This window comes from Pinus tabuliformis, chromosome 3_2 (assembly GCF_031772625.1).
Source record: "Pinus tabuliformis cultivar Carrire ecotype Pingquan chromosome 3_2, CPIR1, whole genome shotgun sequence".
NCBI classification, from domain to species: domain Eukaryota; kingdom Viridiplantae; phylum Streptophyta; class Pinopsida; order Pinales; family Pinaceae; genus Pinus; species Pinus tabuliformis.
In genome coordinates this window covers 828954222-829026310 of record NC_142302.1, presented here as the reverse complement: position 1 = coordinate 829026310, position 72089 = coordinate 828954222, and the positions used below count along the sequence as shown (strand labels likewise).

The following is a 72089-nucleotide window of genomic DNA, read 5'->3' as shown; positions in this document are numbered from 1 at the left end:
AAAAATAGATCATGATAGCCTTAAATACTTTCTAAAACAAAGATTATCTTCAGAAGAGTAGCAAAAATGGGTCACAAAGATGTTGGGTTATGACTTTGAAATAATCTACAAAAAAGGGAAGAAAAATGTTGTTGTAGATGCATTCTCATGAAAGGATGAGGATGTGAAAGAATTGCTTTGTACCATTCTATTATCCAACAAGATTGGATAAATGAAGCAAGGGATGAATGGAAGAATGATGAAGAATTGTGGAAACTCATTCAAAAGTTGCAGTAAGATCCTAGTACAACTGATACATTTAGCTAGAAAAATGATTCGTTATGGTACAAATATTGCTTATACCTCTGTAAGAATTCTCAACTCAAACAAAATATTCTTCTGGAAATGCACACCTCTCCCTTAGGAGGGCATTCAGGATATTTAAAAACTTACCACAGCGTTAAGAAGGATTTTTTTTCGGATGGACTTAAATCTGATTCATAAGTTTGTGTTGGAATGTTTGGTTTGCCAATAAAATAAATTTGAGACAATTAAGACACCAGGTCTATTACAACCTTTATCCATTCCGAGTCAAAGTTGGGAGGAGGTTTCATTGGATTTTATCACAGGTTTACCCAAGTCCGAAGGAAAGAGTGTCATCATGGTGGTAGTTGATAGACTTACCAAGTATGCACACTTTTGTGCATTATCTCATCCATTTAAAGCCAGTACAGATTCTACTGCATTTATGGAAACAATTTAAAATCTACATGGAAACCCAAATATTATGTAAGCGACAGAGACCCTATTTTCACTAGAAATTTTTGGACAGAATTATTTTCTTGTCTGGGTACTCAGTTAGCTCATAGCTCATCTTATCACCCTCAATCTGATGGGCAAACTGAAATAATGAAAAAAAAATTATAAGGATACCTTTGTTGCTTTGTAACTAATAAACAAACACAATGGGTCAAATGGTTACCTTTGGTTGAATGGTGGTATAACACTTCCTTCCATACTGCAGCCAAAATTACCCCATTTATGGCACTTTGTGGATATCATCCACCGTCCATCACATCATATTTAAGAGAAAATTCTAAGGTTCAAGCAGTGGAAGATCACATCGAGCATGAACAAAAATTTCTCCAACTCTTAAAGGATAACCTCACTTTGGCACAGAATAAAATGAAACAATAGGCAAATCAACATCGCAGCGAAAGAAATTTTGATGTAGGTGAATGGGTATTTCTACGAATGCAACCATACAAACAAATGTCCCTCAGGTAAGCTAAGAAGGATAATAAATTATCATCAAAGTATTATGGCCTATACAAGGTGTTGCAAGAGATAGGTAATATGGCATACAAATTGGAACTTCTTGCATCTTTCGGAGTGCACCAAGTTTTCCATGTTTCATGCTTAAAGAAGTTTATAGGTAACAAGTTCCCAGTTCAAACAATATTGTGAGAACTTGACGAGGAAGGAAAAATCATAATGTCACCCAATGCATTCACAAAAAAAAAAAACTCAACAGCTATGAAATCGATCAATTTCATAGTATCTCATAAAGTGGAAGAACTTACCCATTGAAGATTCCACATGGGAGGATGTGAATTTTATACAGAAGCATCCGAAACTACTCAAGCGTTGAGGACAACACTTTTTTGAAGGAGAGGTGCATGTTAAGTCCCTATAATACTAGTGTATTTGCTTATTATTACTTTTGTTGTAGCACCTTATTATTATTGTTGTGCCCATGTTGTCCCCATACTGTTATTATTGTTCCCCATAGAGGCCCATTAGTGTTATTGTTACGCCCTTACATTATTATTGTTATGTCAGCTCTGATTATATTGTGACCCCTTAGACACCTATATATAGAAGTGAGGTCTTGTCATTTGCATCATTGAAGAATTGTTCATTTGTGTAATGTAAAGGAGGTTTCCCCATCAAAGAGGCTACGTTTTAAGTCGTTGATCTATCTATTTCTTATATTTTGTGAGCTGGTTGCATAACGCATGCTTTGGTATAGGAGTGGGACTAGAACCTGCACATAGAGGAAAGGTGGAATCACTATGGGCAGCCTCTAACTCGCAAAGCACTTGAAATGTATCACAAAAATATTCGACATGGGGAAAACGATGAGAATAATGGCCATAATTATCACACAAGGCACATGGGTGACTCATGCATAATGATCTGTTCTTTATAGTTAACTCAAGTAGGGTTGCATGGACCTTAGGAATGTTAGAATCAGAGAAGGTAGCGGAGACCACATTCTTGATATGAGAGATTTCAGGACAATTATTGGTGGCATGACCAACAACATCACACAAAGCACATGTAGAAGTAGGCTTTCGTAGCTTAGGAGGGGTTGGAATTTTTGGGACGCCTTGTATTTGGCTCCCTTTTTATGGGCTTTTCCCTCCTCACCATATGCTTTCGCAATAGGAGTAGGATGTTGTTGAGGTTGGTGTGGAACTAAAGCGAAGGAATGGGTAGGAACAATGTGTTGAACTGGGGTCAAGGTAGTGTAAGGTATGAGTTCATTGGGGGAAGTGTTTGCAGGAGGATCAATGTACCAGAATGGGATCCCCAAGGTAATGTTAGGTAAGCTCAACGTAGCCATGGCATGTGTAGAATAAACTCCAGGAGGTGGACATAAGAATGGTATCTAACTAGAAGGGTAATGACTTGGGGGAACTGATCCGAGATGGTTATGATCTAGGGGGATGGTTCTGAGATGAAAGTGATTAGGAGAGATACCAGTAGAAGGAAATGGTCCTTGAGGAGTAGTACCAAAAGGCTGGGTTAATTTAGAAACAATAGGTTGCGTAGGTGTTGGTTGTTGTAAAGGCATACCAGACCACTTGTGGGTGCCCAGTGATTCATATAGCATGAAAACACTAGATGAGCCAAGCTCAAAAGGAGTAGGTGGTGGAACTTATAAGAACCAAAAAAGGTGAAATATTTGTAGACTCAAGGAGATACATTGGTGAGGGATGAGACAGTCCAATTGTCAGTCACTGATGAGATATTGTACTCAAGTGAAGTCTGCGATTTTTTATCATAGTAAGTTGATCGACGGTAATGATATTTCCATTACAGGGAAATCACATCCTATGGTGAACCACAAATTTGATAACTAAAATAGCGTAGGCATAACTGTGACCTAAAAGGATGTTGTAATATAATGGGCATCAATGACTTTAATGTCAAGAGAGACAATCTTTCTTGCAACAATGATAATACAATTGCGATATAAGCCAAGGGGCTATGAGGGATGATTGTCCCAACCATCAATATTGATGGTGGAGGGGGATAGGTCAGGTGAACCAAGTTGTTTATAAATACTAGCAACCATCACACAGGTGGAGGTGCATTTTTCTATGATATGCTGCTGAACAATGTTATTTCTTATGGTGACTGAGATTTGGAATGCAACAGATGAAGGAAGGGGAGGATGTTTCGCCTTTTCAACATCAAATACAATCATACGATCATCATGGGGATCCACAACACCCAAAGCAAATAGTAGATATTTTTGTTGGGATGGGCATGTTCAGAGGACTTCGAGCGTTGACATGGAAACAAGAGATGTACCAAGTCATCTACTATGTTATTGGTATGGGCGGCTTTAGCAGAAGCATCATTTCGACATAATGCACCTTTAGGTATATTGGGAATAACTTCTACCTTATGTGGATAGATCTGTAAGGTACCATTGGATGATGATAGAGGCTTGACGGAAACCTGAGGCTGGGGCTCATTCGTTGACATAGCAAGGGGATTGTCATATTGGCACAATCTAGTTTGGAGATTGACTTGTGTAGTATTGACCTCATCATAATTCATCATAAGAATATGATAATCATGGTGACCAGATGGTGGAGCTGGGGGAGCTACCTGACCTTGTGTAGGTTGAGAAGCAAGATATCCTTGGTGAGGAAAAGGATTGGTAGGCATAACTTGTTGAGATGAGGAAGGAGAAGGAGGAGTTATGGGTTGTTGTCCTCTATAAAAAATTTATTGAGCTTGCCACACTTGACACATATGATGTAAAAGGGGACACTCATGAGTATAATGGCCATATATGCTGCAAAAGGTACAAGGTTTGTTCATACAAAGAACCTTTTTTTTCTTGGTTATTTATTTATTTATTTTAATCAGAAAATAATTTAATAAAAATGGTTTACTAAATTATTTCCCATGGTGAAAGTGATTTTACTATGGTAAAATTAATCCTACATGGTGTATTTTGGTCCACCTAGTTATAAATGGATAGGTGATCATTTTTTGGTATCAACAGTATATATTTCAGATCCATCAGATCATATCCATCTCCATGCTCCCTGGTGCACACCTATTTCAGATCAAATCATTCATAAACAATCCATCACTTGCACACATCACACTTTGATCTCCATACCCTTATATATCTCTAGCCTTAGCGGATAACTTAGGCCAATCCCTTAGTAATGTCATTGGTATTCCTTGACGGGATCAAATAATGGTTGGCATACCCATTAGTATGTGCCAATACCATGGTAAAAACCCTTGGTATCCAGATTACATGGTGCAGATTATGTACGAATATTTTCTTGACAATACCTGCATATGTACGTGACCTTGCTTCATAGGACCCATGTATACTTTCTCAAAAATTACCTTTATTATTCATCTATCTTTGTGTTGTAATTTCTCTATCCATATCATCTATATCATATATTCTAGACTTCACAGTGATCATCATATCACAATGTTGACATCTTTATCAAGTAGGTTTCCTTCAAGGACAAACACATTAGCCATAATTCCAACATCTTCTTCATATGACAATTACCCTTTTGACTTCTTAACTATAGGACAAACCCTAGAAGCACTCAATGGGTGTTTGACCTCTAAGAAAAAGACCTTGAGCATGAAACCCATGCTACAAAAATAACAATATTAATTTATTTTCTTCATTTGACAATATACAATACTCAAAAGTGTGTTTCATATTTATGAAGACTGAACCTAGTTACACATTTTTCAACAATAAATGCAACAATGATTTATATATCTTGATCAGTGTTTTGTGTAAGCACAATAGCATAGCATAGTGTAAAAAATATTTTTTTTAGAGAAGTCAGAGCTGATAAGAGCAGGTTCTTCTGTAATACCTTATTTAATGGTGTTGAAAGCCTATTTTTGAGGTTCTCCCCATTTGAAGACAACACTTCTCTTAACCAAATATTGCAAGGGTTTAAGAACCTATGATAAAATGTCTTACAAAGTTATTTTTTCCCATAAAAATACTGAACAAACGTTTTAGAATTAGGAGGATTCAAAGATTTTAGATTCTCTGTCATTTTAGGATGAATAATAATACCATTCTTTGAGACTATACATCCTAAAATATTACGTTTAGTGACTCCAAAAAAGGATTTTTTTGGGTTTAGGGAGATTCTGATTTCCTACATCTTTCAAAAACACCCTTTAAATATTACAAGTGGTCTGACCTTTGTTTAGAAAATACAATGACATCATCCAAGTATATGATTATAGATTCATTAAAAATCCCTCTAAATTTTATGTCCATTCCCCACTAGAAGGTCGTTCCAGTGTTAATGAGTCCAAAGGGCATCTTCCTATATGAAAAAGTACCTGAAGGAGTCCTAAAGGTGGTTTTCAACTGATCAACAAGATTGAGCATGATTTAATTATATCCTAAGAAGCTATCTAGAAAGGACAACATCTTGGAACCTGAGACGTACTAAAGGATATGTTCCATGGGTGTAACTGGATAATGGTCTTATTCAAAGGCTTGATTCAAATTTCTAAAGTCTATTCAAAGTTGAATGTCATCATTCTTCTTCCTAATAGGGACTAGATTAACCAACCAATGCGTATGTTGTATTGGAAAAATAATCTTAGTTATTAGGAGTTTATTTAGCTCTTGTTTACCACTCACTCAATATTTGGGTGAATTTTCCTAAGATTCTGTTGCAAAGGCTTAGTCTGTTCTTTGATAGGAATAATGTGTTGCATAATTTTTGGGTCTAAAGTTTTAAGGTTGTCATACGTCGAGGCAATAATATCCTTGTATTTATTAAACAAGCTAATGAAATAATTATTGACTCCTAGATTGACACATTGAGTGTTTCCCTTGGTTCCCAGGTTTATGATTTCAATTGACATAACATAACTATTAGTTTTACAATTCACCTTCTTGAATTTATCATGTAAATAATAAATATGCTCTAGCCTTACAACAGATCTAGGAATTGGTTATACCATATTAAGAAACTCATCAAATGGCCAATGCTTATTGTTTTTCAAGAAGAATTGCAAGTTTTGTTCATGCGTGACTTCATCCATAATTGAGTCTTTGAAAGTGCCATCCATGTGCAAAAGCTCGATTATTTTCCTGTCGTCGTCAAAGACACTCCAATTAGTAAGAGTATCTCGTATGGAAGATCTAATGAGTAATTCAACAGAAAATTTGTTAGGTGATAAATCATCTATAGGAATTAACCTTGAAGTGACATTAGCTAATAGACCAACTTCCTAATTAGCAAATCTATGTATAAATTCAATATTAAAAGCTAAAATGTTTGACATCAAATCCCATACCTTGTGTTGATAAGCCTTCAAATTAACTAAAAGGCAATGTGTTGATTTTTTTTACCTCTCTAACAATAGTCTCAGAATCCTCAAAAACATTTATATATTTAACTTGAAAATCGAGAGATTTATACAATCCTTGAATCAAGGCTTCATATTTTGTAACGTTATTAATGCATTAGAATTCATGTCTACAGAAATGAAAATATTGTTACCTTTTATATCAATAAGCACGCAACCTACACCAACTCCTTCCTTTGATTTAGAGCCATCAAAATAAGGTGACCAGACCTGAGACTCACCAAAATGAGACATATTACTGATATTAATAATTTTATAATAAAAATGAAAACCCTTTTGAAATTTTCTAAATTTGACTCTTCTTCTAAATATGAAATTGCAAAGAAATCAACAATGAAGCTACCAAATAAAGAATCGATAACTAAAAAAGCATTTACTTTTACTGGCTCATTATCATCATTGGGATCAGTAATTATGTGTTTAATATAAGGTTCCCTGTTAATTTTGATTTGATTAGGTTCCCCTTTCTAGGGAAACCATAAATGGGTCAAGTCAGTATCCATGAATCCTTTCAAATGGTTCATCCAATCCCTACTAAGGAGTAATTTGTAAAATTTGGGGATACCTTCTATCACAGTGTCAATTATCTGATGAACTCTACTATCAACATAAAATTGGACTAAAATGTCATTTAATTCACCAACAACCTTGACAAAGTGTCGATCTAATTGTACAATTTTTATGAATGTTGATTTCATTTGAGAATTTATCTTTTTACAAAGAGGTAGTGGCATTACATTTGAGGATTCTCCTATTTAAATCATACAATTTTGAATGTTTTTATCAAAAACCTACATGGTCTGTAGAAATGGTGGAGGTTTCTTTTTTCGAAAAGGGGGACCATCTTCATGACATTTCATAATTCTAACATTTTCCATAATATATTTATCATAAGCACACATATCCTTAGTTGTAGGGGACTTTAAATCAATAATGTGTTGTTGGACCTTTTTCTGAATTGTGGGAATCTTCCAAAGTTCATATAAGGATATATTAGCCTTGATATTTTTGAGATCATTTATCAGATCATCCTCTATTCTTGGAAGTGTAGTTTACTCAGTGTTGGGTGTCTATTTTTATGTGTCTTTATTGGGTGGAGGCTGGGTCTTTTTTTCAACTAATTCTTTACTTCGTGTGTACGCACAAACATAACTAAAATATTCCTCATAAACATTAAGTGAAAAATCAGGAGGTTGGACTTTGTCATTATCCTCATGATTAGATTATTCCTCCTTGTCTTCACTACTGTCAATAATTGAATCATATTCAGATGTTAAGGCTTCTAAAATATTCTCCAATCCTTTAGTATTTAGCCCTTCATTTGTGGGGGGGGGGGGGTTGTTGGTGGGTGGTATCTTAAAAGACTATTTGAAATTTCCCCTATCTGATGACCTTTCATTTTCCCCCTTATTAATATCAATTATTTCATCTGATAACCAATTAATTACCTTCTAAAGGTTTTCTAAATCTAAGGAGGATTTGTCTCTCTTACTGACAGACTGCCTCGAAGTTCTTGATTTCTTACCAGAGGTGGAAGAAGAATCAGATTAACTATCAGAATTGGGTTTTAGGTTCATTAGAGAACTTTTGAGGTCTAAAATGGGCCTCCTAATAAAAATGTACAACAAAAATAAACTTTGTAAGAACCAATAGGATTCCAGATTATTATTTATACCATGGGGGATGATTCACCATTTTTGGGGTAAAAAAGTAAAAAAGATTAAAAAATAATAATATAATAAAACTATTTTTTCAACTTCTCTCCCTAACTTTTTACTCAAATTTTGAGGGGGAGTACTCGTTGCATGAAAAAATTAATTCCTCATCCAAGGAGTACCCATGTTTCATAATTTCGATGGCCCCTCCTACACGAAAAATGAGAAATACATGAAAAAAGTGATTGAAATCAAGTTTTTCATGTATTTCTCATTTTTTTTTGTAGAAGTCTCTATCAAAAGTATGAAAAATGTGTACTCCTTGGATGAGGAATCAAATTTTACATTCAACGAGTGTTCCCGCTCGAAATTTGAGTAAAATCGTAAGGAGATAAGTTGAAAATATGAGTTGAAAAAGTAGGTTTTTCTTTTTTCCCTCTAGATCTTGATGATGTAATCTAATCTTATTTTATTATTTCCACTATCATTTTATAATTTCCTTAGGAGGCCCATTTTAGACCTCAAAATTCCCCTAATGGAGGGTGTCATTTTCTATGGACAAGGCTTCTTCAAAGGCTACCTACAAAGTGGGATTTTGAACCCTTTTTGCCCACACAACAATGTCATGAAGGAGAGCCCTAATGTAGTATGCAGTGATAATGTTTTGTGGAGGTAGATATTCGGCAAGAATTTTAATTTTAAAAGATAGAATCCTAACATTAAAATCTTTAACTTTATCCTTATGTTACATTCTCATATTGGACAACTCATCAAACAATACTTTAGATGGTTTGTCATCTACAATTTTTTCTAGGAAAGTTGTTTCAAATTGAGCCCAAGAAGTTATGCTTCGAGGGGGCTTGGAAAAGTACCACGTAGTGGCCTTTCCACCAAAGGTGTATGAGAATAGTCCAAAAATAACATCTTCATGTTGCATGTTTTTATGCCTAATAGAAACAATAAGACTTTTATATGATCTTCAGGAGGGATATTAGAATTAGGATCGTATCCGGGAAAATAAATCTGCAGATTTCCTAGAAGGAGATGTTGTACACCTCATACAACCACAACGCCCTAATTTAACCAGGGGGCTGCATGATCATTCTAGTCATTCCCATGGTCATTGTGATTGTTAGGCATCCTTGGCGAATTTTCTGACCTAGATGAATTTCCTTCGCTAAAATCCCATGTGGATGAAGGGGAGGTAGGTGGAGATGCTGGAGAATCAAATCCTCCAAATAAGTTTGGTTATCTATGACGTATTTCACACAATTCAACTAGTTTTCCAGTAAGGATTTTATGTAGCCTATCACTGCTTGAACTAGTTGTTTGATTGGAAGGATCTGGTGGTCCTATCACTGATGGTTCTTGTAAATTCAAACCACGAGGTGTAACAATTCATGGGGAGAGAATCATTTTCAAAGAAGAATTTTGGTCAATCCTTTCCTGCATTCTGGAGATAATTTCATGATATCTTTGAAGAATTTTCTCAATTTTAGTTTGGGAATAAGATATAACTGGAGTGTTTTATTCAGTGTTTGTTTCTTTAATTGATGGCTAAAAACCTTCAATAGTCTTAGTAGGTCGATGTTTGGTATGAATTATAGTGGCAACTAAGGCCCTAACTCTTTGACTTTTACTACTAACTTTTGTCATCTAAGTCAGATTTTGCCTCCTTCTAGCGTCATTTTGTTGACCCGAGCATTAACACACCTAGTCAACAAAGGAGAGTAGACCCATACCAAGGCTTGTAATGGTATTTCTGGATGGGTTTTAAGGCTCCATTTACCTTGGGCCTCCTCCCCTTATGAAGATGAATGTTGAGAAAAGACTAAACTAAACTAAAATACACCTAAATTTATCCTAAACTAATACTCGAGTATAGACAAAATTATTCTAAAAATCATAACGTATAAGGAATTCTACTTTATATATTCTATTTATAAATTAGACTTATAATTTGTGATAAAATAAGTATTGTTATAAAGTCAAAGTATTTTACAACAATTTACAATGTTATGGTATAGTAAATGAACTAAGCTAGAACAAAAATGAAACTAGCTAAGGATAAAGAAAATGAACTTCTGAAAAGATAAACAATTCTCATTAAAGAATAATAAAATATTATTCCGAATGAAATAAAACAAAAAATAGTTATTTCTTTCCTCCATGAAATTAAAGACAAAATAAGAAACTATAATAATGCAAGACACTCATCTTGGAGTTTAAACACAATGTAGCTCTATTTTCCTTTACATATTTATTTCATAGTAAGTTAAGAAAAAATAAAACTATATTTCTTATTTTCTAATCTATGCTTGGCCAAGACTCTTTTCCTTTTTCATTTAGATGGAAGAGGAACAAAAATCCATGATAGCTTAAAAAAAAATTCTGATACTTTCATCAACAATTGATGATACAAACCCACCAAAAGCTGACTTAGCGTTAAGGTAAAACAAGATTTATCGTTCACTGAAGCTAACATTGAATCAAAATCATATAAAGGACTGATATTAGATCAACTTGTTCATAATCCAAGTAATTTAAAATCAGCAATCAAAATACCCCCTCTAGTATTCAAATTACTAAAGAAGAATAATTGACCTTTTTAAACTAGAAGTACGAATATGAATAAGTGTAAAAGCATCAACAAAGTAATGAACTTAAAACAATTATTTACTTGAGAACCAAATCACCAAGAAAACAACATAATATTTCATTAACCACAAGATATAACGAAATTATATCATGACTATGGAAACATATTGAAACAATAAGTAGATGGAATCAAACCACATCAAACACTTTCTATTCAAATTAAGTCCATAGTCAAAGATAATAACATCACTTTGTTGAGAAAGTATTAGTCCCCTTTCACCCTCTCAGGGAATCCCTCATCTCTTCAAAATGAGGAGTTTATATAATCATTGTTTTTCCTAAATAATAAACACACTACAACTATAAAACTGTCTTTTACAAAAAATAGTAATTAGTCTCATCTTTCGACCTCATGGCTAGTCAACAGATAATATAAAATTAGCTAAACAATTGAGGAATATTCTTGCTAATATCTACACAGACTAGAGGAATGACGATAAATATGTCCCGAGATCATGAGGATAACATATTTAGGCAAAAAAATAGTGTATAATCAATTATATAAGAAATAGTTACAACAAAACTTAATCAAAAAAGAGGGTCGTTACAAAATATTTTATTCTATAATGTGCTTGTTAAATTTAGAAAATGAAGAGACATCAAATAAAATATTACTTCAATCAGCAGAAATATATTAACATAAAACTTTATTTTTCATCTTCACTTTTTAGAGAAATTATGAGGTAACCTTTGATGATTTTATTACAATTCAACATCAAAGCCCTGTGAATTTTTTTCTAAACTGGTATAGTTTTTTTGCATAATCGTTTCATTTAACTTACAGGTGTCTCTGAGATACTCATTTTCTCTAACAAATTTTTTAATTCAACCCTTTAACTGAGACACTGTGAAAAAGAATTATTGATGCTAGTAAAGATTTTCCAAAGTTTCTGAAGGAACTTTGTTAGCTATATTGTCCGGCCTTGGTGGGTTGTTGACATCAGCAGGAAAACCATGATTATTTTCATATTCTAACTTAGCCCTTTTAGTTTGAGTTTCATCAATTAAGAAATCTTTGATCAGAAAGAAGTTTCTATTTTTTTCACCAATATTTGTGAAACCCTTTGTTTAATAATTTATCTCTAATATGCACATTTTTCTTTGAGCTACAATGATTATCTATTTGTTCACTTGTAGGTTCCGAGGTACATGACTTCGGTTGATATTTCACCTTAGAAAACCTAGTTTTACCCTTTTTCTTAGGTTTTTTTTCATTCTCATGCGTGAGGGAGTTCTCATCCCTATATTGGTAGAAACGTTCTGATTCGGGTTTTAAATCTTTGTCACCTTTTGAAAGAGATGGAATAACAGTATGACGAGACTTTAAGTGTTAAATGTGTAGCATCATGCACATGTGAGGATGGAGTAATCTCACAAGTCATTTGAGGATCAATTAGCCCATAAGTGAGGTTTTTAACAAAACCATTTGGTTTGAGAAATGTTTGCCAAATTTTTTCCCAATTTGTATAATTGATGTTTGACTAGAATGGCAATCAGACTATTGTGAATTAGGTACGCCTCAAAATTTATCTTTCTATCTTGATAAATAAAATACATCTTAACTAAGCTCCTATACAAGAAATGAGGAAAATTCAAATTAGACCCTAGGAAAACCATCAACAGTCATATGTGGTAAAGAAAACCCAGACAAAAATGACCTTCACAAGTAACATTTCTTCACAAAAACAACAACATGTTATGCCATGGAGTTTACAGATAGGAAATAGGTACACATTTGATGTGATATGAATACCCTTTCTTTTCCAGTAGATTTCTCCATAATATCTTTGAGACTTTATGATTTTTGGACTAAGTTTCACCCTCAACAGGAACATTGGTGGCTTCAGAAATGAATTTGACATCAATTATCATGTCCACATATCCTAGTTTGGCTTTGTGACCATCAAATGCATTAGCAAAGGATTCAACCAACTCTGATTGAAACCTTGAAAGAGTTGCAGGAACTCATACCAACACATGGTTCGAAAGAGTTTCGCACCTTCCTCATAAGCCTCAAGTAAGTATGTGCCCATAGTCTCTGTTCAGGTAACTCATGACATAGCTAGGAGATGGTAGAACCAAAAGGTCAAAACAAACAAAGATACATATGGTGACATGAAAACCTTGAAACCCTAACTATCACTCTCAAAAAAGTAGAATCGAGAAGAGAATGACAAAGTTGAGATAGATCAAATTCGGGAAAATCCTTAATCATTTGTTTCGAAGTAGGAATAATGATGAGAAATAATTACAGATTACCATGAGGATAGATTAGAACTATTGTCGTTATATCAATATAGATGGAGGAAATCAAGACCATAAGTCCATTTAATAGATTATGACGATGATACTTTATACCTACCCCTCCTGTGAATTATTAAGTCGAGGATCGATAATTTTTTGTGTGAATTACCCCAAAACCAAGGCCATAGACTTAGGCTTCAAAATTGTACCATGGTTAAGAAACCTGAGTGGATAAATAAAGCCTCAACATTAAATCAACAACCAATAACCATGATCGACAAATGATATTACACATAGGGATAATTTAAATATAAATGCATTTGAATTAAACATAGCTCATAAGTATTAAAATAATTAAAATAAGCTTTGAAGTTAAGGCTTCTATAAAATTCCATATTCTATAGCAGCCTTTTCTTTACTAATATTCAAATGCAAAAGTATAAGTATAGCCCTTTGGTTGCTATTTTAGTTGTCATGACAATTATCAAGGGTCACTTGAGCTTCATGCAAAGAGACATGAGTGAAATAACCATCAAAGTATAGACACCACAACTTTAGAAACTCAAGGTGAGCATGAGCACTATACATATATATAAAATCAAGCCAAACCAAATCTAGAAAGTATAAGAAGCAGATAAAAGAGGGACCCATGTCATCAAGAAATGAATGAGAGCGGAGGTAGTTGGCTTGCCAACAAGTGCTCAACTATAAGAGAGATTGTAGTGTAGTTGGCCTAAGGTTGGGTTGAGAGTGGGCGTCTCTCCTTCAGTTGTCAAATGCTCTAATACACTCATATAAGTAAAATGGTTTATTCATATTTGATTTATGGATGTTTATTGTGTTGTTATTATGATTAGTTAATGTATGCTATTACTTCATTCATGAAAGAATACCTAAGTCACAATATTCATGAGTTATCTTATATTTCCATGGTGTTAATGAATGATTGAACTATGAGGTTACTTCCATATTAATGCATTGCACATTGTCTGATATATTATTGGTTGTTGGTTTGAGAATTATTTAGGATCAAATTTTTATCTTATAAGTTCTCAACTATCTTATATGCTTATGAATGGTAAAACACATTACCATAATCCTAATTCAAGCCATGTTACATGTTATGGGTTTAATTTATATGGTTTGCTTGATGAAAAATTCTTAGTGTTGATGAAAGCGTTTAATTCTAAAGATGTAAGGCTCATTTTTATACTCATGAGAATAATGTTATCCTATATAATATTGAAGTTGCTTGACATGGTCTTAGGAGCCATGCTGCTATCTTGGTTCTAGAGTTGGTGCAATTTGGCCCTATTGAGGCACCATTATCTTCTTTTGATATGGTCCAATACATATGGGTGTATTTTCTTAGACCAGAGGCTCTATCCTCTAAAATTTGATATTTTGGGTAGTTTCCTTTCTTTGAAGAAATTTGGTAATTCGAGGGATTGCAAGAGTCAACTTCGCTAAGTGGAGGTCATGTCACAATATAGCCATATTACTTCATTACAAAAAATCACATCCTAATTGTATTTCCCCTTCCAAGTGTGGATAATATCTGGTATCTAGTGGTCTAAGGGTTAGTGAGGCCAAGTATGCTATGGAAGCTTAGATGGGTGATGGTTTTGATCCTGTCAAGGTAATATTACATTTAATATTGAGGGATATGGATGTGGATGGAGGATCTTCCATCAATGAAGGCCTAGATGGAAACAAAATTGGATTTCCTGGAACATTTGTTTAATCCTGTGATCCAATATCTGGTGGGTGAAAAAGAGTGCATCACCATGTTGGACTAGATGGTTTAAAATATATTTGTTTCTCAAATAAATATGTGATCTTTAGATCCGGTGATTCAAGAAGGTAAAACACTAATTTAATGTAATAACACTATATTATCCACAAACTAGACTTAATGCAAAAGTGTTTCCAAATGAGTGAAGGAGAAGAGGATGAAACTATAGTGGAACATTAAGTGTTAGAACTATTTCCACTTCCCATCACTCACCATTGAGAGTGTTGATTTTTTCAAGCTAGGTTGATGAGTTCATTGATGAATTTGGTCAACCTGAGTGTAGTTACAATGTGGAACCTTGCCACTACCCATCAATGGTCGCTAAAAACTTCATACATGTTAAACACTCAAGCAAGTAGTCGGTGTTGTGATGGTTGGTATGTCATGACGTGACCTATAGTCCCCACCTCAATATTAATTTGATGCAACATGCATATAATGGGGAAATACCTAAAAGTGAATATAGTGAAGATCCTATAGGGCCCATCCTTGAGACCACATGGCAATACCATGATGATGTGGAATAGTGTTCAGTTGATGTGGTATTCCAATAAGGGCCAAACATGGGTCCCACGTGGAAACCCAGTGATAATGTGGCTTCATTTGATTGGTTAAAATTTAGGACATAACCTTTTATTCAAGACTTGAATTGGGATAGATTTTCTATGATCATAAAGCTCTTCATGATATGGATGTGATATTGGTATTAGAATTTAATTATGAAACGTTTGAAAAGGAAGTATTTTTGTAACCCCATCTTCATAAAATATCTTAGACGTTGAGTTAATTAAGCAAGTAACACCTTTCACAACCCAAAAACGTACAAGGGGGTTGGAAGGAGTGTTACACTTGCATAGTAGTCCTTTAGGCTCCTAGAACACATCCCTATATTCTTGTAGCAACTATTATAGTTAATTTTTCCATTTCTTAGTATACCCCTCCAGGATGACCTTTCTCTTGTTGACTCTTCGATAGAATTATTTTATTTTAATAATAGTAATCATACTTATTTTTGGAACTAATTAGTTTCACTGCTTGGTTTACACTCACCAGTGAAACTTTTAGCTTTCCCTTGTGCACGTTAATGCTGAGGTATTTTCCATCCTTGATTAGTTGGTACTAGTTTGATTTATGCATGAATATTTCATCTTGCATTTACATATAGGGACCTCAAAATGCTACTCTGCATGCATCAAAGGGAATTGTATGTAGTTATAGTTCATCAATAAAATCAACACTGGTAGCAAATTTAGTTTTGAATTGTCTGGTTCCCTTTATTTCTACATCCTTATTTATGCATCCTAATGGATATGGACTTGGATGTTCATGAAATTTCAATCCAAATTTCTTCACTAACTCTAGTATGGTTAGATTCACCTCCGTTCATGAGTTGAATAAAGAATCAAACTTTTTCTTACTGACCATATCTTTATATTGAAGAGTCTTTTTTTCATTCTCCTTTAATTTCTAAAGGCTACTCAGATTCACCTCCCTTTCTAATAATTTATATGTGATATTCTCATCCACCTCGAAGCTTCTTTCAACCATGTTGCTTGAATTAGTGCCTACGAGGATCTTCCCCTTTACATATTTTTTTTGTTCTTCAGGTTCATCTCTAGATGCAACTTCCAACACTTATCCTCTATATGACAGTCCATGTTATAATGGTTGTTGTGGTTGCTAGAATATTTGCATGACCAAGCTGTGTCTACCATATTTTTATCTTTCTTATTTTTCCACTTCTTCTTACCCTCCATAGAAGTGTGCTAGAGCTCCTTCTCCTTCGACCCACATGGTTTCCCTTTATTTTGTCCTATGTTCTCCAAGTATTGTTCATACACACAAGCCTTGTCCGCTAATCTAAGTTTCAGAAACATCACTTGATTTCCTTATATGGTTGTGTAGAGCCCCCAGATACTTGAGTAGTATGTCTAGGTTATTTGGGAAGATACCTAGAATTAGGACCATATTTCTAAATTTGGTTGTGTAGTCCTATAAAATTCTCCTCTTATTTTGCATGAAGTAATGTCATTGCATCCACTAGTTCTCTAGATACCCAATAAGGTAAAATGGTGACTTTATGATGGTTTTTAAATCATCCCACTTAGTCACTAAATCATATCCCTCCAACCTCAAGGTATATGTGTGTATTTCTCATAAAGTCAAGGCATGGCACTCTAATTTCAGTAGAGAAAATGAAGGTTTATGTTCTTCCTCTATGTGATCAACACTAAAATAAACTTATAATTCTTGCATCTGGTGATTTAACTTCAAAGAATCAATATCATCTTAATACATATTGATTTTGACCTTCATTTCCATTTTGAACAGGGACTGTGAATGGTTCAGAACAATCAAACTGAGTTGATCTCTTAGGTTCTTTCTTTGGCTCCTTGTATATTTCTTATATTTTTACTAATCTCTCCTCTAATCATACCTTGCATTAGAACCCACCTCTTCTCTAAATATTCCAAGCTTATTTTTTGGGCTACCATGAGGAGGCACACATTATAATTTATATTTACAACTTGTGGTTACAACCACACAAACCTCTCCTCTAGTGGATCATGAGGGTTACTCACAAATTCATCGTTCATTACTATGTTTTGTGACTTTGGGATTAACCATTCTAGATCCCCTAAAAATCTACACAATATAGCAAAAGTAACCTGCTCTAGTACCAATATTATCTATAAATTTACGTGGATATTTCAATGAATACTTTTTCACAATGAATCTAATAAAAGTATACTTAAAAGTCTAAAATCAATATTATGCAAATAATTTTTCCTTAGACTTTTTTATTTATTAAGTCACAATTTCATGCATGAAATATACAAAATGTGAAAAATATAGAATATAAATAAAATTACATTAACTTTCAACCATAGGAACATAAGATATACCTTGGGAAACTCTTTCAGGAGAAAACCCACCCAGAAAGTGAGGTTTTTTAAATCTCTTTATCATCTCAAATTATGTTGCCCAAAACATGAAGGTTAACTTCCGAGTGGCATAACTGTTGCATATGGATTTTGATTGAGGTGATTATTATGCCATTAGAAATGTATTTGTGGGCATAATGGGAAAAATAAGCACATAAATCAAAATATCAAAGTTTCACTCCCCAAAAAAGAGTTATTTTATGCCTCAAATACTCCCGAAAAGTTCTAGAACCCAATTTGCTAAACTAGGTCATGCTAATAAAAATGGTTTTATGAATTTATTAAATCATTTTATCACTTTTCAAAGTATCGATCTAGATGAAAAACAATATAATGATCTAATCCAAATCATTTTTGATATTTTTTCAAAATTCCCCTTAGAGGAAACATCACCACTTGACATGGATATAGGGAATCGTGATTTCATTGTGATCATCTAATTTTTTTACAAAAGGAAGAAACAATGAAAAACTATGGAGTTCTTCCTAGCGACGATCATGGATTGGCATGACTACCATTATGGATTCATAAATAGTAATTTTAGGATTAGGGAAATAATGGGTACATGGAAAATCAACAATGCATGATGCAAGGGATACTCATAAAGTTATCCATCATGTAAGATACTTGAATCATCATCATCTAATACCAACCAAATTTCCTAATAAGTAATATCCACAATAACTAAATTCATTTAGTCACCAATATATTTTACTTTTGAAGTAGATGACACCAACAAAGGACCAATGGATCAATCGGATCCATTAGTGGTGGAAGGTATCATGTGTATGGAAGCAGGTGAAGAAAAAATATTGAGTGTGGGCACGGAAAAGACACGAATGAGAAATAATATTTTGAACAAACTCGCACTGATATTTGAATAATATGAAGGCTTCTCACAAATGAATGACATAGTCAAAAATTTTATTAATTGTAACTATATTTCCTTCCCGAGGAAGGTGAATAAATTGAAAGAGAAATGAAATGATTGTGCACATGGAAAAAATCCAATTGCACCTAAGGAGTAGGTTATAATCAAGTAGGGAATTTATTATTTTGACATAAATAGTGACAAATTATCCCCCATGCTTAATGGGAAAATATGGGAGAAATCCCTTAGGCTAAAAGGTGTGCCTATCAAAGGCCTGGAGTATAGTTTTTGACTACATCAATGTTGGAGAACCTAAATCCCACTAGCATGACATATACATAATCCAAGTAAAGAACATTGATATTTTCTTCCATCAACAACAAACATAATAATATTAGACTCTAAGTGATTGACATGTCTAATCACAATCAACAAGTCTTTGTGCTATGTGAGGAAACTTTTCAAAATCTCTAAAGAATACATATGACGTAGTGCTTCGGCCAAATCCTCCAAAATACTATAGTATTTGGTAATTCATGCATTGTGATTATGGGTTTATCATTGGAGAAACCTCTTTGGAGGAGGTATCATAGTTTTAAATGGATTATCTATCCATAGAGGTGTAGTGGGTAGAGTACTAATCATAAGGTCCTTTGAAGAAGGACCACTCTCAGGAGTCACATAATTTTTAGATCACATAGAAAAATGGAATGCATCATCACCTCTAAATTGACGCATTTGATGGGATTTCTTATTTGTATTTAACTTCTATGCCCCTTGGCAAAGGAGTAGGATAGTTGCTAATAATTTATTGTTTTTCTTAGGCAAGGAATGGAATTGTCAATAAAACTATTATTGGTTAATTAATTATTAGGTGAAGTAGTGATGATTGTCATCCTTAGATGGGAAATCATGTGTATGATGTAATCCATAAAAAAAAATTCAAGGGTACTCAATCATCCTTTTATTTTCATTTGTGCCACCACCCATGGTGGTTTGGGTTTGTCCAATTGTTTGAGAATTTTTTGAAGTATTTTTCAATTTATTTTTCTTATTCTTCCCTTTAGGTTGTTGAGGGTTCTTTGATTTCATAGACTACAACAAATTCACCTTGTAGGTATGCTTAGGGGTCAAAGCAGTTTGAGTGGTGAGCATATTAGCTTGAAGTTGTGACAAAATAATCACATGTCCCAATCATGCTGCCAACTAGCCCATTTAATTAATGGATATAGAATTGAGCACACCATGTGTAGAAATTTTGAATAATTTAACACATATTCACAGAGATTATCCTGATCATACAATTATAAGCGGAACATGTATAATACATAATCTCCTCTACGTTGATCATCAATTTACAGAAGCAGAAACATTCATAGGCGCACATAGAAGCATCAATCAAACTCATAAACACAGTATTTTCCCGGGGAAAGCATCTCGCTAAAAACCCCACACTATCTGTATATTATATTGATTGAATCATGTAACAATACAAAGCATAATACTTCTCACAAGTATCTCCACCTGTTACACACAATACAGCTCAGATTTGATCTCCAAATCTCTCCCGCTGCTTGCCTGCCTCCACTGCTCAAACCTGCTCGAGAACTGATGAGAATAGCTTCCCAAACTCGATTTTACACTGCAAAATAGTCACCCACACTATGTTGGACGTGAGCAACAGCTATAATATCATGAAGATACGTGAGCAAACTCATTGGCATACTCAATCCTTTGATTGTGCAAATCATCATGCACAGCTATAGTCACAACTGATAGCAATCTGATCCTCTAACACCTGTCCCTGCTGAAATGAACATGCACTGACATGCAACTGAGTTAACGGATGTATTCTATAGTTGCATTATGAGTTAATAACTTGTGAATTAATTAATAATTAATTCACCCAACTCATCTTTAGTCTATTGATCAGTTAGACTAAATACAACCAGTTTAACAAAGTTAAACTGAACACAACTCCATCAACGGTACCTCCAGTCCACTAAACTCAACTCACTTGAGTTCTAACTGAAGTCATGCATGCAACAACTCAACTGACTCATAAGAAAAACGAATTTCCTTCTGACAGCTGCATGTGCCACTTCCGTAGCTCAAACTGAAGTGCTCCAAGAGAATAAGATTAAGTTTATAGTCCAAATATTATTGTGAGATAATAATATTTGACTTTTCTATTTTTGACTTTGATCACTCACACTGTGATCACTCACACTGTAATCACTCACACTGTGATCACTCACACTTTCATCAAAAATAGAAGTCCATCTATTTTTCCCAACTTGATCAATCATCCATAGACATGATCCATATGTCTAAAAATAGACATAGTCTAAAAATAGACTTGCGCCAAAAATAGCCTGCGGGCCCACTTAGTGAAGGCGACTCTTTTCACTAAGCTCCATCATCTTGTTGCACTCTCAACAAGCATTTCTTGTTGCACACTTTTCAACACTCCCTCTCAACAAGAAAGGCTTCCTCTCAAACCCGATCCTGTAACTCTGGAATGTTCTCCATGCAACACATTTGGCCGGTCCACTTGCTCTGTCATCAAAGTCTCTGACTGCTATTGCCTCTGTCAACTGAAACTCTGCATCTCTGTGCTCTTCAGTATCTGACTGATCTAGCCTCTGTCACTTTGATCTCTGACTGCATCCGTGCTGCTGCTGGTTCTATCTCCCAGCATTGCATCCGCACTGCACCTCCCAACTGACCTCCCTGTTGGGATAGAAACATCCTCTGATGCTGAAGCTCTACCTGCTGCTGACAAGTGCTCCCTCTCTGACATCTGCGCTACTGCAACATCTCCATGCATCTCGCACCATTGCACACCTCTCTGTGCCACCTAGCACTGTGCAAAACACTTGTGCCTCTCGCATTGCTACAGCCTGCTAGCTATGCGCTGTCCTGGGATTCCCTGCACTGTCGCTCTCTCTGCCACTCCATCCGCATCTGTCTCTACCCAATCAGTCAGTTCCTGCTACTACACATCGGGGCTCCCGTAGCAAGGTCTCATCCAAGAGGTTGGGTACCTCAAGGATCTTGCCCCTCCTCCTTGGGATGATCAATCCACATCACCCCACCTCCTACCTGGAGGTATGGCTGCATGCGATCCCTCAGCCCACCTGGCTTGAAGTTTCCCCCTACTGGAGGTCTCTGGATGAGTAGATGTCTCTACTCGATCTCCTCTCAGCTTCCCCTGTTGTGGCTCCTCCACAATCTCCTGAAGCTGCTGCACCAATCGTGGCTCCTCCACAATCGTCTGAGACTTCTTCTGGCTCTGCATGTTGAGAGGTAATATACGCTCCCTCTCAACCACCAAGTCTCCATCAGTTGCCTCGCTGCTCAAGGCTTTGCATGCATCTTGAACCTCAAGAGCATACAGGTTCCTGACCCGTGAACCAATCTCATGACAACGAAAGCATCTCACCTTCGACTTGTCAAATTTCTTCCCATCACTGGAAGAACAAGATTCAAAAAGAGAAACCTTCTCCTTCCCCTTCTTCACCTTACTCGCTAAGGCACAGTTCTCCTCATCATGCATAGATGAAGAACTGTCTCTGGTGCTCCGCCTGATCTCCTCCTGCATCAAATCCGACCATGGTCGTTCCCAATTTGGCAGTTTCTCCCTTCCATTCACTGAGTCCTGGTAGCTATGCCAACTCTTAGGAAGGTCAAGGAGTCCTAGACTCACCATCCTCATCATCAACAGTAACCCCCACACTTCCCAGCTCATCTCGACACTGAGTGAACCTCGTGAGATACTGGAGCATACTATCTCCATTCTCGAACTGAATGTTTCTGAGTTTTATCTCTTGCTTTGGAATTAAATTCGAATTCCACCAGCACAAAACTCAACTGCTTCCGATCTAGAATTCGTGACTGAATAGTAGATCTGATGATCAATCCTCGCTTTGATATCCTGTAGAAATCTCTTCTACAAATCAAGCTGCTCCGATACCATGTAGAAACTTTTTCTACAATTATCTAGCTCTGATACCATGTAGAAATTTTGAATAATTTAACACATATTCACAGAGATTATCCTGATCATACAATTATAAGCGGAACATGTATAATACATAATCTCCTCTACGTTGATCATCAATTTACAGAAGCAGAAACATTCACAGGCGCACATAGAAGCATCAATCAAACTCATAAACACAGTATTTTCCCGGGGAAAGCATCTCGCTAAAAACCCCACACTATCTGTATATTATATTGATTGAATCATGTAACAATACAAAGCATAATACTTCTCACAAGTATCTCCACCTGTTACACACAATACAGCTCAGATTTGATCTCCAAATCTCTCCCGCTGCTTGCCTGCCTCCACTGCTCAAACCTGCTCGAGAACTGATGAGAATAGCTTCCCAAACTCGATTTTACACTGCAAAATAGTCACCCACACTATGTTGGACGTGAGCAACAGCTATAATATCATGAAGATACGTGAGCAAACTCATTGGCATACTCAATCCTTTGATTGTGCAAATCATCATGCACAGCTATAGTCACAACTGATAGCAATCTGATCCTCTAACACCTGTCCCTGCTGAACTGAACATGCACTGACATGCAACTGAGTTAACTGATGTATTCTATAGTTGCATTATGAGTTAATAACTTGTGAATTAATTAATAACTAATTCACCCAACTCATCTTTAGTCTATTGATCAGTTAGACTAAATACAACCAGTTTAACAAAGTTAAACTGAACACAACTCCATCAATTGTACCTCCAGTCCACTAAACTCAACTCACTTGAGTTCTAACTGAAGTCATGCATGCAACAACTCAACTGACTCATAAGAAAAACGAATTTCCTTCTGACAGCTGCATGTGCCACTTCCGTAGCTCAAACTGAAGTGCTCCAAGAGAATAAGATTAAGTTTATAGTCCAAATATTATTGTGAGATAATAATATTTGACTTTTCTATTTTTGACTTTGATCACTCACACTGTGATCACTCACACTGTAATCACTCACACTGTGATCACTCACACTTTCATCAAAAACAGAAGTCCATCTATTTTTCCCAACTTGATCAATCATCCATAGACATGATCCATATGTCTAAAAATAGACTTGCGCCAAAAATAGCCTGCGGGCCCACTTAGTGAAGGCGACTCTTTTCACTAAGCTCCATCATCTTGTTGCACTCTCAACAAGCATTTCTTGTTGCACACTTTTCAACACCATGAACATGTACTATTGGATTTGGATGATGTGTATATGTAGATTATCGATGAGAATTAGGAATGATGTCATATATGCTACCTAATAGTGAAAAAATTAAGCCAAGATGTTGGGCATACAGAATACCCCACTCCTCTATAGATGCTCCAACCATGAAAAAATCCTTGGAAACTTGTGGAACCAAGGACCAAGTGAACCAATATTTCAACATATAATCAAGACTCTTCATCCTAATCAAGTATTCACATCACCTCCACCTATGGATATTATCATAAAGGTGGATAGAGGTGTCATCTGTAAACTTGTATAGGAGATCGATTTCAATCTCTTGTTTTAAGTGTAATTATAAATGATTCAGAAATATCCTTTCCAAAGAAGAAAGTTATGATAGGAAGAATGGTCAGGTCCAATTTACCATTTGGTGGCATCAATAATTGAAGTGACTCAAACACATACTATCATCCACCAAATATTTTGATGTACGTTAGCAGTGGTAAATTGTGATGTGTATCATAGGATTCTCTCCCATCTCTTCATATATATTTGGTATGTCAAAGTGTAATTTGATAGGCATAGGTGGGCATTGTAGGTCATTAGATATTTCATTCTTTATGAGTTTTTACAACTCTAGAAAGTCAATACATATTAAAAATGGGTTTTGATCCTATTCAAATGGGTCTAGAGGAAGAGATGGTATCTTATATGTACCTTGTAGTCCTCCCATAACATAGTATCTAGAGGTTAATAAGTGACTCAAATGGATTATGTCTCCTAGGTTTTTTGGGGTTGGAGAAAAAAGTATTAGAAAAATAATTATTTCTAGTATGGTATTTCCCCCAGGGACTATGGAACTCCCAAAGATTTTGCCATAATTGGGACCATATCTAGATCTAGAAGCATAACTCCTAGATTTGAAATAACTTCCATATATAGGAATATTTTTTGGTAACGTGGTACTAGCGGGGGAATTGACCCAAGATGATTCATCACTCATGGATAAATTTGACCATCAAAGGAATGGAATTCCTCCTAATGGTGAATTTTCGAAAGATTGTTCGACACTCCAAAAATATTACTAGCCATGGCATTACTAGGAACATGAATAGACCCCCCCATAGACTCCCTATAGATTATTGTCCCATTCTCAAGAAGGAGAGATTAAATATAGGTACAATAGATCTCGGTGGAAAGCACCCAATTCTAGGATGGGATATTTGGTCTTTGTGCTCACTAAATATAAATCCAACAGGGGGTATATACATTGAGATGCATGTGAAAATGGATTTTACCCATTCTCTATTAATCTCTAATCTTAATTTTAATGGAATTGGAGAGTTTACTCTTCCAATACTAATACAAGGCCCAACACTCTAATATATTGTTGGCTTCCTACAAACACAAAATTTCTACATTGATTTTATTAGCACTTTTTTTATGGTTGTTGTTATGGACAGTTACAGAATGAGACTTTGATTCAGCTAGGATGAATGACTAACAACAATGTATGCAACCTATATGACATATGCAATCATTTCAATTTAGTGAAATCTATATAAGGAAAGGGAAGAGATGTTTATTTCTTCTTCCACAACAAAATAAAGGCCTCGCACTCTGTCAATAAACACTCCAACTATCAAAATATTTTATTTACAAATACAATCTAAACTTGAAACATCCAAACCAAAAATAGTAATTTAGTTTCAAAGAAAAGAACTTAGAAGAAAATGACCAAAAAAAACATTAAATGAAATGTGAAGTTTTACATATTTAATGAGGTAGACAAAGACACCTATACAACCAACAAAGAAATTTTATGGCTTCAAGACAATGAGGGTATCCAAGAAGAAAGAATCCTTCAATGTCTCTATAGAGAAGCATATATAAATCAAAGATGCAATATCTAACAAGGAAAACTTGATTTCCTTAAATTCTTATCAAATACAAAAGAAAAGAGTAATAATTTCTTTGCAAAATGAAACATCAAACACTCAAGATCCTACTCAAATCCATTGTCACCAGAAAATTCACGCAAGCACTTAAATCAAAGACATGCATTTCAAAGCGCATCAAGATAGATCTATATCTGCTAGAGATAATGAGACCTCATGTTAAGTTAGACTTCTAAGTCTAATCTCAAGGGAATCAATTCCTCCAAATAAAAAGAATTAGTTAGGTATTAGGGAATGATCTAATAGTTATTATTAAGTAAGTTAAGCACCTAATTTAGTAACCAAAAAAACATGAGTGCATCAAGATTTTGTAGGTTTAACATGGGTTTCTAATTCAATAAGTGTTGTGCCCAATCATGTATATTGTTAACCAATAGAGGCCAATATGAGATGGATACTAGTTTGTAGAGAAGGTAGTTGATCATCATGATTAGCAAGTTGTTACAATAGGTGACTTGTTTTTCATTTAATGTACCTTGGAAGGATAATATGGGGTGCCTATGGAGGTATATAAGGGAATACTTAATTTAATATAGTCATAAAAATCGAATGGGATCAAAATATAATTACAAGGAAATAATATAATAACATGTGATATTTCACATATTATCCTAGGAATACTCATGGGAAAGTATAAATATACAAAATTATCATGGTCCTAGAGGTGTTGGATTGTATTTAATTTTAGAGAGCATTAACTATGCAATGATTCCTTTCATAAGATGTATTTTATGGTGTTACCCTAATTTAAACATTATTTTCTCTATGTTTTTTCTGTTGTTCATGATGAATATTTTTTATACCTTTGTGTTTAATGGTTTATATATAGATTTTAATGGTTTTTTTCTCTTTTATATCTATCAAGGTTTGCTACAATGGAATAAAAACTCTTTCTTCAACATAAAGTGGGACTTTTTCTTTTTTTCTTTTTATATAACTTTTATTAAAAAGACGAGGATACCAGTATTGTAATCAATTTCTAAAATTTTCTAAAATTTTTTAGAAAATCTATCTAAATATTTTAATTACTATAAAAAAATATAACTAATTAAAAAAAAAATTCATCCAAAATGGAGTCTAGGAAGTCAATATAATGTTAGTTTAATATCAACATATTTTTTATTGTTTTTTCTTCGATTGTTATGAATTTGATAGATTGGGTATCTTTTGATTGATTATGTAGATTTCAATCAAACCAAAGCTAGTTGATATAAACAAGCTATAACATTTTATAAATGGGGTCATAATAGGCATTACAAAATATAACATAAGTTATGATCATTTTACATTTTCACCCTCAAATGCTTGATGACATAAATGATCTCTATTGAAAAGAAAGCGATTTTACTCCACATGCTAGTTCTACTTTTTGGATTTGATAAGTATGATATAGTTTTTAGGAAATTATGATCGTTTTAGCATTGAAGGTTACTTAAAATAACATATATTATTATGGGGAAAGATGTGGAAATTGTGGGTAATATGTTCATTTGAAAGAAGATATACACATATGGTCGAAGCCACATAGGCATGACAATATGATCAAAATTTTAAATGAAGAATATTAAATATTATTTTTATATAGATGGTTTCATACCAAGAATAAGGATAAATGAAACACCAAGATTATTATCATACACCAACTTCATATTATGATTTCATGGATGTATTCAATAGGAAAAGATTATTGTTTCTATAAACCTTTGTAGTAAGCATAAATTCATCAATGTTAACCTCTCCAAAATATTGCAAGTACCTACAGAGAATATCCAAAGCACATTGGTTGAGGGTGAAAATGTTCAAACTTTTAAATATTTGAATATTACCGTAAATAAATATATGTTACATTCATATTTTTATGCTATAGATATGGAAAATGTCAATATCACTTTGGGATATCATTGAATGGAGTTAGTCGTTATGTTTATATTAATGTAAAATGGAAGCCTGTAAAGGTTTGGGAGAAGAAATAAAATTACATTGTAAACTATTTTTCTCATTAAACAAGAAGGACCCAAGTAGAAACATTAAAAAATACTTGTATAGAAACAAATTGTAGTACCTAATGACATATCATATTAACAATCTAGGATTGAATTGGAGAAATATCATATAGAATAACTTGAAGAGAAGTATATGGACGAGCATGAAAAACAACAAGAAGTTACATAACTACATGATGAAGAGCCAAAGAAAGAGGAACCATTAGTTAGGGTTGTTGTCTATTGCAACCCATGTCACATGGAGAAACAACAAACGTCAAGTAAAAAACATGAGCTTCAATAAACTTACCATGGATCAACATGGAACTAAGAAGGACAAAATAATGGATGACTAAAATCAATCCATGGAAACATCAGAATATAATGGCGAAGACATGGATCCAATGTAGAAACTAGAAGCAATATTGAGGAGGAAAAGGCATGACTAGGACTCATGTCGACATTTCACTAGAATCGAAAGGTGCTCATGCATGGTACCAAATGACTATATTACTTAGTAGGTCATATTATATAGATTTTTCCCATGTTTTAAGAAAAAATAATGTCAAGGTGAATGTAACATAATGTACCTAGGGAAGAAAATTTGCAGTACCTAGGTAGGTACTCAAGGAGATAATGAATGGAATATAGCCATATTAGTGGGATAGACACAATATGTATCTAAAAAAAAATATAATAATAATCGGTATTTGGTTTAAATACCTAAGAACCCTCGTGAGAAAGTATAAATACACATGTGTGTCATTGTATTAGATGTCTTAAATTTTATTGTGTTTTTTAAGGCATAGATTATGAAGTGATTCATTTTAGGAGTATTTGATGGTGCTACCCTACCTATAGGGTTCTTCCCTCTATATTGTTGGTATTTTTTATGGTGATTGCTTTGGAAATATTTGGTGTTTAGCGTTTTATCTCTATAGTTTTACAACTATTTTTCTCTTATATCTTTCAAGGTTTAGTACATTTTTTTAGGTAAAGATGCTCATGTGTAACATGCTTGAGCATTAGAATTTATAGGGTGAAGTGTCTTTCTTGTGACACATTTCCATAACACCATTGGCATAACATAGTAGATTTTATGAATGCATTGAATGTATATTAAGATGAACAACAAAAAAATAATTGTAATGTTGACAACTAGAATTACAACACTAATGTCTAAAAACAAGGTTGACAAGTTCAATGAAGAGATAGAGTATGCACTTCAAATTTTCTAAAAGATTAACAAGTTCGATGAAGCGATAGAGAATGAGAATGAATCTTAAGATAATGAATATTTTTTTTACTATTAAAAGTGATGAGTTATTTTTAGATACATAAAATAAATAATATGCACATTTAGAAAAATGACCATATCATACATCCAAATATGAAAACATTTAAAATGAAAATTATTTTGTTTTATTAAATTTTACCCTCATGACCAAATTATAAATCTTAATTTACAGTAACAAAATACATAACAAACTTATTACAAAACACATATATATATATATATATATAGATAGATATAGATATATATATATATATACATATACATATATATATATTACAAATAAAATATTATATATCTATATCTATATATATATATATATATATATATATATATATATATATATATATATAATTTAATACTTTCAATAATATTGTATTTAAATATATTAATATTTTAATATTTTATTACATAAATATATTAATATTTTAATATTTAGTTACATATAATATATTTAGTTGCATAACACTTTATTATAAGAAACTTTAATATATAAAAAAAAAAAATACAAAATCAAGCAAACAAGTAGCAAATTAATTTTTTTCGAATTTGTTAATCTCACTCCATGAAGATTCCAAATTCTATAACTTTTTAATTTTCAAATTATGATTGGATTGAAACTTGTAACAAGGGAAGCTGCGAGGCAGCAAGTCCCTGCATTGAACACTTTTGCACAGAACGCATCAACGCGTGAAAACTGTTTGCAAAGATTTTACATGTGGAGCAGTGAATCAGAAAATATTTTACAAGAATATGATTTTCTGCAGCGAAGCATTTGATCCATTCTGGAGAGCCAAAAGACAAAGATCTGAGCTGTTAAAGGATGATGATACCTAACAGATATAGTCGGCTCTTGTGAACCAGCAGCATAATGTTCTGCGCGGGTTCCATTACCATGCCTAATCGCCACTGCCGCAATAGCCAAAATCTTTGTTGAGCAGCAAAGGTGCCGCTCTCTGTGTTATAAGTCGCCAGCATAGACCCATCTTTGGACGTGTAGAAAATTGTGTCGCCATCTGTAGTGGAGTGGAATGGTCGCCTGAATAATCCATAGCTGACATCTGGACACGGCCGTACAGTCCATTCGTCTGTAGCGGAGCTGTAAACAAGAGCGTGCACCATATTCGATCTCAGTTCTCCCCACACCATCACTTTAAATTTGGCGGCGTCTACAACCAGGTGGATGGACACCGATGACTGCGCAGCTGTACTAGTTGTGGAGTTGTTCTGCTCGAGTTTTTTCTTCAAACACGATTGAAGCCAAAGGCGCGGGCTGACCTTTGTATCGAGCAGCTGTTGGAAGCGTCTCGTTAAGGGATTACGGACCACCAATTTTCCTTCAGTGCTTATGAAAAGCATAAGCCCATCGGCAGCTCCCAAGAGAAGCCAAGATGTAGTGAGATCCCCGTGATAGCTACCCTGGATATAATACCACTGGCTAGGGTTGTTGTTGACGAGGCAAACGTATCGTGTGTTCTGCATGTGGAGTAGTGATCTGCGATTTTCTGCTGCGAAGCATGTGATTTTCTGCTGCGAAGCATTTGATCCATTCTGCAGAGCCAAAAGACAAAGATCTGAGCTGTTAAAGTGATTTTCATGTGGACGTCTTATTCTTGAAGCACTTTGGCACCAGGTCCGGTGACAAACCCAGAGAGTCCAGCTGCTCCTGATATATCCCGAAACAGGAGACGACAGCGTCATAAGTGGGAAACTCGAAGACGGATGCATCTTTCAAATACTGAGCAAATCCTATGCCGAGCAAGCTCCGCAATGTCTGGCAGCAATCATTTTCATTAATCGCCGGTTTACAGGTAGACTGGTCCCACAGCACTCGGCGGACATAATCAAGGCTAAACGGACATTCGACACCAGCGCCCAAACTACAACTCCACAGCAATAGTTGCAGCAGAATGAGAAGAGCTTCCGCCCTCATTTTTGTCTATCCAAAACCAACCCCTACTGCTTACTCGCCAAGTATAGAAAACCGGACCGGTGCGATAGATTGTCAATCCAATAATGCACGGACTGATAATATGACCCGAAGCTACGGAATGGCTATTTCCCACAAATTGCCTGCGAAGCCAGCGGAACCAACCAACTTTGAATTTATATCTCATGACCCACCCAACTTTAATTTACATGCCAATAGCTGTCTCGGCTCTCATTTTTAACTTGAAAATTCTCCCAAATATGTATATTTACAGTTTTAATGTATGCGGTATAAATTATTAACTTCGTATGAAGTTCAGTTTTTATTAACTTGTGGGTTAAAATTTGGAACGAATTTTGGATGAGAGGAGTGTGAACAATTTAAAATATTTGACAAATGTTACCCATTTCCTTGTATCTTAGTTAAGGGAGTTAACACGTCAATATGCTTAATTGATTTAAGCTAGAGTGCACGAGAGGAGTAGTCAATCATAACATTGGGTTGTTGCGATAAGTTCAATTTAATTTATGATAGACTTTTTTTTAGTTTATTAAAAAGCTAATACAGTTTCTTAAATTTCTGGGAAGATGATATTGATTGACACGTTTTTTCCCGGAAAAGTAAGACAAACACCACCATAACGGTTGCATTGCATGGTTGCCACTTGTGGCTTTTCCTTTACTTACTCACATTCTAAGAGATACTTTCAATGTTGGTTATACAATTTTCTTAATGTCATGTTGCCTTCAGACAAACCGCAGCTCCCACTGGTTCAATCGCATCTCAGAACGATCTGTTAGCAAACATTTTTGCTATTCAATAACGCCATCGCCTGTCCTTCGCAAGCATTATGAGGTGTTTTACAAGAGAAAGAATAATAGATACAGAGCAGTGGTAGAAATTTCTCCATAAGATCACAGAATCTGAAGCATTGAAGTGACCCACAGTGAGGCCAAATTCACTAGTCCAGGAGGTTGAATTGCACAGGAAAAATATTAAAATTTATGAGCGCTAAGTTGGGGGTTTCTTTGGTGCCAATGGGTCAGTTAACAGGATGTGGTTCAAACTAAACCTTCCAGATTTCCACTACCAGCCGCAGATCTATTTACCATACTGGATGATGCAAGCGAAAAAACATTTCTATGTGCAGGTACAGCTTCATCTGTGCAGAAATTTGCATTTGGTGCAGAAACAAAGAAGGTTATTCTTGAGTTCCGGAACCTGGTTGCTTCGATGGGTTTCTTGGTTGAGCTGAGACTGGTAAGTTTGGATTGGTATTTGGTTTGTAACTTTGCAGATTTACTTCTACCATGAAGTAAATAACAATTACTTTTGTGTTGAAACTTCACTTTTTGGAGACTTGTATCTATTTGAAAGTCAAATAAATCCTGATATTAATGTTGTCTACTAGAAATCTATTCACTCTCTTGAATGCTGCCATACTGGGCAGGTAAATGCCTGGCTTGTTGACAAGGATGCAGAGGCTCTTCGCTGCCAAAAAATGCTTGTTGAGGAAGCTGTCTCGGCTCTCATTTTTAACTTGAAAATTCTCCCAAATATGTATATTTACAGTTTTAATGTATGCGGTATACATTATTAACTTCGTATGAAGTTCAGTTTTTATTAACTAACTTCGTATGAAGTTCAGTTTTTATTAACTTGTGGGTTAAAATTTGGAACGAATTTTGGATGAGAGGAGTGTGAACAATTTAAAATATTTAACAAATGTTACCCATTTCCTTGTATCTTAGTTAAGGGAGTTAACACGTCGATATGCTTAATTGATTTGCTTAATTGATTTAAGCTGGAGTGCACGAGAGGAGTAGTGCAATCATAACATTGGGTTGTTGCGATAAGTTCAATTTAATTTATGATAAACTTTTTTTTAGTTTATTAAAAAGTTAATACAGTTTCTTAAATTTCGGGGAAGATGATATTGATTGACACGTTTTTTTCCGGATAAGTAAGACAAACACCACCATAACGGTTGCATTGCATGGTTGCCACTTGTGGCTTTTCCTTCACTTACATTCTAAGAGATACTTTCAATGTTGGTTATACAATTTTCTTAATGTCATGTTGCCTTCAGACAAACCGCAGCTCCCACTGGTTCAATCGCATCTCAGAACGATCTGTTAGCAAACATTTTTGCTATTCAATAACGCCATCGCCTGTCTTTCGCAAGCATATGGTTATGAGGTGTTTTACAAGAGAAAAAATAATAGATACAGAGCAGTGGTAGAAATTTCTCCATAAGATCACAGAATCTGAAGCATTGAAGTGACCCACAGTGAGGCCAAATTCACTAGTCCAGGAGGTTGAATTGCACAGGAAAAATATTAAAATTTATGAGCGCTAAGTTGGGGGTTTCTTTGGTGCCAATGGCTCAGTTAACACGATGTGGTTCAAACTAAACCTTCCAGATTTCCACTACCAGCCGCAGATCTATTTACCATACTGGATGATGCAAGCGAAAAAACATTTCTATGTGCAGGTACAGCTTCATTTGTGCAGAAATTTGTATTTGGTGCAGAAACAAAGAAGGTTATTCTTGAGTTCAGGAACCTGGTTGCTTCCATGGGTTTCTTGGTTGAGCTGAGACTGGTAAGTTTGGATTGGTATTTGGTTTGTAACTTTGCAGATTTACTTCTACCATGAAGTAAATAATAATTACTTTTGTGTTGAAACTTCACTTTTTGGAGACTTGTATCTATTTGAAAGTCAAATAAATCCTGATATTAATGTTGTCTACTAGAAATCTATTCATTCTCTTGAATGCTGCCATACTGGGCAGGTAAATGCCTGGCTTGTTGACAAGGATGCAGAGGCTCTTCGCTGCCAAAAAATGCTTGTTGACGAAGAGGAAGCTGCTGAGAGAAAGTAATATGCCAAACATGCTTACATACATTGGTAAGATATATTTTCAATATTTGAATGTGTAAACCTCAGCTTTTTTGTTTTGTTTCCTTCAGGCGGGCAGAGCTTCTTGAAAGGAAACGCCTTAAGAAAGCGAAACTATAGGTAAGTAAATCTAAAAGGAAACTCATTTAAATGCTGTAGGAATTAAATGTAGATCCCAATTTTATTAAATATTAAAATTTAAAACTTCTTTCTTTCACAGCTGCTTACTGCTTCTACTAAGCCGTCTAGCAGATAAGCTGCTTACTGCTTCTACTAAGCCGTCTAGCGGATGAGATATGGGCTTGCTGAGAGGATATGAAAGGAGATAAAAGAATAATAATTCGGGAGATATACCTGAAGGTTTAGCGAAGGCAGGGCGGCAGCGGGCCGTATCTGTGGAGATGCTTATACTGTATCATTTGCCTTAAAGAGTTTCATCCAGTTTGGTGCCTGGCATAAGTCCTAGCGAAGCGTCCCGACCCTGCCTATAAGCAAGGTAGAGTCACATAGCAGTTCCTACAAAGAATAAGGCGAGTGTTACATATTCTGTACTTCAGTCATTAGTAACAGCTCCAAAATTACTTCTACAATAAAATGAATTACTCTGCCTTCGTGTTATCTCTGGTTTATGGGCAGAATATTTCCGCGATAATGGAATGCACGCATTGATAATCTATGATGATCTTAGCAAACAGGCGGTGGCATAGTAAACAGGCAGGCGTACATGCAGTGGCGGTGCATGCAGTGGCAAGCTGGCAGCTGTTGCACACATGGCAAGTTCAATGCACAAGAACAATTAGAACATGGGAACTTCGTTACCAATATAACATTTAATATTTGTTCAACTATGAAACTAATGCTAGCATTAGTTTTCATTAGTTTCAAATTTGTGAAATAAGTACACATAACGTATGGTTTTTGCCTCTACGCCTCGGGAAGAGGCCAAATAAGATGGCAAAACTATATGCCTCTAGAAACTTTGCTTTATATAAAATAGTAAAACCATATGCCTTTGAAAACTTTGGTTTAAAAGTCGCAGCGACTAATAACAAACAGGTGAATTAATGTTATAACATCGCAAATCGATTACTATAGTCCCTGGCCATTGCCAGATGGCAGGGACTAATAAGATCTTTCCATGGGTTATTATAGAATGGCAATGCATTTTTGTTTTTGAAGTTATATGTTATTTTTTAATATATGAATGTAGTACAATTGAAAAAGTATATTGATAAGTCTTTATATATCTAAATAATTGGAAGTTTAATCATCTCACTAGCAGAATCTAAAAAAAATATTGTATCTTATTTTTCTTAAAATTTTATGATTAAAAAAATTTATCCATTTTTCCTTTTAAAGAGTTTAAATTTTTTAAAGAAAATGTGTACGTAAATTTTCATCAATTTTAATAATCAAATGATTACGATGAGAGATGTTTTTTATTTTTATTTTACAAACAAAAGCATTGAATAACATGTTTGTTGTGTTAGCTCCCTTTACGGCTCCTTTTACAGCTGCCAATGATTTGGAAACCGTCTACCACCGATTCCAATAATTACGGAAACCATCTGTCGTTGATTAATTTCTTGTTGGGAGCTCCTAGAGTGGTCCATTATTCCCTCTGCAGTTCTTTACCATGTTCTGTGGAACACTTGACACATAGCCACCAAAAGCTTGATGGAAGCTTGGCTATAAATACTTTTGTTTGGTCCCCAAGCTTTCTACTCAACCCCTTCAACCTTACACCATCAAATTAGAGTGAGTAGAGCTTGGAAGTGCCACACGGGTGAGAGAAAAAGGTTGTAGAGGGTGAATGGCCTCGTGTCTTTGAGTAGTTAGATCTGTTGTTGTGTGCACTGTACTGTTTGGCATTAGCGTTATTATTTGTATGCGTTTTGAATGGCTTTGCGGGAGCTCTGACTATTGTACTCTCTCCCAAGGATTCCAACAACGTTCAAGGACCTAATATCTCCATTCACAAATATTTTTCCGTGCCGTTTTCTGATGGAATAATAGCTACTGCAATAACTGTAGCAGGCCCAGCAAGCAGCGATTTGTAGAGGAATACTTCGTCTTCGCAAACAAAAGGGAAGGGACTGCCTCGAAGTGTAGCAGAAAATCTGGTATCGGAGTGTGAGTAGCATCAATGGCCGGAGGTATGATTTATTGGGTATTAAAGTTTTTCGATTCTTTTAAGTGTTTATTCCGCATTATAGAATCGTTATTATGCTTACATTTGGTATCAAAGTGATTTTTATCTCTGCCTTGGTGTTTATAGACATGCTCTATTTGGCTAAATGCCATATTTTGAGAATTTTCTGAATTAAGGCATTTATTTGGAAATATGTCTAATTTTTGCTCAATTTTTATGCTTATAATATTTATTTGGTTTAATTATATGCAATTTGGATAATTGTTGTGCAAATTTATTAACTATGCTCATATTTAATTTGCATGAATTGATTATTTCTGCTCTAATTAAAACATGCTATTTTGGATGAGTATACGAGACCCATCGTTGAATGTTATGCATGAATATTATAGTTTTATTTATGCAAATTATCATTATTCTCATATCAAGCTAATTTTTATGCATAAAAGAAATAATGTCTAGTGATCCATATAATTTTTAATTGATTAGAGAATAGCCATAGCATCTCTAATTAAAAAAAATATATTATATATTATGATTGATTAGGATCACATAAAGAATATTTAGACATTAATTGTAATTAATTATACTTGATATAATATATTTTTTTCCACAGGAATTTTTATTATATTTATATATAATCAATTAGGATAAAATATCAAATTATTCATAACTTACCCACAAGAATTATGAATTAATAGTTTTATCATAAAGTTCAAATCTAAGATAGAATTTATATCAAATTATAATCATAATATACCCTTTAGAATTATGAATTAAGTGAATAATTTGATAAATTCTATCATAAAGAATAATTGAATCTACTTGAATTGAAAATTTAGTCCACAGGTAATTTTTATGTCATTAGATTCAATTTTAAGCATGAAATTTTATTTAGGCCTCAATTTTAACATAAGCATGTAATCTTTAATTTTATGCAGTTGTACAACCTGCAAATTTCTCTGATATTCGTTGTGATATCCTTGAACTTAAGGGAGATAACTATAAGTTCTGGAAGGAGAGAGTTCTCCTTCATTTGGGGTGGATGGACATAGACTATGCTATTAGGAAATATGAACCACCGGCACTCACTAATACCAGTACTGCAGCGGACATCACGCTTTATGAACGATGGGAGCGATCTAATCGCCTAGGCATGATTTTCATTAAGACTAAAATTTCAACTGGTATTCGTGATTCCGTTGATTAGCATGAAAAGGTCTGAAACTTGCTGAAAGCCATTGATGATCAATTTTTCGCTTCAGAAAAGGCACTAGAAAGCACCCTAATCATGAAGTTCTCATCCCTAAGGCTCACCAGTGTGAAAGGTGTACGTGAGCACATCATGAAAATGAGGGACACTGTGGCTCAATTGAAGAAACTCGAGGTTGAAATATCGGAGTCCTTCCTGGTGCACTACATCCTGAACACCCTTCCGCACCAATACGGACCCTTCAAAATCTCATACAACACACATAAGGATAAATGGTCAATTAATGAACTCATGACCATGTGTGTTCAAGAGGAAGGGAGACTGGTGATGGAACTGGGAGAAAGTGCAATGCTGGCAATGCGTGGAAAGGGCAAATCTCAAGCCAATCAGAAAGGGAAAGGTAAAGTACCTCCCCAAGCCGATATCAAGAAGGATTCCAAGTGTTTCTTCTGTAAAAAGAAGGGACACATGAAGAAGGAATGTGCCAAATTTCAGAAATGGCTTGCGGACAAAGGTAATCCAATCTCGTTTGTTTGTTATGAATCTAATATGGTTAATGTCAATATTAACACCTGGTGGATTGATTTTGGATCAACAATTCACATTTCGAATTCCTTGTAGGGTTTGAAAAACCTAAGGAAGCCAGTGGGAAGTAAGTAAAGCATCTTATCAGGAAACAAGATGGGCTCGCATGTGGAAGCTATATGAACATGCTATTTAACTTTAAGTAGTGGCTCTGTTTTAGAATTAGAAAAGACCTTTTATGTTCCAAGTTTTTCTAGAAACTTGATTTTACTTTCAAGGCTTATACTTTTTGGATATTCCTTTAACTTTTCAGAAACATGCTTTAGTTTATTTTATAAATCTGATTGTGTTGGGAATATTATTTTGTCTAATGGTCTTTACTGCATTAATTTACAAAACAATGTCACTTATGATTCAGTGCATGTTCACACTGGCACTAAAAGATGTGTTATTAATGAATATTCCTCTAAATTATGGCACCGGAGATTAGGTCATATTTCCATAGAAAGAATTAAAAGATTAGTAAATGAAGGGGTACTTAATACTCTGGATTTTACTGATTTTGGGATTTGTGTGGACTGCATAAAGGGAAAGCAGACCAACAAGTCAAAGAAAGGTGCAAATAGGAGTTCGGATATATTAGAGATCATACATACTGATATATGTAGTCCAGACATGGACTCACATGGTCAGAGATACTTCATCCCTTTTATGGATGATTACTCACGACATATGTATCTCTACATGCTTCATAAAAAGAACGAAGCATTAGATGCCTTTAAGATCTTTAAGGCTGAAGTAGAGAAACAATGCGGCAAGCAAATTAAGATCGTGAGATTAGATAGAGGTGGAGAATATTATGGTAGATACATAGAAGATGGACAAGCACCTGGGCCATTCGCAAAATTTCTTCAAGAGCATGGGATTGTTGCCCAATACACCATGCCTAGTTCACCCGACCAGAATGGTGTAGCAGAAAGAAGAAACCGAACATTCTTAGACATGGTGTGGAGTATGCTTAGTAGCTCCAATCTTCCTAAATCCTTGTGGACTGAAGCACTTAAGACGACAGTGTATATATTAAACCGAATTCCAACCAAGGTTGTTCCTAAAACGCCATTTGAATTATGGAAAGGTTGGAAACCGAGTTTGCGACATATGCGCGTTTGGGGATGCCCGTCTGAAGTGAGAATATATAATCCACAAGAGAAGAAGCTGGACCCATGGACCATTAGTGGGTATTTCATTGAATATGCTGAAAGGTCTAAAGGTTACAGATTTTATTGTCCATCTCACAGCACTAGGATTGTGGAATCAAGAAATGCAAAGTTTCTTGAAAATGACTTGATCAGTGGGAGCAATCAAACCAGGAACATAGTTTCTGAGAAGGATCATTCAAAATCTCAACTGTCCACCTCAAGTGATAGATTGGTTATTGTTCACAGCACCCCTCAAATACAAACTGGTGTTGAACAACCAATTGTTGAAGTTCCACAGGCTGTTGACGACATTCTAGTAGATCAGGTAGTTCAAGAGTTGCCAAGAACTTTTGAACAACGAGCTGAACCACATACTTCTTGGGAAGATGATGGTACAACATTAAGAAGATCTATTAGACCAAAGAGATCAGAAATTTCTGATGATTATGTTGTGTATCTGCAAGAATTTGACTACAACATTGGAGCCGAAAATGATCCCGAGTCTTTTTCAGAAGCCATGAGTTGCAAAGAATCAGAATTATGGTACGATGCCATGAAGGAAGAGATGAATTCTATAAAGAGTAATGAAGTCTGGGATCTTGTTGAGTTGCCTAATGGTGCAAAAGCCATTGGATGTAAATGGATCTTTAAGACAAAGAAAGACTCATTGGGCAACATTGAGAGATACAAGGCAAGACTTGTTGCTAAAGGATTCACTCAGAAAGAAGGAATCGACTACACGGAGATTTTCTCTCCTGTATCTAAGAAAGATTCCTTGCGTGTTATTATGACATTAGTAGCCCATTTTGACTTGGAGTTGCAACAAATGGATGTGAAAACGACATTTCTCAATGGAGATCTAGAGGAGGAGGTTTACATGAAACAACCTGAAGGATTCCCCTCTAGTGATGGTGAGCAATTGATTTGCAAGCTCAAGAAATCATTATACGATTTAAAACAAGCATCCCGACAATGGTATTTGAAATTCCATAATGTAATTTCTTCTTTCGGTTTTGTAGAAAACATTATGGATCAATGTATATAGCTGAAAGTCAGTGAGGGTAAAATCTGTTTTCTTGTTTTATATGTGGATGACATTTTGCTAGCAACCAATGATAAGGGTTTGTTGCATGAGGTGAAACAATTCCTCTCTAAAAATTTTGATATCAAGGATATGGGTGAGGCATCTTGTGTCATTGGCATTAAGATCCATAGAGACAGATTTCGAGGCATCTTGGGTCTGTCTCAGGAAACCTATATTAATAAAATTTTAGAGAGATTTTGGATGAAGGATTGTTCACCAAGTGTAGCTCCCATTGTGAAGGGTGATAGGTTCAATTTGAACCAATGCCCGAAGAACGACTTTGAAAGGGAACAAATGAAGAACATTCCATATGCTTTTGTTGTCGGGAGCCTAATGTATGCTCAGGTCTGCACAAGACTTGACATTGCATTTGTTGTGGGAATGTTGGGAAGATATGAGAGTGATTCAGGTTTAGACCACTGGAGAGCTGCAAAGAAAGTAATGAGGTACCTTCAAGGAACCAAAAACTACATGCTTATGTATAGACGGACGGACAATTTGGAAGTAATTGGCTACTCAGATTCTGACTTTGTTGGATGTGTTGATTCACGCAAATCAACATCAGGATACATTTTTATGATGGCCGGTGGAGCTGTATTATGGAGGAGTGCCAAGCAGACCTTGATTGCCACTTCCACTATGGAAGCCAAGTTCGTCTCTTGTTTTGAGGCTACTTTACATGGTGTATGGCTTAAGAGTTTCATTTCTAGGCTTAGAATTATGGATTCTATCGCTAAGCCATTGAGAATGTATTGCAACAATTCAGTCGTTGTTTTTATGGCTAAAAACAACAAAAGTGGGAGTCGAAATAAACACATCGACATTAAGTATTTAGCTATAAGAGAACGTGTTAAAGAAAAGAAAGTGGTCATTGAGCACATCAGCACTAAGTTGATGATCGCTAATCTTTTGACTAAGGGCATGCCACCATTGAAATTCAAGGATCATGTAATGAATATGGGACTTGGTTCCATTATGTAGTTTTTCATTGTATGGACAATGTTATTTTAATGAAATTCTTAATTATTGTAATGTTTTCCTCATACTTATGTGCACCTTAATTTGATTTGAGAGAATTCATCTGTGTAGGACCAAGAATAAACATAAGGTTTATTCATTAAGAAATTGTTGCCACATAAATTATAATAGAAATAAATACATAGTAATACATGGAAGATAATACTCGTCATTAGAGGACTTATCGCCATGATTCATGTATCTATTACTTAATACAGATTATCAATGGGTTTTAAGATGAGACATTAGATTGGAAGTATGGACCAAGTGGGAGAATGTTAGCTCCCTTTACGGCCGTCGATGATTTGGAAACCGTCTACCACCGATTCCAATAATTACGGAAACCATCTGCCGTTGATTAATTTCTTGTTGGGAGCTCTTGGAGTGGTCCATTACTCCCTCTGCAGTTCTCTACCATGTTCTGTGGAACACTTGACACATAGCCAACAAAAGCTTGATGGAAGCTTGGCTATAAATACTTCTGTTTGGTCCCCAAGCTCACTACTCAACCCCTTCAGCCTTACACCATCAAATTAGAGTGAGCAGAGCTTGGAAGTGCCACACGAGTGAGAGAAAAATTCTGTAGAGGGTGAATGGCCTCATGTCTTTGAGTAGTTAGATCTGTTGTGTTGTGCACTGTACTGTTTGGCATTAGCGTTATTATTTGTATGCGTTTTGAATGGCTTTGCGGGAGCTCTGATCATTATACTCTCCCCCAAGGATTCCAACAACGTTCAAGGACCCAATATCTCCATTCACAAAGATTTTTCCGTGCCGTTTTCTGATGGAATAATAGCTACTGCAATAACTGCAACAGGCCCAGCAAGCAGTGATTTGTAGAGGAATACTTCGTTTTTGCAGACAAAAGGGAACGGACTACCTCGAAGCGTAGGGAAAGTCTGGTATCGGAGTGTGAGTAGCATCAATGACTAGAGGTATGATTTATTGGGTATTAAAGTTTTTCGATTCTTTTAAGTGTTTATTCCACATTATAGAATCGTTATTATGCGTACATTTTTTTTCCAAGGAAAAAATCGGTAACTTTTTATTTAAAAAAATGAAAAGTTACACTAGCAGATGCATTGAAGCATTTCTATAAGATGCCCATTGGGCTCAAGTGCTTTCGCACCCCATGCAACGTTACAAAAACTAACTTGCATTAGAAGAAGAAAAAGAGAAAGAGAGAAGAAGGGAGAAAGAGGCAGAAAAACTGGAATCCGGTAGTGAGTAAAGGACTCACCCTTCAAGTTTTTCTCCCCTTTTTCTTTTCGACCTTGCGCCACTCTCCTTGAGTGGGCTCAATCGAAGCTATGACTAACTGTGTTTCTGCTTTCTGTGAGGCTGTTTCCTTGTCTGAGTCTGAAGTGTCTGAGTGGTGATGCCTTTTGATCCCTCCCATATTCAGATCCTCGCTTGCCTTCTCTGCCTGATTTGAGTGAAAATGTGAAGCCTTGTTGTCTGATGTGGTTCTCTTCTGAGTCTCCATTTCTTGAAAAACCTCGGCATTCTCTGCGGGGGTCTCTTCTTCCTCTGCTTCTGATTCTTTGTCCTCTGAGTCTGGGGGGGGGGGGAATTGCCATCCTTTCCTCTGCTTCCCTTTCTGCTTCTTTTTACTGTTTACTTTCTTGTCTTCTGGACATGTACTTTGCAAGTGTCATGTCTGCCTACAGAGCCTACATCTGAAAGCGGTGTTTTCATAGTCTAGTGCTTGCAACCAATTTTGTTGTTTGCAGATCAGCCTTATGTTGTCCGGCAACCCTTTACTTAGATCTACTTCCACACAAATGCGTGCAAAAGTGTAGACCCTTTCATCAATCCTTTCCAGATCTGTTTTGATATATTTCCCTATGTTGTTCCCAATGCCTTCCAATACTCGTTCACTCCAAAAGTGAAGGGGAAGGTTGTATAGGCGGACCCAGACTGGCACTTTGGATACAGTCATTTTGTTTGGATCGAAATCTGGAAACCATGGGGTCATAAACAGCCCCGATGTTCCCCAAAACCAAGGCCCAGCACTGATGATTATATCTCTGACTTCCTTGGAAGCAAATCTTACTATAAAAAACCCCTTGGAGCATAGATGTATATCACATTCCATGGTCCAACTGGTGAAGATCCAGTGGAATAGATCCATTGGTTTTGGCCAAAAACTGTTAAAACGGCAGATTAGGGCCTGTGTTTCATAGGACTTAACGAAATCATCAAGCCCTGTAGAATCAAAGTTAAGCACTGGGGTTTTCCCTAGCTGATCTACTATGTATGGCCTAAGTGTATATCGCCTTGATCTGGAGAGGACCCTGAGTCTCTATTTCCCTGTAAAATGTTTTTGTAGGAGGAACCTCCCTTGGGTTGGCACTGAGGTACTGCCTTTTTCCCCTTGTCTCCCCCTGAGGAGCTTGGCTGTCCCTGAGGTAGAGCCCCTCCTCTCAGCCTAAGATTTAAAGCAATGATTGTTCCTGGACTAATCTCATAGCTTTTCAGCGTTCTACTATCCTGGAGGGACCACCTACCACTGACCAAATGTTGGATCTGAACTGGGTATCCTGTCTCTGCCCATATTTGTTGTTTCAGCTGCAAGATGGTGCTTCCTGCATGAACCCACACTAAACGGGTTTTCCCCTCAGGGGATTTAATAAAAATCTGAAAACGAGTTGTTGTTACCTGCTCTGGCTGTAAACAATCTTCCAGATCTGGCCTTGTATTGGGTCGTTTTTCCTTGTGCATGTCTAGATCTACAAACCCTCTGCTTGATCTATGCTTGTTGCCACCGATCTGCTGCCTGGGATCTGGTTGTTCTCGAATGTTGGCTAGATCAGGTAGATCCAGGCTGGATCTGATGTGCTCTCTGCATTTCCCATCGAACACAGGCTTTAGGCTACCGCACTTCTGATCTGCCGCCGCTGGAAACCCCGAAACCTCGCAGCCAAACGAAATGGGGAGATCATGCAATTTGCTGATCCACTTCGACAAGGGGGACCCGGCCATGGCGAAAGAGATCGAAACAACAACAAAATTACTAACCCTTGCCATGCATTTTGCTCGAATCTGCCCGCTGTCTGTTGACCTCTCCACTTGTTATTATGCGTACATGTTGTAGTGATATTATTTAAAAAAAAAAAAAAAGTGTAGGTAAATTTTCATCATTTTTAATAATCAAATGATTACAATGAAAGATGTTTTTTTATTTCTATTTTACAAACAAAAGCATTGAATAACATTTTTGTTGTAGTGATATTATTGTTATTATTTAAATATAATTATTTGAACGAAGAAAAGAATATTTTCATTATTAAAATATTTTTGAGACTTTAAAGGTTTTTTTTTTAAGAGAATATTTTTTTTACAAACAAAAGCATTGAATAACATTTTTGTTGTAGTGATATTATTGTTATTATTTAAATATAATTATTTGAACGAAGAAAAGAATATTTTCATTATTAAAATATTTTTGAGACTTTAAAGTTTTTTTTTTTAAGAGAATATTTTTAAACAAATTATTTAGACCTGTTCAAATTGTATATTTTTATTGTTCACGTCGCTGTTTAAAATTTGCCACTCGTTAACAAATTCTTCGGAATTTCAATCACAATTATGGTCCCACGCGGGGAACAGCTTGACAGAAATTGCATTAAATAGACCATGAAAGAATGGAGTCATTGAAAATGAATTGTTAAAGTAATGGAGCATGGAGGCCCATACAACTTTTGGTTGGATATCAGATGCAGCTCAAAAGTGGAAAGCTTTTTCTCAATAAGCCAAGGCTTTGAGTCGAAATTGTTGAAAGTCCGCACCGACTGAATAAAAGTGGCGTGCCTCCATGTGCGGCCATATAGGAGGAGACATATCATTTCATGGATACCGCCAAGAAAGCATCGATATACACTTTGGCGTTGGACGGCTTGAAATGTGACGAAAAACAAAAGCATTATTGAAAGTCTGCATCGAGAAGAAAGAAGAGTTGTCCTGCATCTATTATGTGGCGAAATAGGTGGTGAGAATACTCGTCACTCGTCCAATCATGATTGCACGATGCAGCGCGTCGTATACGGCACGGCATTACCCAATACTCGTTAATTTTCTATCCCTCCCTCTAGAAGTTGGAGCATCTCATAGATTGAACAAACATGCTTCTCATGTCTCTCATCACCTGTGAGAAAAAATATTATGCCGATTTGGTATATTATTGCCATATTCTAAATAAAATTTGAAGAAACAGAGTCTTGTAGCTGTCACTTGATTAATCTTTCTTTGTTTCTTTTGGAGTAAATGTATTCAAGGTTTAATTGCTGACCCAGTCTAGATACCTAACACTTTATCTCTGTGCTACTAAAAATGGCCTCTCAAACGAAATGGTATTTAGATAATTTAGTCTTCGACCACAACAGATATCTCTCGCTTAAAAATAAAAACTTAGATCGGTTTTTTCAAAGATTATAGAGAGCTTTAAGACTAATAGGCAAGTGATAATGGCATCATAAAACAAAAGAAAAGAAATTAAAAAATTGAAAGTGGTAAAGCGACTCAAAGTCTTATTTTGATCACCTCATGTGTTTTGTTTTGCATGCGAGGCAAGCATCACTACTACACCAAGGGCATTTTTGAGACATTTTTGTAAGACAAAAGAAATCTTTTGTCTCAAAAACTAATTTTTTATTTTAGTTATTTTACATTAAAAATTAATATCAATTGATTTGTCTTAAATATAGACTTTAAGACAAAAATAGGTTGAGACAAAAATCTTTTAAGACAAAACTTTATATTTAAGACAAAATAGTTTAAGACAAAAATATTTTAAGACAAAAGTAGTTTGAGACAAAAATATTTTAAGACAAAACTTTATATTTAAGACAAAAATAATTTAAGACGAAAATATTTTGAGACAAAACTTTATATTTAAGACAAAAGTAGTTTGAGACAAAAATTTAAAGACAAAACTTTATATTTAAGACAAAAATAGTTTAAGACAAAATTATTTTAAGACAAAAACAATTTAAGACAAAATTATTTTAAGACAAAACTTTATATTTAAGACAAAAGCATTTTGAGACAAAAATATTTTAAGACAAAACTTTATATTTAATACAATGACCACTTTAGATCAAACCTATGTTCAATACGATATTCCATTTCAAATGAAAATGGAGGGCAGCGCTGAGTTTCAGGGTGATCTGCGTGCGCATTCTGAACTGGAGCTCCCCCGCCCCTGCTTCCTCGACCCATGCGGCCCTCCATAGGCCCCCTGCCTGGCAGCCCCTGCTGCTGGGCTCTCAATCCTTCCCGGCATCCCCGCAATCGAGCTCTACCTCCCTCTTGTGGCCAGTGTTGTTGCTGGCACAGCGTCCGCGTCTGGGTTTTGGGATTGCAAAGGAGCATAGTCGTCGCCATGAGTGCACCTGGGGGTGGGGAGCCTTCTCCCACCCCACCAATCTCTTCAAAAGAAGCATTCAGAAGATTTCTCTCGTAGAAAGGGAAGAAACATTTGATTCCAGAAGTCCCGAAATTCATCAAAAAACTGGAGGAAATTCCTGAGATCGCCCTACTAGAAGACCAACTGATAAAAATCACCCTAGCCCTGGCTGATAGAGGGTTGGTAGGACAATTTATGGGATGTTGGCCCTCTACAAAAACAACAGATGACTGGATCCAACACAACTGGATGCCCCAGCTGGAAAACAATGTGATCTGTTATGTTGTCGGAAGAGGGTATTTCATTTTCTAGTTCACCTCCAATGAAGATCGAGATTTGGTTTTCAGAAACGATCTGTATTTTATGAGAAATTGGGGTCTGTATCTTAATAAGTGGACCCCGACTTCGATCCCTCAATCGATGCCCCTAAAGAGGTCCCAGTCTGGGTCCGACTTCCCAATCTTCCGATCCATTGCTGGAGCTATCACACCTTGCAGAAGATTGGAAATGGCCTAGGCCATTTCATTGACAAAGCAGATAACAAGGGCCAATATACCTGTGCAAGAATCTGTGTGGAAGTCAATCTAGAAGCTGGACTGCCCGAAGCGGTAAAACTTACAGTCAGAGAATGGCATCACTATCAAAAATTGGATTACGAGCAACTGCCTTTCAAATGTAGAACCTGTCACGAACATGGACACTTCCAACGAAATTTCCCAAAAGCTCCAACCGAGGACAAAGTGGACGAAGAATGATGGAAAGAAATAAAAAAGGGCAAGGCAGTCCCAAAACCAACTGACAAAAAAAAATTCAGGGCCATTGGTGAAGCCGCAGCCTAAACCAAAAGCCAAAGAAGTTCCAAAAGAGGGTTCTTCCACTGGGATAAAGACAAATGCCATTGGAACCCAAGAGGAACCAGAAGACCTGTCGAAGAAAGTGAAAGAAGCAGAGGCAAAGTCAACTCTTCCTCCATCAGAGGATGAACAAGGGGAAAAAGAAGAAAACGAGGAGCACATCAGTCTGGGCTCCGATTCTGAGGGAGATTCAGAAGATGGAGTCTCAGATTCAGACAGCTTGCAAGTCACTCCTATCAAGTCGGCTAGGTGTCAAAAGTCCAAGAAGAAACAGAGAGAGGAACAAACTTATATGGATGTTCCCCAAGGCTCTCAGGAAACTCTCAAAGGAATGATGAATACCAGATCTAGGCGCAAGCATGGTCAGGCTCCAAAAGGAGCCACAACCTTCCAAGCCAGTAAATAAACAAATACGTCTCCTGGAATTGCAGAGGGTTAGGCAGTAGGTTGAAAGAAGAAGCTATGAAAGACATTGTAAGGATGTACTCGCCTGAAATCCTTCTCATCCAGGAGACAAAACTGGAGGACCTTCTACTCCTCAAAGCAAGCAAAGCATTCTGGCATAAAGGCCAAGGGAGAGCAGTCAGCACTAGAGGTGCCTCTGGAGGGATTGCCTCCTTTTGGGACAGCTCCAAATATGATCTGATTCATGAAGAATGTTGCCCCCATTGGCTACTCACTAAGCTCCTCCATAAAGAATCTGGCCACCAAGTAAGTATGTTCAATCTTTATGCTCTGGTCTTACCATCTGAGGAAAAAAAAATTTGGGACTCGCTCCAGTCCTATCTTTTCTTACACAACCCAGAAAATAGTATTATTACAAGGGATCTGAATGTTACGCTAGCTGCAAAAGAGAAAATGGGGGTCTCGCTGGTCAGGGACCCAGCTAGAGAATGGGTTGAAGACCTCATTTTAGATTGGGAATTGGAGGATATCAAGCCCACATCTGGGAAATTCACCTGGTCAAACAAAAGGATAGGCCCCGACCACATTGCTGCTCGTCTGGACAGATTTCTAGTCCAATCCTCCTTGACTTGTGTTCTAATGGCCACCTCTAAAATTCTGCCGAACTACACCTCTGACCATAAACCCATTCTACTTGAGCTCTCCTTGGATGGAAATCTTGGCCCCATTCCCTTTAGATTCAGTTCTCTATGGATTCATCAAGAAGGATTCTAGGAGGTGGTCTCTGAGGCCGGGAATCGGCAAGTTCATGAAGGATCCCCTTTCTTTGTGTGGGAAGAAAAAATGAGGAGACTTAAAAGAGAGCTCAAGGAGTGGGCTAAAAGGTTGAAAACGCCCACCGCCAAAAGAAAGGAGATGCATGACAGTTTAGCAGGCCATCAATTAACAATGGAGAATTCCGATGTAACTCAAATCCTTCTTTGAAAAGAAGTAGAGCCGCAAAAAGATCTCCATAGAGCAAGTAGGGATGAAGAAGAGTTCTGGAGACAGAAGTCCAGAAATCTTTGGTTACAGGTCGGAGACAAAAATACAAGCTACTTCCATAACCAAGCTGAAGCATGCAAGCACTTCAAAACAGTGAATGAAATTCACTATCAAAACATTGTAGTTAAAGATTCTGAAGGCATAAAGCGAGCAGCCCACTCCTTCTTCAAAGATCTTTACTCTGCCCCGGAAGACCCTCCTATTGATTCTCAAGCCTATCCAGTTGATCTTATTCCTCACTGTGTTCAAGATTCTGACAATATTATGCTAACTGCTCCAATCAGTATGAATGAGATTAAAGAAGCTTTGGATTACATGGATCCGGATAAAGCCTCGGGCCCTGATGGGTTCACTACAAGGTTCTACCTGACTTGCTGGCCTACAATTAAAAAACACCCTCTGAGAATGATCTGTAAATCTCATACCTGCACCAAGATTGGAGGCAGTACCAACTCGGCCTTCCTTTCCTTGATTCCGAAAGACAAAGGCACCACCGATTTCAGCAGATTCAGGCCTATCTCTTTGTGTAATACAAGTTATAAGCTGATTACAAAAATAATAGCCAATCGTATAAAGAAAATTCTGCCGGTCATCATCCCTGAAAACCAAGGAGGATTCATAAAAGGGAGAAAGATTCTTGACAATATTGTGCTGGTGCAAGAAGAAATTCATTCAAGTTGTCATCGAAAAGAGAAAGGCATGGTGATTAAGCTAGATTTGACAAATGCCTTTAACAGGGTGAGACATGATTTCCTATTTTTTGTGATGGAGAAATTTGGCTTCTTTAAAGTTCTCATAACTTGGGTGAAAGCCTGCATTGCCTCCCCTTGGATAGCGCCTCTGGTTAATGGTCATTCAACGTAATTTTTCCAGGCCTCGAGGGGGCTAACACAAGGTTCCCCTTTGTCCCTGCTTCTTTACGCCATTCAAGCTTCGGTGCTCAGCTTCCAGCTAGACTACTGTCAACAGATCCAAACTCTGCCAAGCCTGAGAATGGCTCGCAATGTTAAAGACATAAATCATGCCCAGTTTGCTGATCATACATTATTGCTTGGAGGAGCTAGCATAAATCCTGCTAGAACCTTCAAGGAGGAGCTGGACATTTATAAGGAGGTTTCGGGCAGCAATATTAACTATCTAAAAAGCACGATCTATGGCTGGAATTGCTCGATCAAAGATTTGACAGACATAACAAGGCTATTAGAAATGGAAAAGAACCCTGACCTAGGAGTCATTTAAGTATCTTGGGATCCCAATCTTCAAATCAAATCCTAAGGTAGCTCACTGGATGCCCCTGCGAGACAAGCTAAAACTCATAATACAAGCTTAGGGAGCCTCATGGTTGAATAATGCCGGGAAGGTAATCCTTATGAAATTTGTTCTCATAAGTCTCCCAGTTTATCAGAACTCCATTCTACTAGCCCCTAAAACCTTTATTAGTAAAGTGGATGGTCTCCTGAGAAGATTTCTGTGGGAGGGAGGGAAAAATAATGAAAGAAGGCTCCATTTAGTTGATTGGGACACTATTAAGAAGCCATTCTTGGAATGAGGTCTCCAAATGCGGGATCTGGCAACCCAAAATCTTGCTCTGGGCTCCAAGCTCCTTTGGAACATTGTTTCTGGGAATCCTAGTTGGAGCAAGAGAGTTCTGTGGAAAAAATATTTTCATGGGCAGCATTTGAGGTGCTTGGACTAGCCTCCTAGAATTTCCAAAGGATCACCAGTTTTCAAACTCTGTCTCACAGCTTTGAAACTTTTCAGACATAAGCTTTATTGGATCCTAGGTAATGGGAAAAAAATAAAAATTTGAGAAGATTCGATTCTTGGAGATCAGCCCTTGAATCAGATGGCAGAACTGGAAAATATCAGAGCTTGGCTTTAGGCCAACAATCTGGAAACCCTTTGGGACATCTCCAATTGGACAAATGATGTAAAAAGTCTATGGGATGGTTGGAATTTGGGGGAGGTCCCTCATTGGCTGGATGGTGAAGCCAATTTATTGTTGGATTTGCTCCAAGGAAAATCTCCCTTAAAGGCCTCTTCTAAGGACAAAAGAGGGTGGGGTTCTCTTTCAGGCTCTTACTCAGTAGCAAAAGGTTACAAAAGTATGATGGTTGTCCCTAGCATCCCCCCAGAGCCAACTCAATGGAAATTTATTTGGTCTTTTCCTGCTCTCCCCAAAATTGACTTCTTTTGCTGGACTCTGGCACATAAAAGTATCCTCACTAGAGATAACCTGAGGAAGCGTGGAATGGAAGGTCCCTCCAGGTGCCCTCTTTGTGCATCGAATGAAGAAACGGCTAACCACCTGTTCTTATTGTGCCCCTTTTCTCAAGAAGTTTGGAAGGGTGTCCTAATGTTAGGACCTAACAAAATAGAGCTTCCAGGAAATATTCAGGACCTGCTAAGAAACTGGGCCAAGTTATCCCCGTTCTGTCTCTCCAAAAAAAGCCTTCTCAAGACTGGCTGGATGTGGATCCCCAAATTCACATGCTGGAAACTGTGGTTGGAGAGGAACAATAGAATATTTAGGGAGGAGAGTTGTAACCCAGTCAGAATTATCACTAAGATCAAAGCTCTGTTGGGGGAGGCCTTAGAAACCAAACCCACCATAAGAAATGGCATGATTCTGGACAGCGAGGAAGATCAATGGTTAAAAGAGCTTGTTCCAAATCATCAGAATAGATCCATTCCTCCTGCTAAAGCCCCTTCTCATTGGGAAATTCATCTGGAAGAACAGGAATTCATCAAATGGAGATCTGCTTTGGATGATCACTGCCTATTCTTCGATGGGGCCTCTAAAGGTAACCCAGGAAAGGCAGGTAGTGGGGGAGTTATCTTAAGCCCAGGTGGCTCAACTGGGTTGTGCTTTGCCTGGGGTCTGGGGAATGAAACAAACAACAGAGCAGAGGCTCTTGCTCTATGGCAGGGTCTAAATCTGGTTATCAAGAGGAATCTCCTCTCCATCTCAGTCTTTGGAGACTCCAGACTAATTATACAAGCTATGAACTCTCAAAAGATCCCTTCTCAGGTGCAGTTAGCCCCCATCCTCAAAAAAATTAGACTACTGTTGCCCAAGTTCCACAAAATATCCTTCTATCATGTTCTGAGGAAGTTAAACTCATAGGCGGATTTGGCAGCCAACCTAGGCTCTCTCAAGAGCAGGAGATCTCTGCTAGTAAATGATGTTGAATCGGACTGCAGCATTCCTTAATTTTGGAGTTGTCTAGGCCTCTGTTCCTTTGAGCATTTTGCTGATTCAGATTCTCCAGACTTCGGGACCAAACCGTTTTGAGTTGGCTGCTGTTAGGAAACGCAGACTCATCCACAAGGGAAAATTCAAAACACAACCATGGGATTTTCGATCTATGTTCGTCGTTGGAACTCACTGCTGCGTCTGGGTAGTTGCTGGGGAGTTCACGAGGGCCTCTTCAAGGCCAATTTACCACTCTTGGCATTCTTGAACACTATATAACACTCCGCCAGACATTTCAAAAAAAAAACGCAATGATTCTTGGGATAATCCGGCACTTTGGCACGTTGGATCTCCTCTCTGCAAGCTAGGAAGCAGAGCTACGTCACGGAAAGCAAAAGCAGTGGAATTTCAAGGCACCATTCTGAAACCAAATCAAGTTATTTTTCAAGCCTCTATCTTCATTCACAGTGTAACTCATTTAGCAGACTATTCAAAAGCAAAATCTTCTTTCCCCGCTGACTGTAACAAGGAAATACAAGGTTTCAGTGTTAAAGTCCTCGGTAGCTGATTTGCCGAATTTTAAATAAAAACTAACCGTTTATGTCAAAAAAAAGAAAATGGAGAGTGGAGCACTTAGGGTTTGGCGCTACTCTGCAACTAGAAAACCTTCACAGACTGCGTTGTTCTGCCATTAACCTTCAGCCATAAGGCAGCTACAGCACAATAAGGAACAGTTATCACGCAATGGAATCCCCTTAGGGGGAAGACATGATGCCTCCCCCCGCTGATACGAAAAACGGCTTGCGACAGACTGAAAATGTCAGGATGGACCATCCAGAAGATACATCAACAGAGAATGAAAATACGCCAACGAATAACAACAGAAATGAAGAACCACGAGTGACGTCAAACACATGCAAGCCGGTAGCAGTTGACAGACCCAAAATCGAGATCCTAAGCCAGCGCATCAACACTCAGATCCAGTTTATGAGGGATCGTGCTTTGATAGGAAAGTCCAAAGGCCTTTGGCCAACAGAGAAAGCTTTGCATAGCTGGATCGCAGCCAAATGGAAGCCAAAAGGGCATATAACACTGCAGTTAGGGCCTAAGGGCTTCTTTACTACCATTTTCAGTTGTCTGGAGGACCGAAACATGGTATTGGATGGAGGACCATATTTCTTTAACGCAGCAGGGTTGTACCTAAGAGGATGGATCAAACGCTTTAACCTAGACAAAGAATATCTGAGTTGGGCCCCGATGTGTTTGCGCCTTTATTCTCTCCCTCTGGAGTATTGGGACGAAGACTCTTTGCGAGACATTGGGAATGGTTTAGGCGAATTCATCAAAGTGGCAGAGGAGACAAAGCTGAAGTGATACACCTCCTATGCGCGGATCTGTGTATACATGCACCTCAGCAAAGCTCTCCCAGATGCAGTAAGCCTCTACCATGATGATTATGAATGGTTACAAACAATAGATTATGATCATGTACCATTCCACTGTCGAAAATGCCACTCCCTGGGCCATTTATTCCGAGATTGTCTCTCCAATATGAAATCCACAACCACCCCTTCAATGGACAAATTCGACCTGGATGGGTTCACAAAAGTTCCCAATCGCAAAAAGACCCATAAAAAGCCCTCTACCTCAGTCAAAAAACTTGTCACCAGCACCTCCTTGCCTTCAACAAGCAACAACTTTGAAATCCTGCTCCAGCCGAAGGTTCATATTTTAGATAATCAGAAACAACCTGAAGCCATTCCTAAGACTTCCGCCCATTCTGCTCCATCAAGCTCAAAGAAAACCCTCACTTCTAAGCAACCCACGGACACCAAAACGCCCTCTCCCAGTAATATGCAGAAAAGGACTGCTCAAGGTATGGAGGTAGATAGCACTCAGATGCAACTCACGATTGTAGATGATTCAAAGGTAGAGCAGGAAATAGTACAACACATGGAAGAGGAACCGGAGACCTTCGATATCGGAGATCTAGATATACTGGGACTTGAACAGGCTTGTAAGAAAAAGGAATATGACAAAATTCCTGAGCGACAGCTAGAGAACTTAGAAGTAATTCTCTCAAGAGCACAGAAGCAAAGATCATTAGGCGTCCAAACTGGTAGTCAGTGGGATGGAAGAAATATCTTCAAAGACAACAAGAAATGAGGACGGATAACCGATCTTCAAAGAACCATCCGCATAGGGGAGATGCTGGTGGAATTTGAAAGATACTCCAAGCTCACCAAATATTATAATCCCCTTCCCAATCATGAATCATGAAGCTCATCTCATGGAACATCAGAGGGCTCAACAGCCCGGGGAAGGGACGATTAATAAAGAACATGCTACAACAGGAAAAGCCTCAAATTCTCTTCTTGCAAGAGACCAAGTGTGATTCCACAACGTTGGATCAGATCCTTGCCAAAGTGTGGCCAGGAAGTAAAGAAGTGGCAGTGGAAGCCATGGGAGCCTCGGGAGGGCTAGCCATCATTTGGGATGATAGAGCTATAATGTTTACCAACATACATGCCAGTAAGCACTTTATTCAGGCCAAGTTTCATTTAACAGGTACAAATGTTCATGGACACTTAACTAATGTCTACTTCCCCCAGGAGGCAACAAACAAAGTAGACACACTGAACACCCTAACTCAGATCAACTCAGAAAGATCCCACCCACTTTGGATCACAAGAGGGGACTTCAACATGATTACAAGATTGGAGGAAAAAAGAGGAGGACGGATCAAGCTAGACTGTGAAAGCATACACTTCAAAAACTACATTCATAACAACAGGCTTATAGATATGGAATTCAACATTGGAGTTTATACTTGGAACAACAAGCGTGCAGATGCCCACCAAATTGCATCTCGGTTAGACAGATTCTTGATCTCTGATAATGCAATACATCTTGGCGGGGATCTATTGGCCTCTATATTGCCACTCTCTAGCTCAGACCATTGGCCTATTAGGCTTCACTGGCAAAGACTGGGAGACAATGTTTGCAGGCCCTTTCGCTTTGAAGCCTTTTGGCTGAATCACCCCGATTTTCATAACCTGATAACAGAGACATGGAGAAATTTCACACCAGCAGAAGGCGCAAAAATGTACAAGCTCCAATGTCGACCTTTTGATCGCATGCGAGATTTTGAACCGGAGCTCCCGTGCCCCTGCAACCTCACCTCCTGTGGCCCTCCGTAGGCCTCCCACGTGGCAGCCCTGTTGCTGGGTCTCTAGTCTTCCTCCTTAGCACCCCCGTAGTCGGGCTCTGCCCTCCTCCTCCGGCCAATGCTGTGACTGGCTCCCTTCTGGCCTTTCCATGGCTGGGATCGACCCCTCCCAGATGCAAGACAATGAAGACCAGGCTAAGATCTTCGCCTCTCTCATTTTTGAAAATGCTACCATCCGAAACAAACCCACAACTTCAAAGTTCGTCAAGAAACTGGCTGACATCCCAGAAATCTCCCTTCCCCCTAGTCTCCCAAGGAAGGCAGCGATCTCTCTAGCAGAGAGAGGTCTGGTTGGACAATTTACTGGCCTATGGCCCTCTCCTAGAGCTGTACAGAAATGGGTGGAGCGCAACAGGAACACGAACATCCAAGGAAAAATCGCAATAAGATTCTGTGGAAGGGGTTACTACACATTCCTCTTTGAAACCAAAGAAGACCGGAATCTCATCTTCAGAAATGGTCCCTACTTCATGGATTTGAGAGGTCTCTATCTGCACAGATAGTCCCCTAACTTTGACCCAGAAATGGATATACCTAATGCAGTCCCGGTTTGGGTTCACTTGCCCCATCTCCCTCTTCATTGCTGCGGAGATGAATCAGATAAAGCCATTAGGAACGCTGTCAGAAAATACATCGACAGATGCGAACAAAAGGACAACATGCACGCATGTGCAAGGATCTATGTTGAAGTCAACTTAGGAAAGGGCCTTCTGGAAGCAATCAAGATCAAAGTGGACCAATGGACCCATATTCAACAGCTGGACTACAAACAAATGCCGTTCAAATGTAAGGTATGCCATGAATATGGTTATTTTGCTAATAGGTGTAGTAAACTAAAAGAAAATGAAATGAATGAAAATGCTAAAGCCAGTGAAAACACATGGGAACAAGTCAAAAAAACGAAAGCAAACCCCAAACAGTCTGGCCCAAAACTAAAGCCTCCCCCAGAAATCCAAGCTGCATCCTTCTCCCCCCCCCCATCTTGACTCAGCCATTACCCTCTACATCAAACCCCTTCAAATCTTTGGAGGAAGAAGACCCCTCATCCCCCCACTCTCCTCCTGATCCCCAAGAGCCCCCTCTCCCTGAAAGCCAACGCTAAGACACTATCGAATTCTCATTGCCTCTTATTATTTCCTCTCAGCCTCTTCTTGATCCTCCCCTCAACAGAATCACCAGAAGCTCATCTAAAGATCACGGGGGTTCTAGTGAACCCTCCAAGAAACCTGGCCCAGGCAGGAAATCTGCTAAGCAGCACAGGGATGAGAATGCACAAAAGGACATAGCAATGGGAACGCAAACACCCATAGAAACTTATATCCTGGGGTAGCATGACAAAAAAGCAATCAACAAGGACCAAGGGGGGCGAGCACCTCCCCGCATACCGCATATCCAATGATGAAAATATTATCTTGGAACATCAGGGGACTTGGGCACCCCTCTAAGGTAGCAGCCCTAAGGGATCTTATCATTTCTGAGAAGCCAGGAATTATTATGTTACAAGAAACAAAACAAAACCACAAGGAAATGAATAAAGTCATTGAGCAACAAAGACAGTATAGAGGAAGCATTAGTGAGGCAAGAGGAGCCTCAGGAGGAATAGCAACAATTTGGAATCAAGGTATATGGAACTGTATTTCGGAAACAATAAATCAACACTGGATCAAAACACCTCTGGAAAATAAAGCAGATCAGCAAGCCATTATCATCTACAACATCTATGTTCTGAATCACTACAGAGATAAGGATAGTTGTTGGCATGATCTAAAAGATAGTCTGGACGCAGAAGAGAACACTAACATTATTCTAGGAGGTGACTTTAATTTAATCCTCCACGCCAATGAGAAAAGGGGAGGCAGTTTTACGCCTGATCCATATAGAATACAGTTGGAAAATATCATGCAGGAGCATGATCTTATGGATGTCCCTCCAAAAAACCGTAGATACACCTGGAACAACCGCAGGATGGGTGCTGGTAACATCATGGAGCGGTTGGACAGAATTCTCATCAATATTACACTTCTCTCTGCTTTCTTCGTCGGATATGCTAACATTCTAACGTGCTCTGCCTCCGACCACTTCCCAATAACTCTAACGCTGGAAAATCATAGGCCACTTGGGCCCATTCCATTCAGATACAGTTCTCTCTGGAATGATATACCAGCAGTTGCAGGAATTTTTTACAGCTCTTGGATCCAACACATGGAAAGCTCTCCCGGTTTCATTTGGGAAATAAAACTACAGAAAACAAAACAAGCCATCAAAGAATGGGCTAAAACAAAGTATCAAGAACCAAAGAAGGTAAAAAAAGAAATTAAGAACAATCTGGAGAGTATCCAAAGAGCAATAGAGGATAATGGCCTTTCCCAAGAGAACAAACAGCCAGAAAATGAACTCTACTTACAGCTATACCGAGTTAACAGAGAAGAGGAAACTAAATGGAGGCTCAAGTCGAGACAATTATGGTCACAAGGGGGTGACAAGAACTCAGTTTTTTTTCACAAGCAAACGATAGCCAGAAAGATAAGGAATAATTTTAGCTCCATCCTAGATGCAGAAGGTGATAGATAAAGCACTCAGGAAGCCATTCGAAGAGCTGCTATAGATCACTATCGGGATCTGCTAACTAAAAAAAAGGAAGCAGAGGATTATACAGATTTATTGCAGCATCTCCCAACAGGGATAAGCAGGGAAATGAATGACATTTTAAGCAAGGAGATAGATGAGGAGGAAAGCAAGAGATCAATCTGGACTCTTCAACCTGATAAAGCCCCTGGACTGGATGGCTTTCCCATCTACTTTTATCGAGCATTCTGGGGAATTATTAAAAAGGACTTGACAAAAATGCTCAATTGGATCCAACGAAAAGGAAAAATAGGAGGATATACGAATGCTACTCATCTAGCACTCATGCCCAAAGAAAATAGGCCATCTTCCTTTGCTCGTTTCAGGCCCATATCACTCTGTAACTCCTCCTATAAAATCTTGACAAAAATCATTGTTACCCACCTAAAGCCTTTGCTCCCTTCTCTCATTTCCGAAAATCGAGGGGGATTCTTAGCCAACAGACAAATAACTGATTCCATTTTACTTGTACAAGAAGCCATCCATTCGAGTCAAACCAGAAATGAGAAAGGGTTTATCCTCAAGCTTGATCTGGCCAATGCATTTGACAAAGTGAGACACTCCTTCCTCTTGGTAGCTTTGAAGAAGATGGGATTTGATGACCACTTTCTCAACCTCATTCGAGCCCGCATTTCGGGGGCATGGATCTCCCCTCTTGTAAATTGCAGACCTAGAGAAGTTTTCCAATCCTCTAGAGGACTCCGACAAGGTTTCCCCCTCTCACCTTATCTCTTCATTCTAATGGCTGAATCCTTCAACAGAGGGTTGGACTTCAGCCGAAGGGTTGGTTTAATCACAGGAATAAAATTTAGGGATGGGGTCAAGAACATAAATCATTCACAATTTGCCGATGACACCCTGTTGATTGGAGGGGCCTCCACCACAATAGCCAAGCACTTCAAATCTCTCCTTGACAAATACATGAGCTACTCTGGCGGAATGGTAAATAATTTGAAAAGTTGCATATATGGCTGGAACACAATAGTACAGGTGCTTCACAATATTTCCATCATCTTTGGAGTCACATGCAAGTATGATTGGACTCACTTCTCTTACTTGGGCATGCCTTTAAGTACTGGACCTTTGAGAGCAGAAGTTTTGGACACAGTAGTCGATAAAATGAAAAGAAAAGTGCAGCAGTGGGGATCTATTTGGCTCAACCCAGCTGGTCACCTCACTCTTCTTAAGTCAGGTATATCTTCTCTCCCCCTATATCATTTTTCTCTTCTTCAAGCTCCGGCCTCCTTCCACAACAAAATGGAAATCGTCCTTCGCCAATACCTATGGCAAGGGGGGAAAATGATAAAAAGAAATTCAACTTGATTAATTGGAAGCAGGTGATCCAGCCCCAAGACTGAGGAGGTATTGGAATTAGATCTCCTAAATTTCTCAATTTAGCCTTTGGAGGCAAAATTGTCTGGAGACTCATTACTAGACTCCCAGCATGGTGGAAAAAAGTTCTGGAAATTAAATACCTCAATTTTCCTAGACAACAGCTTCTTGATCGAGATATTCCCAATAGAGAATCCTCCAAAATTTGGTGATTATGCAAGAGAGCAATTCCACTAATTGCTCAAAATACTTCAAAAATCCCCAAGGGAGGTGCAAGCATCAATATTGGAGCAGACAGAATCATGGGTCAGCAGCCAATAAACAGACATGGGGGAGTCCACCCTATCCTTTCCTTTTTTGAAAGAACAGGCATTCATTACCTGGACCAGATCTCCCAATGGGATCCTCACACCCTTCTTTGGTCAGGTTGGGCCTTCCCAGCCATACCCAATAGTCTTAATGCAAGTCTTTTTGTCCTTCAATCCCTTTTGCACAGTATAGCCCCTGTCAAAAAGAACGATCTTGATGTGTTTTGTTGGGACCCATCCAGATCCTCTTACACCATCCAAGCTGCTCACCATTATATTTGCAACATCAGCTACCCCATGCCAAGTTGGCACCACTGGAAGGTGGTTTGGAAATCTGAGGCAATTCCAAAAATCAAGTTTTTTCTCTGGACCCTCCTCAAAGGGAAAACCCTCACGGCCGAAAATTTGCAAAAGAGGGGAATTAATGGCCCCTCTCGTTGTCCTAACTACTTAGCTGCTGAAGAATCAATGCATCATCTCTTTATTGAATGCCCTTTTGCCATCAACTACTGGAGGAACTTGTCTCATAACAATCAAATCCCATGGAACACCCAAAACACCATAGGAGAAATTCTTTACAAATGGAAAAAAAACTACCCCTAGTAGCACAGGAAAAATAACACAGTGAAGAGAGTCTGGGACATTCTTCCCCACAATATGCTATGGAATATTTGGCTGGCACGAAATCGAAAGGTTTTTAAGGATAAGGACTCGACTGTTAGAAGACTTTGCACCATGGCAAGGAGTCTTGCCCTTGAGATCATCTCAGTTAAGAATTCGAGAAGTATAAATGTCAGTGAACTCAGCATAGAAGAACGCATTTTCATTGGACACCTGTTAGACCAAAACACCAGCAATCAGAAGGGCAACGTTGCTAGCAACAGAAACAACAATGTTACCCCTAACTAGAAGATCAGGCTAAAAGAGGAAGAATTTGCAGGTTGGCTTAAAAACAGCAATAGGCATTATCTCTATTTCGATGGGGCCTCAAAGTCGAATCCTGGGGCAGTAGGGGTGGGAGGAGTTATTTTTAATGCTAATGGGGATAACATACTCTCATATGAGTGGGGTCCTGGCCACATTTCCAATAATAGAGCAGAAGCCCTAGCCCTTTACCAAGGTCTTATCCAACTTGGGAAGCTTGGTATAGACACAGTCACGATATTGGGAGAATCGGCGATAGTCGTCAGTGCAATGGTTCAGAACAGGGATTTTACCAATGCCCTCCTTCAGTAGATTATCAGATGGTGCCAAATTTTAGGACACACCATGAAATATGTGCGCTACTATCATGTTTTGTGATCGCGCAATAAAATTGCAGATAGTCAAGCCAACAAAGCTTGTGCCAGATCACTGGGCTGCCTTATCTGCAATGGCGTGGAATCATTTCAGCATATACCATAATGAAGAGACCTCCTGGATCTGAACAACATCTTAGCTCATTCGATATACCTTTGGTTTCTGCTGTTCCATTTTCCCGAAGGAACAGCAGAAAAGGAACAGTAGAAAATACAGTAGAAAAGGAACAACAGAAAAAATGGAACAGAAGAAAAGGAACAACAGAAAAAACGGAACAACAGAAAAGGAACAGCAAAAAATACAGCAAAAAAGGAACAGCAGAAAAAACGGAACAACAAAAAAGGAACAGCAAAAAAGGAACATCAGAAAAAACGGAACAGCAGAAAAGAAAAACGCAACTCCAACAAGTTCGTCAAGCTTGAAGCAAGTCGGCACCGATGACAAACCTAAAGAGTCCACTGCTCGACACATCAGCCACAGTAATATAGATTGATATGCTTTGTAAATGTTGTTATTTACTACTGCAGTTTGTTAGGATTTACCTTTGGTCTTTGGTTTTTAGAAGCCCAAAAGGTAGGATTAAGGAGGAATTTTGTTTAAGCTGTAACTCCTTCTTCCCTAGCTCTTCTTGGCACCTCAGCATGTATTTCAGGAGCTTAGTCTCCCTCCTTTTTTCAGATTTATAATAGCAATCGAATTTGTCAAAAAAAAAAAATGTACAAGCTCCAACAAAAGCTAAAACATATCAAGGAAAAAATAAAACAGTGGAATCGCTTTACCTTCGGCAATATCTTTCAGGCGCAAAACACTCTTGAACAAGAAATGAAAAAATTACAGCAGAGAATCATAGCTGAAGGCAGATCCAAAACCATAGCAGAACAGGAACGTCAACTACAAACGCAGATCTCAGAAAGAGCAAGACAGGCAGAGATTCTTTGGAGACAAAAATCGAGGATCCGATGGCTTAAAGAGGGCGAACGCAATACAAAGTTCTTCCACCATACCACTATCCAATGGAGAATGCACAACAACATTACTCTCCTCCAAAATCGACAAGGGGAACATCTAGAGAAGCATGAAGATATAGAAGAGGAACTCCTCACCCACTTTTGGAGGGTGCATCAGGAAACAGAGACTGACCGGCTGCTAGCTATAGAGAAGATCATCAAGATTATTCCTAAGATTGTAACTGAGGAACACAATCAAATACTCCTCAGGCCTATTTCTTTACAGGAAGTGGAGATAGCTATGCGACAGCTCAAAGTTGGGAAAGCACCCAGACCAGACAGCTTCACTTCGGACTTCTTTCACAACTTCTGGGATCTAATCAAGGAGGAAGCCTGGCAAGTAGTCGAGGTGTCTAGAGTTAACAGATGGATGCTTCCATCCTTGAATGCCACCTTCATTGCCCTCATCCCTAAGGAGGAGAACAGCCAGACTCCGGACAAATTCCGACCTATTGCACTATGCAATGTATTGTATAAAATTGTCTCGAAAGTGATCACCACACACCTGAAGCCCCTGCTTCCTCTTCTTATATCACCGGAGCAATCAGGTTACGTGGAAGGAAGGCAGATCACCGATGGCATAATTCTCACTCATGAAATCATTCACTCCCTAAAGCAAACCAAAAAGGCAGGAATGCTCCTAAAAATCAACCTTTCAAAAGCTTTCGATACTTTAAGTTGGAAATATATTCAAAAAATACTGCTAGCCTTTGGATTTACCCCCTTTTGGGTAAGATGGATTATGAGTCTCATCACTTCTACCTTTTTCTCAATTCTTGTCAACGGGACCCCCTCCACCCCCTTCCACTCATCCAAAGGTATCCGACAAGGGGACCCTCTCTCACCCTTTCTATTTGTTATTATGGCGGAAGGTCTTGGACGTTACATCAAAGATGCCCTTCAAAACCAGCAATTATGAGGTGATAGTAAAAAAAGGTAAAGGTAAAGGATTAGGGGTTTGTCTACTAGCATTCACTGAGTGGTTGGTTTACCATGGTTGTGAAGTGATATTCAACAAAGGAAAATCATTCCTGAGACACATAGCCACGGGGCAGGTGAAGCAGATCGGGGTTCGTGTGAAGAACCTGTATAAGCTAGATGTGGAAGAATGTGCTACATTAAGCACTAAGGCGAAGAAAGTGAAGGTCGCAATGTCGATGAACTTTGGCAAAAAATACTTGGTCATTTGTATCATGGTACCTCGAATATTATAGAACAAATAACCACTCGCCTCTCTAAAGGAGCACTTAAGCAATAGTATATATGCAAAGGATGTACATTACAAAAGTACATAAAATCCACATTCCATGATCAGGACAACAAAGCACATGTAGTCCTAGAAAGGATCCACTATGATGTTTATGGACCTTTCTCGACAACCTACACTGTCAGACACAAATATTTTGTCACTTTTATTGATGATTTCTCACGGAAGTGTTGGATCTTCTTCACGTGGAATAAATATGAGACATTCTCTGAGTTCGTAGAATTCAAGACACTAGTTGAAAACGAAGCCAACAAGAAGGTGAAGGCTCTGTTGTAGAGGTTGCAACACCCTCTAAAATTTTGGCCTGCACTTAAATTTCAGAGCCTACTATGGATATTGTGATCAATCATTCCTTAGTCACTTATTGGTAAGTTGATGATCTCAAGCTCCCCTTTTCGATCTTAAGAGTCGTTTATGCTTTTATCTTTACATAGAAGGTGTCATCTTTGGGCATGGGGGTAATCGCTTGTCATGCAAAGGGAGGTTTTTTTTGCTTCAAGCGGAAATATTTATGAGAATGAGACATGTTTAACACTCATTTCACACACTCTTACACAAGTGTCGCCTTTATCCTCCCAAAGTCTATAATCGAAGCCACACTTGCCGTAAGCTGCAACAAAGGTTGTTGCATTAAGTGAAGTATGTGTTATATATTCTGGATGGTCTATGTTGTATCGATAAGTTTTTAAGTGTGTGATCATAGTGAAGTTTTATCACTATTCACATAAGTTCTACTGATCCCACACTTAGCTAAATTTCGGAGTTTCCTTAGCAACCTAGCCTCATCCAAATTTCCTGAACTACACACTTCACATATGTAACCCTCAAGCTTTTCTATTGCTTGTTCGAACGATGCAATGTGCAGAAATCCCAACCTCCCTTACCATTCAAAAATGCGCAGTGGTTTCCTCTAGTGTCCTTCCCTCAACCAGAACCCACTGTCTCCAAAAACTGTGCAGTTTTGTCCCTTGACTACCCAGTCTGCCTTGCAGCCTAAAATTGCATAGATGTGTCCTCCCAAGGCCTCGTCCCAAGTAGGGCCACGAAGAAAGATGACATGATAGATGACTCTCAAGGAGCTGAGGAGAAAAATAAGAAGACCAAGAAACCCAAGGTATGATAGAATATTAGGACCACATGAAGACTCCATCTGATGCATAACCCTTTGGAGGCTAGGTATGGAAAACAAAGCACGTCTTTTGAAATACACCTATTAATGTAGCTTAAAAGTTTGCTTATCATTGTCGTATCATTCCGTCTTCAATGACATTCATGGTTGCAAGAACTAAAAGTCATTCCATGTGTTTGATCTACGTGTCTTGCTCCCTTTCACTTGTTTATTACATAGCTTAGAAGATGAAGAGTATTACCACTTGTTTATTTAAGCTACTGACGTTGTGACCAACATGATCTTATGACTAACTAGGCACGATGCAAGGCATCCTAAGTGGGATGAAAGATGTTTGATGATATGTATGTAGTCAATACACTCCTCTGCATTACTCCTTTGCATTAATCCTTGCTTTGTATCTTGCATGTACCCTCACCGCTTGTCAGATTTGGCTACCTGCTGCCAATAGTCTCTTAGCTATTTCCTGACAAAGCAGGTGAAGGAATTTCCTTCAACCTGATTTCTTCAAGGCTCTTCATAGAAATTATAGAGCTAAGAGAAGGAGATGTGGAATCTCACTATCAAACTCTTGAAAATACTTTGCATGTTCGAATATATCCAAACAATTAAGCTACCACTCAACAACATTGTCAATCTTGGAAGACTCAAGAAAGATCACATCTCTAAATATTATAAACTTCTTATTCACTTCATCATAGAGATGGTATGCTTTGGAGGTATGAGAACCCAAAGAAGATACATTTGTGACTCCTTGCACTGAGTTTTTTTATCTGTTCCTTAGGTATGAAGGCATAATATGAGGAACCAAAAACCCTGGGATGCCTCACCGAAGGAATGTGGCCATACCACATTTCATACGGAGTCTTGTTTCTAATAGCAAGAGTTGGACACCTATTATTTATATACAAAACACATAGAACCACATCAGCCCAAAACCTTATGAACTTAACATGTGAACTATGCCAAGTTCATAGTGAAAGTAATACATTCCAATGAACTATGTGTTGAAAAATGCAGCAAGAAATTCTCAATTTGATTTTTCCTTGATTAAATTGAAAAAATTCAAATTTGCACATCAACAGACAACTTGGATGATGTTAACTTGTGTGACATGGCTTGTGTCACCTAGTTTACTCAATAAATTCGATTTGGAGAAATTATAGTTCAGTTCTGCATATGTGATTGCTAACTTGTGGCAATAAAGGTCAATTATCTCAGGTTGTTGTCAGTTAAACTAGTTCTAACTTTTGGAGGAACTAGTGGAAGGTCATTTAAGCAATGGGACTTCAGTCAAACTCGGTGATCATCTTGTCAACTGATCAATAAACCCAAAATAGTTGGGGCATGAAGAGAAGTCAAGTCCCCTAAAATTGGTGGAGATTCGAAGGTAGTTTTAATTTCTTGTAGCTCACACAGTTGCAAGAACTTGCTATAACCATAGTGGAGGAGGTAGCTTGATTAGGAGCTTCTTGTGAAATTAGAGAGCGAATGATTGTTGGTAGCATTAATAGCCTACCAGCAATTTGTTTTGCACCACACTTCAATGTTTTGGGCATGGTTTTTGAGGGTGGATATTTTTTTTTTATGCTTTTTGGTCATGCACGTCCTCACTAAATATCTTTTGGAATGTTTGTACTAGGTCCTTGTAAATTTTTGTTTGCCAAGGCTTAACTACTTATGATCTTAGGTTCTCACAACAATTCGACAGTTTATGGCACTTTCCAAATCACCATTCCTGAAAGGATCCAACAAAACGACTTCATAGGAAGATGAGAAGGGAAAACTCTTATTGGAACTAGCCTAGAACTAGTGGAATTGGTTGGCCCCAATGGTTTTAGAGTTGTACTAGTCTAGTTTGGTGGTTCAAATGGGCTAAGGTCGGTCTTGTATTGAACTGACCATAAAACACCAAATTCACTAGTTCTCTAATAAACTGACCAATTCTGAAGAATGTAGTGCAACATAGCTAATGATCGCCAAATAATAATTTTTTAATAAAAAAATACTGAAAAGGAAAAAAAAAATATTATTAACTCGAGGTCCCTACAAAACCTAACCCTAGTAATTAATGGTAATATTTAATTTTTAAAGTTAAAGTAAAAGTTGACATTCTCCTTATCTTTCCTTTTTGAAAAGGAAAGATAAGGATAATGTCAGCTTTTACTTAAATTTTTAATATTAACATTAATTGTTTCAAGTTGTTTCAGAGTGGTTCCAACTTCATTCAATTTTGAGAAAGTCAAATTTTAGATCCCATTCAAAACTTAGTGGTTATTGTTTGAACCGCTTCTTTATAATGAGTCCTAGACTTTGACTTCCAATTCTTCAGGTGCAGTTATTGCATAATCATATTCCTCGTGAGACTTTGCAGCAGAAGTTGATCTTTAATCCATTGCAAGCACTTGACCTAGCATAGGGAACCATCAGCTACCCCTCTCAAGATGGTCCCATAGCCCCTCAAGAGCTATCCATCAAGAGCTATACAATACAAAAGAACCACTAGCATATGTAGTGTTGATTTCAGTTGTCCCCGGTTCATATGGTGTTACATATTCTCCCTCGCAGGTATGGGCACCCATGAGATCATCAAATAAATCGGCCCTCTCATCCCATTCATGGATTTCCTGTCAATCACCACATCTCAACATGCAATCAATGCATTAGTTATAATCATAGTATCAGATAAATAGTCCAGATGCCAACACTTTCATCTCATCCTAATAACATAAAGTGATTGTTATCACAACATGTTATGAAACCAGCTCAAGAAAAGATAGAAAATATAGATCAACGCCTTAGAATTCAGCCTCTTCGAGGGGGCAACCTCCTTTACATTACATAAATGAACAATTCTTGGATGATTCAAATGACAAAACCTCCTTTCTATATATAGGAGTCTAAGGAGTCACAATATAATCCAGCCGACCTAACAATAATAATATAAAGCCACAAAAATAACAATAGAGGGATTCTATGGGGCACAAAAATAACAATATGGGGGTAATAGGGGCACAACAATATAAATAAGGGGTATAACTACAATAGTAATGGGGTAATCACTAGTATTATAGGGACCCAACATGCCCCTCTCCTTCAAAAAAGTGTTGTCCTCAACGCTTGAGTAGTTCTGGATACTTCTGCATAAAATTCTCATCCTCCCATGTGGAATCTTCAGCGGATAAGTTCTTCCACTTGATAAGATACTCTGAAATTGATCGATTTCGTAGCTGTCGAGTTCTTGTTTCTGTGACTGCTTCCGGTTCCAATATAATTTTTCCTTCCTCGTCAAGTTCTGGCAATATTGTTTGAACTGGGAGCTTGTCGCCTATAACCTTCTTTAAACATGAAACATGGAAAACTGGGTGCAATCGAGAAGCTGCAGGAAGCTCCAATTTGTATGCCATAGTACCAATCTTTTGCAACACCTTGTACGGACCATAATACTTTGGTGATAATTTATTATCCTTCTTAGCTTGCTTTAGGGACATTTGCTTATATGGTTGTAGCCGTAGGAATACCCAATCACCTACATCAAAACTTCTTTCACTGCGATGTTGATCTGCCTGTTGTTTCATTCTATTTTGTGCCAACACGAGGTTATCCTTTAAGAGTTGGAGGACTTGTTGTTGATGTTCGATGTGATGTTCCACTGCCTGAACCTTAGAATTTTCTCTTAAATATGATGTGATGGATGGTGGTTGATACCCATAAAGTGCCATAAATGGGGTCATTTTTGTTGCTGTATGGAAGGAAGTGTTATACCACCATTCAGCCAGAGGCAACCATTTGACCCATTGTGTCTGTTTATCAGATACAAAGCAACGAAGATATCCTTCCAAACATTTGTTTACTATCTCAGTTTGCCCATCAGATTGAGGATGATAAGATGAGCTATGAGCTAACTGAGTACCAAGACAAGAAAATAATTCTGTCCAAAAATTTCCAGTGAAAATGGGATCTCTGTCACTTACAATAATCTTTGGGTTTCCATGTAGCTTTTGAATTGTTTCCATAAATGCAGTAGAAACTGTACTGGCTTTAAATGGATGTGATAATGCACAAAAGTGTGCATACTTGGTAAGTCTGTCAACTACCACCATGATGACACTCTTTCCCTCAGACTTGGGTAAACCTGTGATAAAATCCATTGAAACCTCCTCCCAACGTTGGCTTGGAATGGATAAAGGTTGTAATAGACCCGGTGTCTTAATTGTTTCAACTTTATTTTGTTGGCAAACCAAACATTCTGCCACAAACTTTTGAATATCTGATTTAAGGCCATCCCAAAAAAATTCCTTCTTAACCCTGTGGTAAGTTTTTAAAAATCCTGAGTGCCCTCCTAAGGGAGAAGTGTGCAATTCCATAAGAATCTTTTGTTTTAGCTGGGAATTCTTACAGAGGTATAAGCGATCTTTGTACCATAACGAATCATTTTTCCAGCTAAATGTATCAGACGTACTGGAATCTTGTTGTAGCTTTCGAATAAGTGCCCACACTTCTTCGTCATTCTTCCATTCCTCCCTTGCTTCATTTATCCAATCTGGTTGGATAATAGAAATGGCGCACAACAATGCTTCCACATCCTCATCCTTTCTTGAGAGTGCATCTGCCACCACATTTTGCTTCCCTTTTTTGTAGATGATTTCAAAGTCATAACCCAACATCTTTGTGACCCACTTTTGTTGCTCTTCAGAGGATAATCTTTGTTCTAAAAAGTATTTAAGGCTATCATGATCCGTTTTTACCTTGAAGTGTCTTCCCATTAGGTAGGGTCGCCATTTCTTAAGTGCATGGAGTATTGCCAACATTTCCTTCTCATAAATAGCTTTGCTTAAAAACTTTCCCTTGATTGGACGACTTTCAAAAGCAATGGGTCTTTCATCTTGCATTAGAACAGCACCAATTCCATTTCCTGAAGCATCACATTCCACAATAAAGGTTTTTGTGAAGTCCGGTGTAGCTAAGACCGGTGCTTGGCACATTGCCTCTTTAAGATGTTCAAAGGCCTTTGTTGCTTCCGGAGTCCATGAAAATGCATCTTTCTTCAATAATGTTGTTAGAGGTGCTGCTATTCTCCCATAATTCTTAACAAACTTGCGATAATACCCTGTCAACCCAAGAAATCCTCGCAGATGCTTTATGGATGTGGGGATTTTCCATTCCTTAATGGCTTTAATTTTGCTAGGGTCTACCTTAACTCCTTCATGAGATACAATATGACCCAAATATTCCACCTCCTGGACTCCAAAGAAACATTTGGATCTTTTTGCATATAATTGTTTCTCCTCCAATAGTTGTAGCACCTTGTCAACATGTTCAACATGATCCTTCCAAGACTTGCTGTAGATTAGTATATCATCAAAAAATACTAACACAAATTTTCTAAGGAATGGTTTGAAAATTGAATTCATCAAACCTTGAAATGTTGAAGGTGCATTGGTAAGGCCAAAAGGCATGACCAAAAATTCATAATGACCCTCATGAGTTCTAAATGCCGTTTTCGGAATGTCTTCAATCTTCATTCTGATTTGATGATATCCCGAACGAAGATCCAACTTGGTGAAGTAAATTGATCCATGCAATTCATCCAGTAATTCATCAATGACAGGAATGGGGAACTTATCTTTAATAGTGAGCTTGTTGAGCTCCCTATAATCCGGACACATGCGCCATGATCCATCCTTCTTGTGCACCAATACTACTGGAGCAGAGAAAGAACTTTGACTTGGTTGAATTATACCAGCCTCTAGCATTTCTGCAACCATACGTTCAATTTCACTTTTTTGGACATAGGGATATCTGTACGGCCTGATGTTTGGAGGAACACTTCCTGGAATCAGATGAATAGCATGATCATGATCACGCATAGGTGGGAGACCTTTGGGAGTCTCAAATACCTTGGAATGATTGTCCAGGACTTTTTGGAGATCTGGAGAAATAGATGATTCCAATGTGGAAACATCTAGCGAACATAATTGTGCAATTACACCTCTTTGCTCCTTTTTTAGAAGCTTTGTCATACCATTAGAGCTGATTATCTTTCCTGGTTTCCCTGCAATACCCCTTAATTCAACTTCCTTTCCTTCCGTAGAAAATTTGATGAAAAGTTCTTGAAAATTAAAAGCTATTGTACCCAAGGATTGTAGCCATTGGACTCCTAGTACAACATCAGCACCTCCCATTGGAATGGAAAGCATTGGGCTAGTCAATACATATTCTCCCATGGATAGCTTGATATTATGGCACTTTCCAGAGCAATTTATTGTTCCTCCATTTGCAATCATCACTTGACACTCTGGTGCTGGATATAGGAAGCAATTCAATTCTTTTGCTACCCTACAATGAATAAAATTGTGGGTGCTTCCTGAATCAATCAACACTATTACCTTTTTCTTCTTGATTTGTCCTTCTATCTTGATGGTTTGAGGAGTGGTAATTCCCGCCAATGCATTACAAGATATGGTCGGATTTATTTGTTCTTCATCTAGGCTTTGTTCCTGGAGTATATCTTCTTCTTTTGACCTTTCTTGCTCCTTTTCTTCTTCCTCTTCACAATCTATGTAGAATAATTTCTTCTCAGCACACTTATGACCTTTAGTGTATTTGCTATCACAACTGTAACAAAGCCCTTTTGCTCTTTTTTCTTCCAATTGTTGTGGTGTCAACCTTATAGGTTGTGGAAGACTAGGGCAACAACACTTCCATCTTTATAGTTGTGAGTGGTATGCTTCCTGGTTGCCATAATTTTGCTTTCCATTTTTCTTGCTAACCTGAATGCCTTCTCTAATGAATCAGGTTCCCAAAGGCGAACATCATGTTGGATATTATCCTTTAAAGACCCTATGAACACATCAATCCTATGCTCCTCTGGAATATCTTTTACCCTTATGTTCAATTTTTGGAACTCCTCAATGTGCTCCATTACTGAACCCTTTTGTTTGAGACTTATCAATTGGCTAAAAAAAGTGTTGCTTTTTGTATCCTCATAATGTGCTATCAATTCTTCCGTAAAAATTGCCCAAGTGATAAATTTTTTATGAGATCAAAGCCATTGATACCATACAAACTGATTTGGTTCCAAATATACAGTTGCCATACATACCTTTTGTGTGTTTTGCACATTATTGAGATCGAAGAACTGCTCCATCTGTAATATCCATGTGGCGGGATCCTTGCCATCAAACTTCCTCATATCGATTTTTGGAATATGGTGGGTCTTCGATCCAACATTAGAGTCTATGGAATCATGATTAAAATTACTTTTGTTCACATCATGAGTTTCCTTTACAACCTTTTCACCATTAGTAAGTATTTCTTGTAGAAAATTTGTCAAATCTGTCTTCAAATCTGCCATGTCTGTCTTCAAATCCGCCTTCAAATCTGCCATGTCTCTCTTCAAATCTGTCTTCGAATCATCCACCTTAGCTTCCATGCCCTTTATCTTAGATTCCACACCATTTATCTTAGATTCCACGCTATTTATCTTAGCTTCTGTTAGCTTTTGTGAGCGTGACAATTGTTGCACTTGTTCTTGTAATTTTGATATATCATGTAGCATTTCTTCCTCTTCTTCGTGAGTCATGCTAGAGCTTTCAGGTTCCTTACTACGTGTTTGCATTTTCTTTCGGGGCATCAGTTACCGATAATAATGCTTTACTATGCCCTTTGAATTCTGTTAA

The 72089-nt window shown here is 37.6% G+C and overlaps 1 long non-coding RNA gene across 1 annotated transcript; it reads left to right on the top strand.

Annotated features, from left to right (window-relative positions):
* Positions 1-33326: 33326 nt before the first annotated feature.
* Positions 33327-34236, top strand: LOC149183235 (uncharacterized). The gene is made up of 3 exons (XR_016257675.1): positions 33327-33818; positions 34009-34094; positions 34187-34236. It is a non-coding gene; the product is annotated as an uncharacterized LOC149183235 (long non-coding RNA).
* Positions 34237-72089: the final 37853 nt, after the last annotated feature.